Source organism: Lissotriton helveticus, chromosome 2_1 (assembly GCF_964261635.1).
Source record: "Lissotriton helveticus chromosome 2_1, aLisHel1.1, whole genome shotgun sequence".
Classification (NCBI taxonomy): Eukaryota; Metazoa; Chordata; class Amphibia; order Caudata; family Salamandridae; genus Lissotriton; species Lissotriton helveticus.
The window spans coordinates 128,516,228-128,588,316 of NC_136059.1; the positions used below are offsets into that span (position 1 = coordinate 128,516,228).

At 44.0% G+C, this 72,089-nt stretch overlaps 1 protein-coding gene across 2 annotated transcripts; it reads right to left on the bottom strand.

Moving 5' to 3' along the window:
• Positions 1-15,683: 15,683 nt before the first annotated feature.
• Positions 15,684-45,804, bottom strand: LOC144817791 (uncharacterized). Of its 2 annotated transcripts, none has more exons than XM_078674608.1 (3): positions 45,684-45,804; positions 41,361-41,484; positions 15,684-18,575 (listed from the first exon to the last, which is right to left on the bottom strand). In XM_078674608.1, the coding sequence occupies exons 2-3, from the start codon at positions 41,443-41,445 to the stop codon at positions 16,513-16,515; spliced, it is 2,148 nt and encodes a 715-aa protein (XP_078530734.1). In that variant the 5' UTR covers positions 41,446-41,484; positions 45,684-45,804; the 3' UTR covers positions 15,684-16,512. The 2 variants fall into 2 exon arrangements, with proteins under 2 accessions (XP_078530734.1, XP_078530735.1); XM_078674609.1 differs by having other exon boundaries at positions 45,758-45,801.
• Positions 45,805-72,089: the final 26,285 nt, after the last annotated feature.

Here is a 72,089-nt window from a genome sequence, read left to right on the forward strand (position 1 = left end):
CTGAACCCATGTTGGGCCGGGTCTAGGCCCTTCGAGTTACACAGAAATGAGCAGAGCTGGGAATTCATGATTTTTTCTATAAGTTTTGCCGGCAATGGTAGTCTGGCAATTGGCCTATAACTATTAGGGTCCGTGATGTCCAGCAAGGGTTTTTTAAGTAGTGGGCGGATGGATGCCCGCTTCCACACTGTGGGAAAGTCGCCCTTCTCGAACATCAAGTTGAAAATACGGGCTAGGTGGTTGGCTATGGGGACAGCTGCCAGTTTTAAAATTGACGTAGGACAGGGGTCTTGAGGTGAGCCAGATTTAATTGCTGTCAGTAGTTTTAGAACCTCACTCGAACTTACTAGCTTAAAGGCCAACAATTTTCCCTCAGAAGACCCGGCAGTAGGCGCCCTATGGGAACCCTCCACAAGACTGAGGGCCACCTGTTGTTCCAACGTGGTAAAAATTGCTTGGACTTTATTCAAGAAAAAGTCGGCCAGTGATTCGCAAAGTTCGATGTTGGGAGGGACCGTCACCATGTCTTTCCTGGACCGAAATCAAGCATCCTAGGACCGGTTTCTGGCTATCCACACCACTGGAGTCAAGCTATCCTGGCTGAAGACGGCTGATAGCCAGAAACCGGTCCTAGGATGCTTGATTCCGATCCAGTAAAGACATGGCTTTGGCAGTTCGGGCTGGACTGTTCCCATGAGGCATAGGGTCAAGGCTGATTTGCATATGTGCATGTCTGAACTGGGGTGGTGTGTTGTACAAAAAAACAATGGATTTAGGCCCCGATCTCTGTACTGGGGTGAATGTATGACATTGTTCCGCATTCTGTTCATCAACTGTTGTTTTGCATTTGTCACCCCGAGTGGGATGGGTATGCTCAGATGTGAGTGCCATGCTCTCCATACCACTGGATTCAAGCTATCCTGGCTGAAGACGGCTGATAAAAGTGTGAATAACAAGGACCCCCTGGGTAATGCTATAATAGACTCCTAGGGCAGGGTAAACAACTGTGTGCAAAAATTCCTAGGCAGTCAAGGGCTAAGAGTTAAAATAAACAAGTGAGGGACCCAAAAACAAGGACACTAGAGTAGCTGAATACGTTGATCTAAAATCATAAAGTTTTAATAAACGTAAACATAAAATTAATAAAAACCAAGACACCTACGGTGAATCAAAAATAATTCAACCTAGATGACACAATGATAAAAATTACAAAAAGTAATACATTACAAGACAAAATACAGTATAAAATTACGACAGGAACACCAGTTATGGGGGTGTCCGACAGGGTTAACAATGCAATAATCGACGCGCGTTTCGGCGAATAAACGCCTTCTTCAGGAGCCACAAAACAATTTCGTATGAACCAGGGATTGACTCGGATAATGCTCTTAAGTGAATGATGTACCAAATTAGATCTGTTAAAACTACGCAGACTGCAATCCTAGATAGGGTATGTTGTCTGTTGGAGGTTCATAATATGAACACAAAAAGGGATGAGTCTACAGAACGATATTCCTAAAGACTGGACATTTCATCTATGGTGCTGCCGGAAACGATAATCACGACGTGTAGACCAAAAAGATATAGGAAACCTCTCAATGGGGTAGTGATGTACGTGTTGAGTTTGAACGAGTTAAAAAATGATCGTTACCCGACACCCGTCACACTACATCACTCTCGCCACGGAGGACGCATCCACTCTGTGTACCTTGTATCAGCCCGGTCCTAATCTCCGGTACGGATCATGATAAGCTATCTCCCACTTTGAATAGACCATTTTTTAACTCGTTCAAACTCAACACGTACATCACTACCCCATTGAGAGGTTTCCTATATCTTTTTGGTCTACACGTCGTGATTATCGTTTCCGGCAGCATATTATGAACCTCCAACAGACAAAATACCCTATCTAGGATTGCAGTCTGCGTAGTTTTAACAGATCTAATTTGGTACATCATTCACTTAAGAGCATTATCCGAGTCAATCCCTGGTTCATACGAAATTGTTTTGTGGCTCCTGAAGAAGGCGTTTATTCGCCGAAACGCGCGTCGAGTATTGCATTGTTAACCCTGTCGGACACCCCCATAACTGGTGTTCCTGTCGTAATTTTATACTGTATTTTGTCTTGTAATGTATTACTTTTTGTAATTTTTATCATTGTGTCATCTAGGTTGAATTATTTTGGATTCACCGTAGGTGTCTTGGTTTTTATTAATTTTATGTTTACGTTTATTAAAACTTTATGATTTTAGATCAAGGTATTCAGCTACTCTAGTGTCCTTGTTTTTGGGTCCCTCACTTGTTTATTTTAACTGTTAGCCCTTGACTGCCTAGGAATTTTTGCACACAACTGAAGACGGCTGATAGCCAGAAACCGGTCCTAGGATACTTGATTCCGGTACAGTAAAGACATGGCTTGACAGTTCGGGCTGGACTGTTCCCATGAGGCACAGGGTCAAGGCTGATTTGCAAAAGGCCATGTCTGAACTGGGGTGGTGTGGAGTGCAAAAAAACGATGGATTTAGGCCCAGATCTCTGTACTGGGGTGAATGTATGACATTGTTCTGCATTCTGTCCATCAACTGTTGTTTTGCAACTGGATTCAAGCTAGCCTGGCTGAAGAAGTGTGATATACCCTGAAATCGGTCCCTGGATGCTTGTTTCCGGTTCAGGGAGGACCTGGCTTGTCAGTTTGGCTTGGACTGTTCCCATGGGGCACAGGGTAAAGACTGATTTGTATATGGCTGGCTCCAAACTGAGGTGGTCTAGTGGGCAAAAGAACAATGGATTTGACCCAGATCTTTTGACTGGGGGAGAATGTTTGCATTGTCAGCATTCCCTCCATCATTTGTTTGCTGTAACACTTTTCACCCTAAGTGGGATGGGTATGCCAAGACGTGGGTCCCTTGCTCACTGTGTCACTGGATTCAAGCTAACCTGGCTGAAGAAGGGTGACATACAATGAACCTTGTCCCTGGATGCTTGTTTCCGGTCCAGGGAGGACCTGGCCTGGCAGTTCGGTCCGGACTGTTCCCATGGGGAACAGAGTCAAGACTGATTTGCAAATGGCTGGCTCCAAACTGGGGTGGTGTAGTGGGCAAAAGAACAATGGATTTAACCCGGATCTTATGACTGGGGGAGAATGTTTGCATTGTCAGCATTCCGTCGATCATTTGTTTGCTTTAACACTTTTTGCCCTAAGTGGGATGGGCATGCCGATATGTGGGTCACTTGCTTACTGTACCACTGAATTAAATTTAGCCTGGCTGAAGAAGGGTGACATACCCTGAGACCAGTCCCAGGATGCTTGTTTCTGTTACTGGGAGTACCTGGCCTCGTAATTCGGTCTCGACTCTTCCCATGGGGCACAGGGTCAAGATTGAGTTGCATATGGCTGGGTCCAAACTGGGGTGGTGTAGTGGGCAAAAGAACAATGGATTTAACCCAGATCTTTTAACTAGGGGAGAATGTTTGCATTGTCAGTATTCTGTCATCATTTGTTGGCTGTAACCCTCTATCTCATTGGCACACAATCCCATGCTGCCTTGCATTTAGGAAGGAATTCATAAGACAACGAGGCAGAAGATGAAACTTCACATTTTTGCAGACCTATACCCTGAGAACACATTCAGATCCCCTCCAGTCGCAGCCGCGATATGACTATCGTATGGGGAGTGACCTCAAGCAAATCTAGGTAGAGCTGCTCCGACTGGTATCTAGATTGTAATTGGGTCATTGTAGAGTGATCGTGGTCAGGTTGGCTCAATGGAGGAATCTGAGCATTTGAACCCCACTCCAGAATTATGTTATCTGTGTCTCTCAAGCCATGATTGAGAGGGAGCCTTACTGGGCCTGGGAGGATTTACAGCCTGAGTGTTTCTGCATGATTCTCAGGGTTTGTCGCCGCTTGATTCCCTTCTTTTCCAATATTGGTAGTGGTTCTGGAACTGACATATATTGTGCCCTCTTATCCTTGTTTCTCTGTAAGTCAGCATACTCTTTTGTGTTATTATCACTCCAACAAAAAGTATTTCCTAGATGTCTATTTAGGGACACTTCAATTGATGTCAATCTCTCTGTCGGTTTAGCTAAAGCTTCTTCTCTAACCCATCTAACTTTGTGGATAGTTTTCTCATGTCATCCTTTGTGTTGTAAGACTGAGTATGTGCTGGTAGTTTCCCACCAGAACCTGTGTCAGATGGCACTGATATTTTTCCCCACGTAGTTGGATTTGTATACTCTTCTTTGCCTAAAATGTTTGATCCTATATGACAGTCATCCACAGCCTTTATATCTTCCCCTGGATTTCTAGGGCACTTTGACAGGGGTTGGATATCACAGGTATCATGGTCACTAACCAATACGTGATCTGAAACATTGTGAACACAGCTGTTAGTGAACTGTTTGCGTTCAATAGCTACAGATGTTAGGACCCATTACTTGGAATTATCTCTGCCCCCGACTTTCTGCATTTGAAACCACCTTCACGGATGTTATCTGTTTTTCTATTGCCCCCATCACCGCTGTCAAATAATTCATCATTATTAAGCGCAAACCCACAGTAGGTTTGGGTGTGGTCAATGTGGTTGCCTTCTTCTTACTTTCTACCTTTATTTCCCCAATTTTTCATACTAGGTAGAGTATCCGATGCAAACGTTTTTAATTGTTTTTTCCTTTATACAGCTAAATGTCTTGAGGTGATGCTGCGGCTTGTAATCAAATAAAGAGCAGGCCCGGCAGGCACATAAGTGGTTAATAATAGCCAAGTAGTCAGATTTACAACACTGTCCTCTTTTATGTACTCACTGCCAACGATGGACGAAATACCAACAGTACTCCCAGAGAACCAAGGAAGGGGGCCCAGCCCGGCCTCTGTTGGGCTATGACAGGCAAGACGGACTAGTATTAGTCCAGGTCGAACACAGGCATGCCCGCACGTGTCCCACTCTGCAGGACACTTCTGGTGTTTTTGTTGCACTCCTGCAGTTGTTGTCTGGCGTAGCCCCGCCTCTCTCCACCAGGGTCAGGGATTGGGGAAAATGTGCAAGTGCAGCAAACCAGGCTCTGAGGCTTCCACACTGCGGGATGCCTCTGGTGTTTTTGTAGCTATCCTGCGCTCGTGGTCTGGCGTAGCCCCGCCTATCTCCACGGGGTCAGGGATCAGAGAGTAAGTGCAAGTGAGGCACACCAGGCTCTGAGGGTCCCATGCTGCGGGACGCCTCTGGTGTTTTTGTAGCACTGCTGTGCTCATAGTTCAGTGCAGCCCCCCCCTCTCTCAACCAGGTTCAGGGATCAGAATGAATGTGCAAGTACAGCAAACCAGGCTCTGAGGGTCTCGCACTGCAGGATGCCTCTCGGGTGTTTGTAGCTATCCTGCGCTCGTGGTCCAGGGTAGCCCCGCCTCTCTACTTCAGCATCAGGGATCAGCAAGAAAGTGCAAGTGCAGCAAACCAGGCTCTGAGGGTGACTTTAGTCTATCCCCTGCATAATCGTGGGCAAACTTTGATTCAAATCCCTACCCTTGCAGTCCTGTGAGTCTGCGCAACAGTGGATGGCTTCTTGGAACCAATAGAATGACCATTGTTTTGTCCCAGTTTATGACAGTCTAGGTCCATTTTCTTCCCTCAGAGGAATATACCTGCTTTCTTGGGATCAACCCCTGGCACTTGTTAAGCACCCCAGTAGGCACCCACATGTCAGCTTCCTTCTGAAGCTGTCTCTGGTCAGACAGCTTTGAATCCATTGAATTCTAGTGTTACTTTGACTGATCATGTGTGTTGACTGACTTTCTCCCAGCCCTCCAGTGCTGGTCACTGAGACATCTAAAAATTATCCTTGGATTCTTTTTAATCATTGTGTCCAAAAACATCTACCAATACGAATCAGGTATAATCTCAAACTGCTGCAATAGATCATCCTTCATATGAGTGTAAGAGTCATCTACTCCTCCTCTAGAATCAGGCGTGTAAACCCCACTGGTATATGTATTACTGTCCACAATAGGACACCCTGGTGATGTTGGCCTACCCTGCCCATTCTTTATGCCCTTTCATTGGGTTAAAACCACTTGTAAATGGTGTCTGCCACCACAAAGCTATACATGATACTATTGGCAAAGAAAGGGGTGTTTAATCCCATTGAAGATACCTCACCATTACTACCAACCATCTTTCTTGGACCTCTGGACTCCTCGGTTGACATTCTTCTCCTCCAAAGCCAATTTATGTTCTTCAAGTGCAAGTTTATTTTCCTCTGGTGCTATGGGTGCCAGTTTGCCCTGTACATTCTTGCTGATTGCTTTTCACTGATATCCATCTGGCAGATTAACAGCTCTGAATGATTTATGCTGGAGAAGCCTGCATCACTTCCATCTCCAGGGAGGGCACCAGAAAATACATTATGGAACAGGCTTTCTCCTGCCACTTCTTCTTCTGGTGGTTCATCACTCTCTTTAGCCTAGGAGGAGATTTGAGGTTCTAAAATGTTTACCTATTCCCTAAGGGCCTTTTCGTACTCTGCCTTCCTGTCATTCAGGCCCATCTGCAGTGCCCTTTTCTTGCATAGGGCCTTCATCTCCACAATGATGATAGCAGCCAGATCCAACTCCATGTTCCCTGAGACTTGAGGTGCACAACTTGAAACAAACAACTATTTTGAAAAACAAAATCAAAAAGTACCAAAGGCTTAATGCCAATAAGGTAACGGTTGCCACTGCTAGCCCTACCAACTCTTACAGAATTTCCTGTGTGCCCGTGTCCAAATAATCCTAAACTGCCCCTCACTTACTAAACACAAGATGAAGAACCCCATTTCCCTTTACAAAGAGACTGTGTGCATACTTCGAGGTGTTGCCAGAGCAATACACAGTCTCTCCTCTGTGGTCACTCTAAACCAGTTCGGGCCGTAGCTTTTTCCCCAGTGGGAAAAGTGACAGGAATTTTGGTTACTGCCTGACATGGAGCAGAAAGCAAAGAGCCAATTTAGGTGCTATGTTATATGATATAACTTATATCTGCTTATAACATGGGAGGGTGCCTTGAAGTAAATTAAGTTCTTGGGTATACTCCAACTGATCCTCCTGTCAGAAAAACAAAAAAACACCTCTGCACACCAACACCATTGTCCCGGCTCAGAGAGCACTTTTCATAACTTAATAGTACTAATGATCAGCTGGGAGATATGCAAATTATCCTCAAAGAGCTTCAGGAAGCAAAAGGGAAACGTTTAGTATGTCTGTTTTCCTTATAATGCAATACATTATAGTTGCGATTTAAATAAGTATTAAAAATATTCTTATAATAACTTTTCTAGATGGTTCCTGGCCTGACACAATAGAATATTCCTTCCCATGGCTTCTCTCCACCCCAGTAGCTCTGCTGGGCTTTCGCCTGCCACTGCTCCCAACACCTCCTCCTGTTAGGTGTTAAAGGCCATACTGCTCTCTGCCTGACTTTCTCTCCCTGCTTGCCTACTGAGTTATTGTACTCATTAAGCCTTATTGTACGTGCTGCTCTATTCTAATTTGCCTTATTTTTCCCAGTTGCCTTATTTGTCTCCAGATGTGCTCATTGTGCCTTAGTGTAACACCTCCTTGTATTTTTATTTTCGCCACGCTTTCTTGCCGCAGACCTCCCATGGCCCCTCCCTACTACAAATGCCTGCTCCCTCTCCATCCCAATTTACTGGCAGCCGCTGCGCACACATCGAGCATGCCACTGGCAGGCTGAAGGCATGCCATAGGCAAGCCTGTCTGCACCTGTCCGTGACCCGACGATGACCAGCAGTCGACATTGAACACCACCCATGGGCAGTTCTCCTGCCGACACTGCAGACGATCTTTCACCATCCACAGCAGGAGGCCCGCACCACCAAAACCTTCAAGTGCATCCTCCTCAACATGTGCTCCCTACACAGGCACACAGTAGAGATCTGGGACCTCCTTGACACACTTTGGCCAGACGTCGCCTTCTTCACGGAAACTTGGAGAAACGCTGCCTCGAACCCCAACATTGCCACCGCCATTCCAGACGGATACAAGATACAGAGGAGGACTTGCCATCGCACTCAAGAGCTGCCTCTGACTCTCCAGCTGCACCTCGAGCGACTCCATCTCCAACACCGAACACCTCCACTTCCAGATCCAGACCAGCTCCAGAACCGCACTTCATAGCACCCTCACTTACAGACACCCTGGGCCTGGTGCCACTTTCGCTATCACCATTGCTGAACTCATCGCAACTCCACGCCATTGCTTCCACTGATTACATACTCATCATAGACCTGAACTTTCACCTCAACTACAGCAGCGACCCCTCCTGGACAACCTTGTCAATCTCAGATTGAAGCAGCTCATCACCACCCCCACCTACAAAGCCAGACACATCCTTGACCTCATCTTCACAGCCACACCTTGCAGCCCCTCCAGACAGACCACCATTGAGTACGTTTCTCATTCAACACCACCCCCAAACACAATCCTGCCCGTGCCCACAATGAAGGAACTGGATCAAGGTCAAAGAGAAGTACCTCTACTCCACCCTCATTTATGACCCCCCCCCTCCGCCACAACACATCCCAACTCCACAGCCAAGGAACTAAATTGCTGGATCTTTAGCTGCGCAGACAAGCTCACACCCCTCTGCCACAGTGACTGACAACACATACTGAAGGCCAAGTTGTTCACCACCAAACTCCAAGAAACCAGCCACTCCTGCAGACGTCTTGAAAAATGCTGTAGAAACAGCAAAATCACTGTTGACCAGAACACCTACAAGAATGCCAAAATAGAATACCATCAGAGCCACCAAGAGAACCTTTGTCCAAAACAGAATCCTCACCAATGCCATCAACTCAAAAGAACTCATCAACATCATCCAGCAGCTAACCAAACCCCCCAGTGAAGCCACAGACTTCATTCTCTCCCAGGATCTCTGCAACAAGCTTGGCTCCTACTCCCACCTGAAACTCAGGGCCCACTACGACAACTTCATTACAGTCAGCCCACCATCTCCACTTAGACACTGGTCACCAACAAATATCCCACCACTACCAGAAAGAGTACACACGCAGGAGTCTCCATGGACTCCTGCCTGCAACACATTTTCCAAAAGAGCCGCCACCACCATAGCACCTGAATTACGCCACACCGTCAAAACCTCCTTTGAAACCGGCACCTTCCCCGATGATTGGAAGCAAGCAGAGTTAAAGCGCCTCCTCAAGAAACCCTTGGCTGACCAGACTGACCTGAAAAACTACCAACCCATCTCTCTCCTTCCCTTTGCAGCCAAAGTCACTAAAAAATGTGTCAATATCCAGCTGACTACCTTCATCGAATAGAACATCATTCTCGACTTCTCCCAGTCCAGGTTCCGCTGTAACTGCAGCACCGAAACCACCATCCTCACCGCCACAGACAACATCTGCCTGCTACTCGACCAGGGCCACCCCATGGCCCTCTTCCTGCTGGACCTCCCCGCAGCCTTTGAAACCTTCTCCTATTGTACTCTTGCAGCAAGACTACACAACGCCAGCATACAGGGAACCACCCTCGATTTTCTTTGCTCCTTCCTCACCGGTAGAACCCAAAGGATCAGGCTCCCACCCTTCCTCTCTGATCCCACAGAGATCAACTGCTGAGTACCGCAAGGATCTTCACTCAGCCTCACGCTCTCGAACATCTATGAGGCACCCCTCACCGCCATTGTCAGACAGCATGGGATCAGTATAGTGTCCTATGCCAACGACACCTAGTTCATCCTCTCCCTCACGATGAACTCGGAGAAGACAGAGGTCTTTGTCCTCAGATCCTCCCCCTCTGACTGAGACACCTGGTGGCCCTCGGAAACCCACCCACCCTACAGACCACGCCAGGAACCTCAGCATCATTCTACACTCTTCCCTCACCATGACACGCCATATCAACGCTGTTGCCTCCACCTGCTTCAACTCCCTCTGCATCCTCCACAAGACCTTCAGGAGGACCCCCAAAGTCAGAATTACGATCACCAATGCACTCATTACCAGCTGATTAGACTATGGAAACACCCTCCACGCCTGTATCAACAAATCTCTGCTACAAAAACTCCAGATCATCCAGAATACCACAGCCAGCCATGTCCTTGGAACCCCACAACATGAGCACATGACCCTGCACCTGCGAGACCTCCACTGGCTCCCCGTCCAGAAGATAGTGACTATCAAGCTACTCACTCATGCATACAAATCCCTCCACAACATCGGACCTAAATACCTTAACAAAAGAGTCTCATTCAACGTACCCAAAAGAAACCTTAGCTCCGCCGACCTCACCCCACAAGAGACCCCGCACATCCACAACCAGAGCAGGCAGAAGAGCCTTCTCCTACATCATGGGAAAGGCCTGTAAGGAGCTTTCCTACCTTGTACACCTTCAGGAAGAGCTCCAAGACCTAGCTTTTTGGGTGAGCCAGAGCTGCACCTGCCCGTCCCCTCCTAACCTTGAGGCCCTAACGGCTGAGTAGTGTGCTTTAGAAACCCCTGATTGATTGATTGATTGATTGATTGATTGAAAATAGCTTTTGGATGCCAGTCACTTTAAATTTAAATGCTCCATTTTATACATCAAGTTACCTGATTTGTGGGCTAGAAATTGTCATTTTTATTTGTAAATGGGAGGCCTTGCAAAAAGGTCATTTTGCAAGGCCAGACTCAGTTTCAAAACTGCAGCAGCTGGGCGACATTGGTAGGCCTGGGGTCATGTTTGTCTTGTCACACTAGTAGATGGCACAGTAGAGCTATACTAAATAGGTGACTTTTAACCTGCCATGCCATGGTTGTATTTTGGTACACCATATTCTATTTACTTATAGGAAAGTTGAATATTCCAATTCGGAGTAAGCCAAATTTGACATGTTTTAGGAGTAAGAGCAAATGCACTGGGCCTGGTTAGCAGTTCCCCAGCTCAAAATGCCATCAGCATCAGTCCACAAAAATTGGGTGTTCACACTAAAAAAAGCATTTTCCGACATGCATCACATGGAATTCATAAGTATTGGACACAAATGCCATAGTTTGGAATGCCAAAGGGTTTGATACTGCATTTCTATTTAATTGCATTTTTAATGCTCCTGAAAGTACCTTCCATTGTGTGCATTCAGCTGACTTCACTCTGTGTGTTCCACATATATCCGTTGTTCATATCTTATTTAGAATAACCCTACATACCACCCATCTCTGGATGTGGCATTTTGTCTCACTAGTGCACATTAACCAGCGCAGTTGTTGTGGCAACGTAATCTCTCTTAAAACTGACTAGATAAAGAATGTGTAGAAGGAGGAAATAAGGATGAGCGTACCTCCCACAATAGTAGGGATGGAGTAGAAAGCCAGATAATGCAGAATACCTCCTACCCATTATCTTACATATCAAGAGCTGAACCCATGGAGATAGGGTTCCAAGGAAGATATTTAATTGCAAGGGGCTAATTTACAAATGTCACACTACAAAGAACAGCATCCAGTTTTGCTGTGCTGCATTGTCTGTGAGGGAGAGAGCAGGATAGTGCCATATCTCCTAATATATGGCTCTGGCCAGCTCTCTCTCTAGTGCTGGCACAAGGTCAGACAGCCCTACACCACTGATACACTTCAGCATCATTGTGCAAAGGTGTCAGCATCATTTCTAGGATAGCTTTTGAACTAAAGTAGTGCTCTTCTAGTAGAAACCACTATGCTTAGTCTAACTTTAAAATGTTTCCTACTTTGGAAGTGTGCTCTATATTAATGCACACATGACAAGTTAGAAACATTAGGTGAAATAAAAGCATTGCTCTTTTTTAACACTAGCAGCAAAAGATGCGTTATTGTTTTAGCCCAAAGCCTTGCATGCTATTTTTAGTAGATAGACATCAAAAACCATAGGTGGTTGACTGGGAACATCCACTTTTGGAATGCCCCTTGATGCAGAATAAAATATGTGTTCCTTCGTCCTGTTCCAGGTTCGTGGTAACTGGATGAGTGGAAACTTTAGGACGATGGCTTACAGAGAGCTGGTGTTCCATAGGTACAATGATCCATAGATAATAATAAAGACATTTATAAAGCGCATGGTTACGCCATCTCGGCGTGTCCCCGTGCTCAGTGAGAGGGAGGAGACAGTTGACCGCATCTGAGGTCCACTTAGTGCTAACCGGAGAATAGATACGTTATTAGCGCCCTTCTAAACTTAGCTTCAGAGCTCTCCATCCTGAGTTTTAGAGGGAGCTTGTTCCAGTTCTGAGCTGCCAGGAACCTGAAGGATCAGCCTACCATTGTGGCCTTCTTTACCTTCGGAATTTCCAGCATCCCGGTCCCACTGGATCTAAGAGACCTCCCTGGCACATACCTGGTGACCAAGTCACTCAGATACGAAGAGCCAAGGTTCTGGGAAATACGGTGACAGGTGCATAACGTCTTAAACATAACTCTTTTCTTAACTGGGAGCCAGTGCAGTGAGTCAAGGGCTTTTTTTGAAGCCGCCCTCCTAGGCTGTGTGAGTACCAGCCGCCCGGCAGCATTCTGCAAGACCTGTAGTCTCACCAGACCTTTAGCCATAGTCTAGGCGAGATGTGATGAGAGCATGCACCATTGTCTTCCTAGCCCCTATCGGGAGGAGATCCAACGTTTTACGTAGATTTTTTAGGACTCCAAAACATTTCCCGACTACCTGTCTAATATGTCCCTCATAGGAAAGAGTGGAGTCCCCCCTGATCCCCAGATTTTTCTCCTCGGTGCAAGGTATGAGGGTAGGGCCCAAACTCGGAGGCCACCAAGCCGACGTTCAGCTCGATGTAATACCTCCCACCACAAGCCCCTCTGTCTTACTGCCATTCAATTTCAGGCAGTTCTTATCCATCCAGGAGGCAAGCTCCGGCATGCAAGCCCTGAAATTAGAGGCCGACCCCTCCAGTGCCTGGGATAGGGAGAACAACAGCTGGGTGTCGACAGCATAAGAGACAACCCCAACTCCAAATCCCTGTACTATCTCAGCCAAAGGAGTCATGTACAGGTTGAACAGGGTAGGACTAAGGGCAGAGCCCTGAGGTACCTGCTCTAATTTAATGTCATTGGAGTAGTGTACACCCTGTCTGATCTGAAAACTGCGATCTACTAGGAAGGATTTCAGCCACTTCAGGGCCAGACCCGAGACACCACCCTTATTCAGTCACTGCAGCAAGGTGTAGTGTGCTACAGTGTCGAAGGCGGCACTGAGGTCTAACATGATCAGAGCCATGGTTTACCCAGCATCAGCCCCCTGTCTAATAGTTTCTGTGGCACGTAGTGGAGCAGTTTCCGTAGAATACCCTGCCCGAAATCCAGATTGCGACGGAGGTAGGAGACTCGCGGCTTCCAGATGTGTCATGAGTTGAAGATTAGCCACCTTCTCTGCTACCTTTGCCAAGAATGGCAGAAGGGAGATGGGTCGCAGATTTTCTAGTTTGTCTTGACTGATGTTCGGCTTCTTCTTGACTGGGAGAACAATGGCTCGTTTCCAGTTCGCTGGCAGTGTGTGTAGACTGAACGAGATGTCTAACACATGCCTAATGAACGGCTCAAGAGTATCTAAACTCTCGCCCATCACCTTAGGTGGGGCAGGATCTCTGGGAGAGCCAGATTTAACACTGAGGCAGATACTCCTAAGAGTCTCAGGAGAGGGAAAAGTTGTTCAGTCTCAGCCCTGTCTTAGTTCCTCCCATCTGTTCTTCAAATTCAGCGCCCCTCATTACAGTCCCTGAGAACGATGAGTAAATTTCCTTCACCTTCTCTGAGAAGTAATTCGCAACCCGATTGCAGTCCTTAGCTGAGCCCCTGCTTGGCACAGCCGTACCAGCCAGGGAGGAGATCTCCTTATATATTTTAAAGAGTTTGTTAGTAGAATTCTCCGCGTTCCAATTCTGGCCTTGTAATGGGTGGCTTTAGCCCGCCTTAACCGACCTTGATATTTCCTCTATTCCTCCCTGTATTTCATTCTATCCTGGTTCCAAAATCCCTTTCTCCACTGCCTCTCCAGACGTTTACATTCCGCTTTTACGAGATGTAGATTTGGGGTAAACCAGGTTGCAGATTTATGTACCCTGCCCCAAACTTTGATCGAGAGCAGCGGGGCCACCTTATTAAGAGCGTCAATTATGCACCTCTCCAGATTCATACAGGCGGTTTTACTGTCTGAACCACCCGGGGGTCCGCCCACTGTCAACTCTCTATTAAAATCACCCTGTACAAAGTTTTTCCACTTCCTACACGGGTGGTTGCCCATTGCTACCTCCTGGCTTTCGATCTCTGGCACCCTGATCACAAAAGGCACCAAAAAGTGGTCCGAACAGGGAGGGGGGTAAAAACTTCTACATTCTCCCAGCTAGCGAACACTGGATCAAGTAGGTGTCCGTGCTGATGAGTAGGAGAGCATGATTTCAAGCCTAGGTGAAGTGACTAAAGATCCTGGCATACTTTGAATGCCTCCTTATTCAGAGGGTCCTCCAAATGGAGATTCAGATCACCCAGAACCAGGAACTTAACATGTCTTAAGGCTAAATGAGCTATACCCTCCAGCAGACTGGGCAGAAAGTGTGTAGGAGAGCCCGGGGGGTTTATCAACCAAAAGCCCTTTCACCGTAAAGTTAGGGCTGATATTCAATTTAAAGGAGCCGGCCTCACTATCACATAGCATGGCCGGTTCAAAGCAGCATTCAAGGGGAGATCTAAAAATTACCGATATCCCCTCTCCTCTGTATACCGCTCTATCAATTCTAGTTGTAGTATAACCGGAGGGGAGTGCCTCAATAATATATGGCGCAGAATTGGCATCCAGCCAGGTCTCAGTAAGAAACGGGAGATCAAGCTTAGTGTCAGAGAGCAAGTCAGAGATTCCGATTTTGTGTTTACTGAGAGATCTGCAATTCTGTAACCCACAACAGAGAACCCCTCTCTCTACCTGCCTTATGTGGCCCAAGCACCAGCTAAGTGGACAGTGATTACATGCCCTAACTTGATTAGCCGACATACTGTGTCTGCAAGCACTGTCCATAAGGGGACATAAAGCCAGCAATTCCGCCCTGCCATATTGCCTTCTAACCGCAAATCGGCCAGGGGTTCTGGCCCCGGTCCCCGTACGGCCGCGGACGGGCGCAGATGGGCTTGCTTTTGGCGAGCCTTTGGCGCGTCGGCAGCTCGCCCGCTGTGTGCGTCCGCTGCACTGTCGTTTAAGCATTAGCCTTACATCCCTAAGGACTGATCATGGGATTTCGAATAGAGCGCTAACAGTCACCCCAGCCAAAGGATGAGATGAGACACTGAGAGCTATACTGTGAGGTACCTATTAGCGAGGAGGCATTTGTGGCATTATTCCACATATTCTTGCTGAATATTTGGGTAATGAAGCATGATTACACTACATGGAATTATGTGAGTTATGTCAACCCCTAATTTTGAGTTTCACTATAACTAGCAGTTTGACTTATTGTTACTGATGACTGATACTTAAGTGTAGATGGAGATATTGTAGCCTTGTTTTGCTTTTTTAGTGTGAGTTTGGCTCTCTTGGAATTTGTTTATCATCCAGTCCTTGGTGCCTCAAAATATACAAGTGCTAAATGTTTAGTCTGAATAATTATGTGGCTACACATGTGCAAATAAGAAAACGTACCGACAAAATAAATGGAACTGTAAACTTTATATATATCTTAAGCAGTAAACTTTATTGTGTTACAGATTACAATCTCGAGAAACAAAGCCAATGCATGATTTAGGATACAAAGCAAAGAAATTGGTGTGCATGTGTTGGCTAATTTCTGAACAATATTAACATTCTTGTCCGTGGACAGCCTATGGGAAGTCTATGTCATGTTTAGCTGATACCCAAAGTACAATGGGTAACTCCTCACTAACACATTAGATCTGCAGAGGTCTTGATCTGGGACCCATCTACTATGCAGGGACCTGTTCTCAAGCAGGGGTGTTTTAAATCATGAATTATTGGAGAAAGCAAGGCATGGAATTCAGAGGTACTTTGAGTTCAAAGGTCAGAATATGGGAGTCTCCAATGAGTCCAAGAAAAACAGCAAACGATGCGCATGCATAAAATGTAAAGCACAGGTGGATCTAGCAGCAGTTTAATTCTCGAGTAGTGTATTTTCCACACCCTATGGTTCATGGAACGAGATATTGAACAGTGCTTTGATTTCAAGGCAGAGGAATTTGTCATGACCTTGAGTTCACACACAATTTTATCTCATATAGCAGTGCACATACGTGAGCTAGCATTGCCTGATATCTCATGGTTGATACATTTCTAAAGAATGGCATATGAGGCAACATTTCAAATCAATGGGCAGCTTGTATCTAGAGCAAAACACATGAAATATCAAATGTAAGGTGCCCATTGGAATGGAAACATCTTCCACCCACTGACTGCAATTGATTATTGTCTAAGCAAAGCTTTAGGAGGTAAACTTGAGATAAACAGAATAGTCTGGCCCTCTCAGGCGAAGAAAGATATTCCTAGAAATCAATTGCGTTTGCGCCTGCATTTACATCCTCACTGATGCGTTTCTTTTCGGCTTCAGTGAGGGATGGGATGGCTGCTCCCAGCTGGCAATTGATTTCCTTAACTCTTGCCTCAATACTCATGTCAAACTCTTCTTTTTTGGTAATCACCAAGTCTTGGATTGACTTTTGAGCCTCTTCACAACCACTTTGTAGCTTCTCACGCTCAATCTTGAACTGTGGGTTTGTGGGAGACATGGTGATCAGTCTTCCTAAAGAGCTCACGCGGTCCATCAGGTAGCGTTGGGAAACCTCGCAGTAGGTAGAGGAGATCATGTTGACTAACTGGGAAACACTGCTGCATGCAAATGCTCGGTTGTACATCAGGTCCTTCACAAAGGCATCAGTGGAATAGTTGGGAATGCTCTGCACTGATCTGGCAGACTGCACTAACTCATTGACATTTTTATCTAGGCAGGATTGGATTAGGTTGGATATCATCTGGAAGAAGAGGATCATTTTCTCCCACTGCTTTTTCACTCTCCCTAGGCAATCTAGGCCTTTAATGAGCATCTTTTTGGCTGTCTCAAAATCAATCTCCTTCAGTGAATAGCTTTTCATTTCAACCAGGATCGTTGTAAGTTCCTTATTTTCTTTTTGAACCTTCTCGAAGGATTCCTTGTACATTTCCTGAGTATTTTTTAACTGAATTGTAGCTTGTTCTACTCGTGTCTGTGCCATTTGTGCAGAGTGAGTGCCTATGCTGACAGGGCCTTTAGTTTGGTCTGCATTCGGTGGATTTGGCTTCAAGGGTTGAGCATTAGTCTCTATTTTACAATATGAATCAACTTTTATTGCCCTGCTACTTAATGAGTTTATCCTTTGAACAATTGCTTGCTGGAAACTCTCATCTGGTGTCTTAGCCAATGCAACTCTTCCCAAGTCTTCACATATGTCAATAACAGATTGTAGAACATTATCCATTTGTGTTTGTGCTTTACACTCAGCTTGTTCCGCTATCTCCTTTTTCAATCTCATTGCCAGATCTTTTGGATAGTTTGTTGTCACTGTATTATCTTTCTCACTATAAACCATCTTCATGTTAATAGTTTTCCCATTACTGTCTATGACTTTCTGAAGGCCGTCGGTGATAGCTGTCATCTGATTGGACTTGGTACAGATTGTCTTAGTCGCCTGATTGGATTTGACATCACTACTGTAAACAGTACCCACCTTCCCACCAGCAGGAATATTTGTGCCAAGCTCCCTGCTTATCATTGTGTTTGCAGAGGAAGTCAGTGTGTCAAGAATGCCACCAACAAAATTAGCAGCCATAGTTTCCCACACAGAGGGCACCTTCTTCAGAGCATCCTTGTAGGCATCTGCAGCATCCTTAAGTTGTGTCTCAGTCATCTTCCTGTACTCTTCTGCCATTTTTACAGCATCCTTTGCAGATGCTTCTCTAATGGTGAGCTGTTCCAGGGCGACCTTCACATCCTCCAAGTTCTTCTCGTAGCCCCTCTTGGAGTTCACACAAGCTTCAAGCACCTCGTGGATTAAGAGAATGGTGTTACTAAAACTTGTCTCTACAGCCTGAGCCAAGGATGTGCAATCCCTGGAAGTCCCGAGAATAGAGCTTAGGCGCCGTGGGAGCATGGCATTAACAGTGGCAGTGGGCTGGAACAGAATTGTGACTAATTCTTTAATGTCACGTGGCAAGCCACCTGTGAGGAGCCTTATCCTATCCATGTTTCTGTTTGCTGTGTTGAAGGAATTCCAGGCTTTGTTGGAAATCTGCATTAGGGAGGCTGAAAAGGACTCTGGGTATTGCATGTACTTGTAACCACTTGGTGGTGGATTCAGGTTGATAGAGAAGTCCCCACTGGCTGATGAAATGCATGCCAGCTCTCCTAGGATTGCAATGGAGATGGGGCCGGGCATTAGGAACTCTTCCCAGTTAGCGTACGGTTTCATCATCAGCTCAGCTTCTGCCCTCACGTCCTGGGCGTTGCTGACACTCTTCACTGCTTCTTTGAGATTAGCAGCTGATGATTTACAGTCAGCCTCCCTCTTACGCCCTGGAGAGAACAGTTACAGAATAAAGTGATATGAATAAAGTTATGGGAATGAGAGATTTTAAGAGCTAACAATAACAATCTGGAGGGATATATGCTCAGTTGGAGGGGTGAACACCTTAATTCTGACATGTAACCCCAATATATGCAACATTTATTTCCTGCTGCTCAGGTAATCTCTCTCACAAAGCCAGACTTGACATTAGGGCAGCAAGAGCAATGCCCAGCTTTTGATTTCAAAAGATCCTCATTTGGGATAAATCTAACCATTTCTGTCAATTCTGTGGTAGCAAGAAACCACGGGCGTTTAAGAGATACACATATGTCTTTAATATAACATAACTATCTAGAGTGATCCATTAGTCTTACATGTAATAATGGAGACGACAGAGTGTGCAATCTTTTCCGGGTGACTCAAGGGCCGATCCTGTCCAGTGGCTGCTCTCTCTTTGATGCCTTATTACATGATTGTGCATGACATGACTAAAACACAGGACTACTGGAAAAAGTAAGAGTAAACCAGTCACACCTTATTTTAGCAGCGAAGGTGAGATGCTGCTTCTAGGAAATTGTAAACTATGAAGTCATTATAGAGTCAAAGAGAGTAAAATGTACGTTTAGACATGGCCATACTAAGAGTAAACAGATACAAAGTAGACTAGGTAAAACTACCAGTCTATTCAGGCATATTAGATAAAGGAATACCACATATAATGAACATGAATAGAAAGCGTAGACATACTGATCCCAATTTCCAAATCCATTTACAACTCGTAAAAAAGATATAGGAGCATAGTGTTATGATTTGCAGGTCACTGAATTCACACAATTTGATGTTGCATAAATCTTGTCAATATCTTGTGATATTTCCCCATGATGGTGCAATGTTTTGCAGGATTGGGGAGTGAGAGGTTCAAGGCTTGGTCAATATTGAAAGTTTATTAATGTCCATATATATCTAAGATTGTGACCAATGCCAGCTCTCCTCTGACCCTTTTCAATCCCAACATTGTTTGGAGATTTTCTCTTTTCAGAGCCGCGAATAAATGTCCTTCCAGGATGAGAAGGATATAGAAACACCCCAATAATTTGCGGGGTGTCAGGTAAGTGATTTCCTAAGGCAAAAATATAAAGAAAACTACACCATTGCATAAAGGAGTTGTCTTTTGTCCTGGGCTAGTTGTACACTGTTTACAAATACTCCATTGAAAATGACAACTTACAGGAGCAAATAGAAATGCAAACATGTTCACCTCAATCATACCTGGAACCTGCAAAGGGGGCCCAGGTCATCTAGTTAAAAGAATTGTGAGCTTAAGAAGGAAGAAATTATGTCCATGTGCCATGGTGTAATTCCCTGAGTGTAGATTTACAAGTCTTTTCATGAAGCAAATCGGCTATATATTCGGATTATACCAAAATATATGTTAACACAGCACTTAGTGACATCAGACATGGACATAGTACATATGTACCTAGTGATACTAGAAATAGACATGCTACATATGTACCAAGTGACACTACACATGGACATGCTACTCACTTACCTGGTTATATCAGCCATGGACAGACTACACATGTACCTGGTGAAATCATACATGGACATACTACACATGTACCTAGTGATACCAGACATGGATATACTTCACATGTACCTGGTGGTACAAGACATGGCCATAGTACACATGCAACTGTTGGTATCAGACATGGGCATACTACAGATTAACATGATAATACCAGACCTGGGCATAATACACATGTACCTGGTGATACCAGACATGGCAATACTACATATGTACCTAGTGATACCAGAAATAGGCATGCTACATATGTACCTATTGAAACCAGACATGGACTACTGCACATGTACCTGGTGATACCAGACATGGACATAAAACACATGCACCTGCTGGTATCATACATGGAAATACTACATATGTACCTAGTGATGCAAGACATGGACATACTACACATTTACCCAGTGATACCAGACATAGATATACTAGACATAGTGCAGGATACTCCTCACACAATATATTCCAGAGCATTAGAGGATAACACTAGATCTGACACACATTAATAAGGATTGTCTGAAATACATCAGCTTCAGCAGCACCCAAAATGCAAGGATTGAAACTTCCATCCCAAACAATGCATTATAGGCTCCCATAATGAAATGTCCAGAAAACGGGCTGATATTTCCTCACACCCAAAGTAACTGATAAATGTGTGACAGTAAGTCAGATGGTGATAAATATACAGTCCGTAATTGTGAGAAATCATGAACTGTTTACAGTGTGCCCCCACTTTTTGCCCTCATTTTGACTACTAGTTGCTGTTTTTCAGACTCTGATTGAGCCCTGGGCTCCACCAAGCCGACCCAGGGCATGTACTCTGTAAATAAAGTACATGGTAATTTGATATAATTACAGTTGCCAATTACAGACCCCTGTAAGGGTCTAGTATATAATAAGACAAGGAGGATTTAATCTATCAATAAGTCCCTAGTAAATAATAGGGCATGGAGGTTTAGAAGCCCAGTAGAATTCCTGAACTGGAGTGTGCACTACTGTGGCGCCAGCTGGCATTTTAAAAGCCAGCCCTGCCTTGCAGGCTGCTTTTAAGTTGAAGTTATATGCAAATGTGGCTTTGGATTTCAAGGTACTTCCAAAGTATTAATCTACCTTACTGTTACATATGTGTCACCCCTAAGGTCTCTCCTAGGTGCCCCAGGGATAGGGTGCCTTATAACTTTACAGGGACATTATAAAATATGTTTTATATGCCCTGATGACAGAAAACAACTGCCAATTTTGCTTTTCCTCATTGTAGTGAATGGTTCCATAGGCTAACATTGTAATATTTTACCTAAGTACAAATATTGAAATATTTTAGTTCAAGGTATCACATGAATAGTTAAGATATATCCAGCAATTTGTCATTATTAGACTTCTAATAGCTGTGACAGAAATGTTATTAAACTTTCTTTTCTGTGTGCCAAAATCCAGATTTTCATCTACTCTCTCCTGGTTGGCCAGCCTCTGCCCAGGCTAACCAGGCTGCTCTAATGAGATGTGAAAAGCCCTGCTTCCTGTGGGCAAAGAAGTACAAACTACAGAGCAGATGGCAGGCAGCGTGTGGTAAATAAATAATTAATTACCGGTACTATTTTTCTATGCATTAACTGAAAAGGATAGCTCAATAAATAAGAGGCAGAATCCGTGGTATCTGAGTCATACGGGCTTTAATCAGATGGCTCGAGCCAATGGACCATCGGGTTCCATCACCTGCAAAGGTTCAGGAAGGGACAGACACAGGACAAAGGGACAAAGGACAAAGGGAAAAAAGCCTAATGTCATATTAACATCATACAGTATATATAGTAAAACAGTACAATTGCATTGCATACAGTAGGCGTAATAAGTGACAAATGAAAGATAAGAACATATGGGCGTGAAAAGAAGGCGTGCACAGGGCGTGCACGGAGACACGTCATACCGTATCCACCTAGGTGAACACGTCGGACCGGATCTGTGTACCCAAACCCGTCGGACCGGGCACAAATTAATGAACCCGTCTAGATACGTCCCAGCAACGGTACTCACCGGGAAGCAAAAACTGAAAGCCTCGGACTGGACTGGACTGCTACGACGTCTGGTTACTGCTACGCACTACGCATGCGCCTCGGGCTTCGGGCTTTGGAAACAGGTGGGCCTCCGGATACCTCGGACCTTGCTCTCTCGGCTTGGGCTCTGGTCGGGACGATCCGCCTTCCTCACCGCCTCGTCTGGATGCCGGACCGCAGTCTCCGTCTCCTCCGTGGGCCTGAGGGAGACTTGAAGCAGAAATATCTGCACGTGCACAGTAGGGTTCCGTCACGGCTGTAGAAGGGTCAGGGGGCCTGCGTTACATCGCCGGCGCGTGGGGAAGGGGCTCGTCCCTATTCGGGCGCCATTTATGTGGTAAATAAATAATTAATTACCGGTACTATTTTTCTATGCATTAACTGAAAAGGATAGCTCAATAAATAAGAGGCAGAATCCGTGGTATCTGAGTCATACGGGCTTTAATCAGATGGCTCGAGCCAATGGACCATCGGGTTCCATCACCTGCAAAGGTTCAGGAAGGGACAGACACAGGACAAAGGGAAAAAAGCCTAATGTCATATTAACATCATACAGTATATATAGTAAAACAGTACAAATGCATTGCATACAGTAGGCGTAATAAGCGACAAATGAAAGATAAGAACATATGGGCGTGAAAAGAAGGCGTGCACAGGGCGTGCACGGAGACATGTGATGTAAACGTCACAGAAGTGTCATAAATGGGCGGATACATGGAGGGGGCTACCTGGGCAGCTGGAACCTTTAACCTACTGGTGCGCGCAAACGGGCCATGACGTGTAACTGGGGAGAGCTAGGGGCTCTGACTTCTAGCACTAGAAGAGGAGACTAAAGTCTGGGATGTCAGGACGACATGTACCTATAGCATATCTGATATCTCGTGTTTGGAGTACATGTTGCTTGAATCTAAAAGTCATCAGGGCAAAGGCTACTTGTCACTGAGGCTGGTGCATGCATATATTTCTTCATGTATTGCGTGTGCTATGAATCCTCTATGGATACTAATTCAGTAATTCTCTTGCAAGGAAACAGAAAGACTAGACTATAGATGAAGATGTTTATGCGGTTCGTTAGCTAGGAATGTGAAGCCGGGGAGCTGAACTGATAACTGTATGCATAACATATTCTTGGCAGACAGGCAGGCAGGCCAGGCCGGGCACCGCGCTGCTTGGCAGGAAGTAAGTGAAGGGTCAGGGAATGCGGGAGGGGCTGCATCGCTCCTCGGAGTGATTCGGGAGACTTGAGGCTTGAATCTGGTGTCCGGGCCCTGTGAGGCCTAGAAACGGGGACAACTCGATGATTTAACGTGCATAATGCAAAAACGTTGGCAACATAGGCCTAGAAGCCTAATTCACGTTGCTTTCACGAGGAACTGGATAACTGACATATTAACGTTGGACACAACTATAATTGCGTCTTTATTCGGGCAAGGGGTAAATATGCATATCGATCATGCACACATAACATATAATGGGGAACACGTAGGGACACATGACAGGGCAAAATTCAATTTTCCTCATTCCCTCCTTGTTCCCTACGTTTCCTTCAGGAAACATCAATATTCATGATACCATCTATCTGTTCATACAGCATCATTTGCTCGTCTTTAATCTTCTTGGAATGGGACTTTGGACTTGGAATACAAGAGGTAGCACACAAGCCACAAATCGCAGGGCCACATTGTAAACAGAGACAACAACTGAATATGATCATTACTACTATTCCCAGGAATGACAGTACTTTCCATCCCCAGGCAGATATTATACTCCAGAGCCAACCGGACCATGTCCAGGTGCCTGGATTCTGGTGTAACTGATGGGCTATTTTATGGAGTCTTGTTATCGCTGAATATACAGACGATGCGTTATTAGGAATGAAAATGCAACAACTAGATCCGATGACTCTACAAGCTCCGCCCCTATTGGCCAGTATGACGTCAAGAACAAGGCGGTTCTGGAGAACGACAAATCTCATAGCAGATTGCTCTTCTGTTAAGTTACCTAGAGCGGAAGTAGTCTCATTCACTACTGCTTCAAGGGTTCTCGTTAACCTACGTATTAGCTTACTATTCTGGATAGGTCCTATGAAGAAAAAGAAACCTTTATTGAAATCTGTATACTGTTCTAAGGCAGTTTCAGTGTGATCGACAATTGGGGACTCGATCTCCCTTCTATGTCTAACGTGTACTAGATGTGTATTTCTGTGATAATCGGATGGGGCTAGGAAAACTGGTGGCAGTAGGAAGGCAATGTAACATGTTCCATCCCAATCTAGGGGCAGACGTACATATGCGGTCTGACCACATACAAAATATGAATGACGTGAGGCTTGGAAAGTAGATTTCCCACTGTCACTATACTCGACCACAGTAGTACAATCACTGTGTCCTAGATGTACTGAACCATTCTTTCTAACACATAATTCGCCTTTTACTGGTAGGACTGTAATAGCAGGCAAGTCTGGAGTAGTCTCGGACTGAACATTCAAAATCATGAAATTCGAGGACTAATTACCTAGATCATATACTTCATTTTCTAGATCCAACCCTGTCCTATGGGAAAGACCTTCCTTGTCTGGGAAACATGTTCTATTTAAAAGGGACTTATCGTCTAAAGATGACGTTATCGTAAACCATGCTCCACACGAACCATTGTGTGAAAACGGATAGGGAAAGAGTGGCAGAACTCCCTTCGGTGTCTGGAAAGGGGGGAGTCGACCACACACCCAACAATTAGTGGCATTGCTAGTCTGGTGTGAATAGTGTAACATACGTATAAAAGTATTGTTGCGCATTGCAAGTCGATAGGATAACTCGTGAGGGGGTAGTTCACTAAAAGTGTGCTCTACTGTATCATTGGAGGAAAGATGTACATGTGAATCAAGAGGAGGAAAAAATACATGTAAAACATAACTTATGCATGTAATCGTAAGACTCAGAAATAACATAAACAATAAAGTAACAATACATCTGCTGCGCAGATTCTTACAGTAACGTATTTTCTTGGAGTTTCGTCTAACTCTCTCACTATGTGGGTCTATCTCATACATGTCAGGAACCTGTCTAACCGCTTCACCCAAGAGGGACTTAAACAATTAAACTGTCTGACTTGCTAGACCTTAATTTGAGTTTATACTCCTGCTGCGGAGTTTTCTCTAACAGGGGAAGTTTAGAGTCAGTATCGGGGCAGTCCTTGAGAAAAGTCTTTGGACGCAGTCCATGAAAACGCTTGATGTGGCTGGAGTGTAGCCAGCCCTTCCGGCCTTCCAGTTTCACAGCGGTCCTTGTGGTCATCAGAACAAGTTTCGGCTCTTTCCAGCGGGGCTCCAGCGGGCTTGAACGATCAAAGTTCCTAACAAGGACGAGGTCACCTGGAATGACCTCGTGCGGTTTCACTTGGGTGTTGTCTGGAAAGGCAGCCGCGACCTGTGAACGACAAGAGAGTAGTGCAGACATCAAGGAAGCTAGGTAATCTGTCAGCATATTACTGTCAACATCGGTGATTTTACGTGGCATAGGTGTACCGCACATGTTCGGGGGACGACCAAATACAACTTCAAAAGGTGACAGACCTGATCGGGAGTGGGCGACCATTCTCATGTAAAAAAGGGCGACTGGCAGGGCTACCATCCAATCTACACCTTTCTCGGCACAGACCTTTGCAATACGTATTTTCAGAGTCTGATTGTGTCTCTCGACGAGGCCAGCTGCCTCGGGATGTCGCACGCAGTGGAACTTCCACTGGTACCGTAACAGAAGTGATACTTGTTTCATGAGTTCGGATGAGAATGGCTGTCCGTTGTCTGAATGCACGACCCTGGGCAAACCATAGCGTGGGAAATACTCACGAACCAACTGCCTGGCAGTGGTCGCGGCAGTGTAATCTGGGACTGGATAGGCTTCTGTCCATCTGGACAAAGCGCATACAACTACAAGGACATACTTGAAACCTCGACATCGATCCATCTGAATATAATCCATCTGGAGGACTTCAAAAGGGTGGTCAGGAGGATGGAATCCACCTTGTTCCACCGGAACACCTTTACCTGGATTGAACTGACAACAGATCATGCAGGTACGCACTTTCTGCTTGGCTGCTGCTCGTAAATGCTTGTTAAACCAAATGTTCTGGATACTGTCTAACATGGCTTTTTCTCCTAAATGTGCTGGACTATGTGCTGTATTAATAATGACTTGAACCATAGAGTCGGGGAGAAACCATGTGGCTTTTCCCTTCGTCAACCATCCCTGATCTGTCTGGACCCCTCCTTGTTCAGACCATTTCTTGATTTCGTCTGGGGTAGCATGTGTCTGTATGTCTAGTACATCTTGTGTAGGGTCCTTAACTGTCATACAAGTCGTCTGATCTGGAACATCTATCTTTGTCATGTTAACTGGAATGTCTGGAGTCTGAGCTGTAAGCTTGGCTGTTCGATCTGCTAGATCGTTACCTTGGGAAATGGTGTCAGTGGCTTTCGTATGTGCTTTGCACTTCATAATGGCAATAGCTGTCGGCAAATGTATTGCTTCTAACAGAGCTTGAATGAGGGGGCCATGCTGTATCTTGGCTCCATGAGAGGTCATGAAACCTCTTTCTTGCCAGAGGACTCCAAAGTCGTGAACGACTCCGAATGCATAACGTGAATCTGTATATATGTTTACTTTCAGGTTCTTAGCTCGTATGCAGGCTTGGGTCAGAGCAATGAGCTCTGCTGCTTGAGCAGACAAGGTGTCAATACGATGTGTTTCTATAATTTCAGTTTCAGTAGTCACTGCATACGCGGCTACTAACTCTCCTGTACTTGTTCTCATACATGAACCATCCACGTAAAGTGTCAGGTCTGGATCAGGTAATGCAATGTCTGTCAAGTCTTGTCTTGGCTTTGTCATGGTGTTAATAACTTCCACACAGTCATGTGTGGCAGGGTTTGATGTAATCGAAGGTAACAGTGTAGCAGGATTTAAAATGTTGCAGCGTCTGATTTCTATGTGTGGCTGAAACAGTGTCAGTTCATATCCTGTTAAACGTGCAATTGTCAAGTGCTGAGTCTGTGTTCGGTTTAAAAGAACTTCCACGGAATGTGGAACTTGTACTGTCAGGGAGTGTCCTAACACTATGGAATCACTTTGTCTGATAGCTAGAGCTGTGGCGGCAACTGACTTGAGGCACGCAGGCAATGCCTGGGCTACTGGATCTAATGTGCTAGAAAAGTTAGCACAAGGCTTCTGTTGTCCTGCTTGATCTTGCGTGAGAACAGATAATGCTGTACCATCACGTTCAGTGACAAAAAGTGTAAAAGACTTACTGTAGTTTGGTGTCGCTAACACAGGTGCGTTACATAAAGCTTTCTTTAACTCATTGAAAACAAGTGTATGTTCCTGGGTCCAAGGGAGGACAGTCGATGTGGCTGCCTCCTGTGTTGTCAACTGTATCAGAGGTTTGGCTAGATATGCGTACTGAGGGATCCATTGTCTGCAGTAAGAAGTGAGGCCGATAAAAGCTCGTACCTCCTTCTGTGTCTTGGGCTGTGGAAGATGTGCTATTAACTGGATACGGTCAGGTGTCAACTGTCTACCCCTCTTGGACAGTAAGTGTCCTAGGTATACCACTTGCTGGACACAGAATTGCAGTTTCGAAGGGGACACCTTGTGCCCCATTTCTGCCAGAAAATACAAGACTGTCAGTGACGCACGTTCGCAGTCACGTTCTGTACGGGCTGTGATCAATAGATCATCGACATACTGGAGCAGGGTAGTGTCAGGTGGCATGTGAATACTGTCTAGTTGTCTTTTAAGTGCTTGACTGTAAATACTAGGACTTTCTGTGAAACCTTGAGGAGCACGTGTGAATTTATAGCTTCTTCCATTTAAACAGAATCCGAAAAGAAACTGGCTGTCTGGATGAATGGGGACACTAAAGAATGCGTTCTTGAGATCAATAACAGTAAAGAACGTAGCTTCAGAATCAATGGCAGTCAATAGGGAAGAGATATCTGGAACCACTGGGTACTGAGGTATGATACATTTATTAAGTTCTCGAAGGTCAATCACTAATCGATAAACTGGAGGTGCATTTGGGTCAGTACGTTTAAGAATCGGAATGATAGGAGAATTACATACATTGGAGTCAGTTTCTACAACTACTCCTTGAGCAATGAGCTCGTCAATGATTTTCGATAAGGCTGCTACAGCCTCAGGTGGCAATTTGTACTGTCGGATTCGTGGTAATACAACACCTTGTTTCAGAGTGACACGATATGGTGTAATGTGCATACAACCTACATCAGTTGGACCTTGCGCCCATAAATGCTGTGGTACATTCAGTAATCTTGAATCAAAATCACGCAACACATAATGACCTTTAAAATCACGTAAAAACAATCTCACTCCTTCCGGAGAACAGCATATAACAGCTCCTAATTCTTTCAATGTTTTAATACCAAGTAAATTTTCAGGACATGATTTCGTAAGTAACAAGTCTGTAGTTCGAGACAATGGACCAACTTCTAGGGAAACTGGTTTCGATATTTCATTAACAATCGGCTTTCCTGAAAATCCCAGGGAAACATTTCTTGAGCCTGAGAGTGGAGCCCCTGGAACCTCGTCATGACTGATGGTAGTCCTACTTGCCCCTGTATCAATCAGAAACTTTCTATCTTTCCCTAATACTTGACTGTGTACATAGGGACCCTCTTGATCTACAGGAATCTCGATGAGAGGCAAGCCAACCTCCCTCTCTAGGCTGTTTCATGAATACTGCTGATATTCTGGATAATCTGACTGTGCGTACTGGTACATCTGTTGTGTAACGTGTTGTGTGGCAGCTATAGGCTGCGGTACTGTAACTGACTGTTGTGCATTCTGCGGTGGTTGCGAATTCTGCGGAACATGTTCCTGTCTAGGAGGTCGCGGTCTCTCTTTCGTCTTACCTGTAGCTATGTTGTGTTTCAGAACTGCACATCCGTTTATATAATGACCTGGCTGTTTACAGTAATTGCATGTCCCTTTAACAGGAGCTGCAGAATGACTAGTCTGATTCGGACCCCTCTTCTGACTATCTGCTGGAACAGACTGTGCAACTAGAACTTTCATTTTCGTATCTTTCATACGTCTCCTTTCGTGTTCTTGCTCTTCCCTAATTCGGTTCTGGTGATACTGTAACATCTGGAGCATTTGTGACGGGGTATTAGCTTGCCATGTACTCTCGACTTTTAATACTCGATTTTTAACTTGTGGTAAAGAATTCTCAACTAGTTTGGTAACAAAGAGATGTGGATACGATTCACTACTTGTTTTCAGACCGCTATTAATAATGAAACATTTCTCAAATCTGGAATAGAAATCACTAGTGTCTTCTTCTTGTTTCTGTTTACAGGCTGAGATGGCATCCCAGTCTTCCTTTTTCGTGGCTAGTAATCTTGGCAAGACTTGTATTAACAGTTCGGGCAATTCTTTGGCTTTATCCCCAAGACCAGTACCTGGGACTCGTGTATTATCTTCGTTCTCTAACGCGGTCCAGTCAATCTTTTTCTCTCCCACCTCCCATTCTTTTTCTTTGAGTTTTTCATATATGCCCGCGGGTAACAGGACCTTTAACATTTTGATGATATCAGGATACGTGTATTCTCCCATGCGGAGCATGTCTTTTAATTCACGGTGGAACCCTGCTGGATCTTTATCGCGACAGGGCACTAACTTCTTCATTTCCAGTAGTTCTATTTTCGTTATAGGGGTGTACACAAATACTCGTTCGAGCGCACCCCCCGTTCCCTTAACAGGATGCACTTCTCGCAACGGATTCTGTCTGTCTATATAAAATGGGGGTGAAACAGGAACAAAATGTGGAGTCAGGAACGTTCTGTATTTGTGGCGCTGTTCTAAAATGACACTAATTAAATCGATACCTAGACCTTTCCATCTGTTTAAGAGTAACTCGTTCAATACATTATATAAAGGACCTGGATCAGAATGCTGATCCTCGTACAGTGTAATGAGGTGCTGGATCATGTACATACCCACCAGTCGCTGTTCGTCTGGGGGCAGTTTCAGAAACATTTGAGCCACTATTTTATCTGAAAACGTGGTAGAATCACTAATCCATCGGACTGCTGATCGGGCTAGTTCTTGTTCATGCATGGTACTAAGCTCACTGTAACCTATTCGTAGTTTCAGAACTTTATCGGTAGCCTGGAATAATTGTTCAAGAGAACACTGTTCTGGTACGGGAGGAGGAAAAGCTTTCTTGTAATCTCGGCGTGTGTGTCTATCGGAAGGTCTCGTCCTACCTACATACGCTATTCTGGTGGGATTCTCGTTATCTACCTCTTCGTCTGAAGAGTCATTCTCTTTCTCGGCTATCTTCCTTGCTTTCTCCTTTTCGTGTATGCCTATGATTTCTTTACGAATCTTTCTGTACATGGTTTCTATACAATTTTGTGTCCTGTGTTTTCCTTCTGCTATATTGTCACTCCATCTGGTCAGGGCTTTCATCTCTTCTTTGTCTTTATCAGGATGATCCTGTTCTCTTATTAAACAGTTTATTAAAAATTGCAAAATCATGCCTTGAGTCTCGACTTTCCTGTGTGCCATAGCTTCGTGAATACTTTCTGGTTTCTCCCCTGTACGAATGAAGTGATATATACTGTCTAAATGTTTTTCCATACCTGGTATGGTAACCAAAAAATTTGCAACTCGTTGTAAACGTACGGAATACAATATCATGTCATCTTCGCCTGGCACTGGGTCATATCTGCAATCAGTAAGATACTTTTTGAGGGCTTCGAACGTAGCCACTTTTGGCGTACGCTGTAACGCTGCATCTCTCAGCGTTAGTCGTTTTGTTTGAGGCGGGGTGATAGGAATACCTCCCCCTGCTCCTCCTGAACTAGAATCGCCAATTAATACTGAATGTGCGGCTGCTGGTAACGTGACTGGTAAAGCAGGAGTACGTAATGTGGGTTGGTCCTGGGGTACTGGCACATTAACGGAATTCCCGGGACCAACGACTGGAGGCACAGTAATTACATTATTAACAGGAGGTGGAAGTTGAACAGGCGTAGGATTCGTATTAGCATATTCTGGGACAGTGTCATCTAAATAGGAAGAAAGAAAGATTTCAGCTGCAGTCGGTTTATGACGTAGCTTAGTCGGGACTAATGGTGGCGGTAAATTACAGGATGTTTCCGGGGTCGCCTTAGGCAAACCCTCGGCGAGAAGAGGATACATACCTTTAATAAGGGCATTTCTCTGTCTGTCTGACTGTTCTGCTCTAACTCGTTCACCTTCTTCTAGTAATTCGCTTTCTTGGGCTTTTTCTGAGGATTCTCTACTTAGTTCTGCTTTTCTGAATTCCTTTTCTGTTCTTTTATGGGATTCTTTACGCCACAGTTCTATGGCGTCCTTCTGGGATTGTCTGGCTTTCTTTTTCCATAATGCCTCTTTACTCTCATGATGCACTCGGCATCCCATGTTCCTGAAACAGGCCATCTATATTTCTCTTCGAGATCTTTGGTGTAGTCCACCCATAAATCTAGATACAGTATGGCATCTAAGCCATGCTTATGATACATGAAATGTCCAGGACTGTCCCTGGGAGGGACAGGAACTGATTCTTCGAGTAACCCTTTTCTGGTTTTTATCTGACGTAACTTAGAAAACAGCGGCATATTTGAACCGTACTTGAACTTGAACACAATACACAATGAACACAGTAATGAATAGCAAAACAATCATTCATACCACGACATCAAAAACACATTAATAACAGTTCGAACAGATACTACCTAATACATTGAAAACACAATACTTGGATTTCTCGAGAACAGACTTACTAGAATTACTGGATGCACTGCTAAAACAGTACAGAACATACCGGTCTCCTAAAGAGACACGTCATACCGTATCCACCTAGGTGAACACGTCGGACCGGATCTGTGTACCCAAACCCGTCGGACCGGGCACAAATTAATGAACCCGTCTAGATACGTCCCAGCAACGGTACTCACCGGGAAGCAAAAACTGAAAGCCTCGGACTGGACTGGACTGCTACAACGTCTGGTTACTGCTACGCACTACGCATGCGCCTCGGGCTTCGGGCTTCGGAAACAGGTGGGCCTCTGGATACCTCGGACCTTGCTCTCTCGGCTTGGGCTCTGGTCGGGACGATCCGCCTTCCTCACCGCCTCGTCTGGATGCCGGACCGCAGTCTCCGTCTCCTCCGTGGGCCTGAGGGAGACTTGAAGCAGAAATATCTGCACGTGCACAGTAGGGTTCCGTCACGGCTGTAGAAGGGTCAGGGGGCCTGCGTTACATCGCCGGCGCGTGGGGAAGGGGCTCGTCCCTATTCGGGCGCCATTTATGTGGTAAATAAATAATTAATTACCGGTACTATTTTTCTATGCATTAACTGAAAAGGATAGCTCAATAAATAAGAGGCAGAATCCGTGGTATCTGAGTCATACGGGCTTTAATCAGATGGCTCGAGCCAATGGACCATCGGGTTCCATCACCTGCAAAGGTTCAGGAAGGGACAAACACAGGACAAAGGGAAAAAAGCCTAATGTCATATTAACATCATACAGTATATATAGTAAAACAGTACAATTGCATTGCATACAGTAGGCGTAATAAGTGACAAATGAAAGATAAGAACATATGGGCGTGAAAAGAAGGCGTGCACAGGGCGTGCACGTAGACATGTGATGTAAACGTCACAGAAGTGTCATAAATGGGCGGATACATGGAGGGGGCTACCTGGGCAGCTGGAACCTTTAACCTACTGGTGCGCGCAAACGGGCCATGACGTGTAACTGGGGAGAGCTGGGGGCTCTGACTTCTAGCACTAGAAGAGGAGACTAAAGTCTGGGATGTCAGGACGACATGTACCTATAGCATATCTGATATCTCGTGTTTGGAGTACATGTTGCTTGAATCTAAAAGTCATCAGGGCAAAGGCTACTTGTCACTGAGGCTGGTGCATGCATATATTTCTTCATGTATTGCGTGTGCTATGAATCTTCTATGGATACTAATTCAGTAATTCTCTTGCATGGAGACAGAAAGACTAGACTATAGATGAAGATGTTTATGCGGTTCGTTAGCTAGGAATGTGAAGCCGGGGAGCTGAACTGATAACTGTATGCATAACTTATTCTTGGCAGACAGGCAGGCAGGCCAGGCCGGGCACCGCGCTGCTTGGCAGGAAGTAAGTGAAGGGTCAGCGATGCGGGAGGGGCTGCATCGCTCCTCGGAGTGATTCAGGAGACTTGAGGCTTGAATCTGGTGTCCGGGCCCTGTGAGGCCTAGAAACGGGGACAACTCGATGATTTAACGTGCATAATGCAAAAACGTTGGCAACATAGGCCTAGAAGCCTAATTCACGTTGCTTTCACGAGGAACTGGATAACTGACATATTAACGTTGGACACAACTATAATTGCGTCTTTATTCGGGCAAGGGGTAAATATGCATATCGATCATGCACACATAACATATAATGGGGAACACGTAGGGACACATGACAGGGCAAAATTCAATTTTCCTCAAGCGGGTGAGGGCTAGCCAGACAGGCCTTCAAAGGAAGAATGACCCCCACATAATGCCAACCCACCCACACAGACACCCTGTAATTTGATTAGGGTGAGGTGTGGAAGTAGAGCGTTAAAAAATAACCACCCCAGTTTGTTGGGTAAGCCCCATCCAGATCCTCTGATGAGAGGCTTTCCCCATTTTGGATTTTGAGAGAATAGTGCTCTCTGGGATAAGAATATGCCACACTATGGAGGAAGTGGTCATATACCTGGGTGGTACCCTGTGACCCATTGGTCAGTCCCTCACAGCCTGATGCCCAGGAAAACTGGATAAATATAGAAGAGTTCCGCAGCACCTAAGATCAGCTGCTAGGAGAAGAAGGACTGCCCTTCTTGATTCTGTAACGGCACCACAAGTGTTTGAACTCTGAAGACCGCGCCTGCTGCACAATCTGGTACTCTAGCCTTTGCCCTGCTTCAAGAAGGATAAATCAGTGAACTCACTTGCAAGCAACAGGTTAACAGAGCCCACCTGCATCATCTCCACCAAGAGTTCTCATCCTGTAGTGTGACCAGTGGACTTTCACTGATTTGGCAAGGTGCATTGTGGGAATTGTAGTTCACACTTCCAAAGGACCACCTAGGAGATTCCAGATCCTTAGATTGGTATTTTGGATACTTTGAACCATCAAAGAGACCCTCTGGAAGAAGGTTAGGAAGTATGGAACAAACATGTGTAAAATGCTCAATAAGCCGAACAGGTGCATTGTGGTAGTTGCAGTCCCAGACCTCAAGAGGAAAACCAGAGCCTCTAAACCCTTGGCTGGTGCTGTGGACCAATTTACAGCATCAAGAAACATTTCTGGAAGTAAGTGTAAACTTTAGACTTTGTCCTTGCCCTGCTCCACCTTTTTTAACCCTTTGAGTGCTATTTGCTTCTAAGTTCTTGTTTTAATTTCAATCTTTTAAAACTCATATCTATGGGTCCCTACATTGGATTTTTGGTCATTTTGGTTTCTATTCATTGATATAAATATAACCTATTTTCATAAACTGGTGTTGTTTTTTTCATTGTGTCCTACCTTTTAAGTGCATTGGTTTTTCCAAATGTTTTACAAATCTGTCTCCTAAGTTTTGCCTTCCTGATCTTTCCATTTACCAAGGGTTTGAGCAAGGTAATCATATATTGAGACCTAGACTGACCCTCTTATTGTTTTTGTGGCCCTATTTCTAGTGGCAAGTCAGCACTTATTACCGCTAATAACCAACTTTCCAGCAATAATTAATAGGAAACTTAGAGTCCATTAAAAAATAAGGAATTACAATGAAAGTCAATAGTTCCGGGTTGGATTTTGCTGGTACTTCCTCATTTTTACTAGACTTTCAAATGGAGGTTTCAGCAGCCCAACTCACTGTGTAAAAGTGATGAGATAAGTGGAACTCCAGCGGATCTTATATTTCTATTGGTATCTGTTGTTTTCCACCCTAAAATTAAGGGGAACTTGTACCTCAGACGCCCTCCATGAAAAGGGAGGAAACATTTACTGTTATAAAATAATGAGTATACTTTGGAAGACATTTTATTCTCCACAATGGAAATAGTAAAGAATATTGAATGAAGTTGTGTTTGTGGCCCCTTTCTATGTATTGCGATCACTGAGACTGTTTGAGACTACAGGTCGAGCTTCATCACTGCTTGAATGCGTATGTTCCTTTGGAGATTATGAGTACCAGGGCTACTTTGTGTCTACAAAGTCTCTTAAGTCAAATGTTGCCTTCTTGTAAGTAAAGCAATTATATTGTATATTACAATTGGGGGTGGGGTCGCACACTACTCACACACCAGCGGTATCGCCCCTAAGGACTGTGGTCAATGTAGTTACGTGTTCCGCGATGCATCTTTTTCGATTATCTGCTATCTTCGCTATCTTCGCCATCCCTTATATTGTATATGTTGAAATGTTTTAGTGCTGAAATATGATAAACAATGGTTTTGTGCATTCCTCGATATTGATTATTTTCCCAAAGGGCAACACCCGGTTAATTATGTAAAGAAATGTTATAAAATGTTGAAGTGTTTTGTTATTGATGTGGTGTTATAGGGTAGGAAATAAATACATTTTTGTTTTAAGATGCGTCGCTTTGTAAATACGGCGCAACGTGGTTCAAAATTCTCATTACAATTACATCAAGAAATTGATGCACCAGTGGCATCAAACTGTCAGAAGGAGCTCAGAAATACACCATCTGTCTTTTCACCTATGATGGCGCACAATGGCTGCCATGGGTGAAAACAGAGGCACGCTTGCGCTATGATGCACAGAGGACTGTGTTGCGGAGATGGAGACCCTCGAACACCTGACCTTTGGGTCAGAGGAACCAGCAGCAGCAGATGAGGACAGCAGCAGCTACCAGATGGCACTGTGCTGTGGGTAAGGAGTAGTCCACTAAGGGATAGTCCCCTGTACAATCAAGAGCTCACTGCCAGGGAGTGTGGAAAGGCAGCACCTCCCGGTTTCCTCTTCTAATCAAAATGTGGCACAGTTCCCTAGTGAGTAACGGCAGATCAAGCGGTATACCAATGGACCTGAGCACAAACTGGCCCTCGTGCTCTTGGCATTCGCTGCCAGCAATTGCCGATCCCAGCAACTTGAGCCAGTTAGTGTAGTACCACACCAGTCTTGTGTGGTGTCCGAATATGTGATGAGATTCCGCAAAGCAACATCCCGCATACCATCACTCCACAATTTTTATAATGTGGTGTCCTGGAAAAGAGCATCCTCCGCAGCGCACGGATTGCTCAAGGTAGAGTGAGCACCACCCACCCGTGCTAGACCTGGGCCCGACATAACCCCCCCAGGTCTCCTTTGCTACCTGTACCACTTTCTCCTCACCTGGACATCGACACCGGTGCTCAATCCGTGTGCTCTCTCTGAATCTGTAATTCAGCCAGCAGGAGTTTCAGCCAGGTAGTATTTCACAAGCCTGGGTACAGTAGTCGCCACAAAGCACACTGGGGAACCTCTTGATGCAGGTGATGTAATAGGGCCCCCTTAGAAGTGAATTTGCAGTGCTCCTGCCTCACCCTCTACAACATCTGGGCAGCACCACATCCTCCGGTCTGTGGTGAAGAGAGGTGCGGCACACCATTGGCAATCTCCTTCGTGCATCCCAGTGTAGTGGTGGCAAGTGTTATGCGATGCAAACCTCCCTACGTTGGTGCGCAGGAGCACCTCTACCAATCACAGCTCCAAGGGGCACCAGGTGGTCTTCTCACACAGGTTAGAAACTTGTCTCCAAGCAACCTGCCAGATAAGCGCGATCGCCTTTGCCTCAATGTCTACCGCCAAGGCCGAAGGCTTGGTCCCGACATGGCCTGCTTCCACCCTCAGGCCGCAGTAACTACACAGCACTTCCACCTCCCACTCTGGTTCTCAGACGCAGGCCCACCGAGGCCTCTGGGTTTCCAGGCTTCGACTGCCTTGGTGTCACAAGAAAAGAACTATGTAAAGTGACGCATTATTGGCTTCCACCAGCGACATAAATGGAGCCCTGAATCTGCATTTTGTCTTCACCTGAGACTCTGGCTGGTATTCCTGGCTGTTGGGGGGTTGGGGGGGGGTTGTTTACCTGTAATGAAATTGGCCCTTGCTGCTACATTCTGCATTCAATTGTTTTTATTTTATTGTTATCATTGATGGTGGACTTATAGGCTATATTTGCCCCTAGAGGCAGAAAAGGGACGTTGGGCTGACTAACGTGATTTCGTTCGCCTCTAATTGGCCTTTCCTCACTTTTCTCTTGCTAGTGGCAAAAATGTTATTGCCTTGCTGCTAGTGTTAGTGCAGTTTTAGCTGTGGGTAGCTGATACTATCTCCCTCTAGCAACGTATTGTGCATACGTCGGTAACCGGGTAATAGTTTTCAGTGATATGCAGTGTTATAAAATGTGCCGCTAACTAACGCTAACGCTAGTTAGCGTCAATTCTTGTAAATATACCCCTTAGTGTGCACAAACCGCTCCTCGCCTGAGCCACCAGCCCCGCCGGCACTAACCCTGCCTTAATCCTGCGAAAAATAAAATGATAATAACTATTTATTACAATTTCCTTTTTCCTTTGTTCTCCACTGAGAGCAGTGGGCGATACTCGTCCACCTCAGCGGAGGAGCCACCTCTGAAAGTGAAAGAATCCCATATTTACAATCTGTACCACAGGCCAGTAACGCCGATATAATGTATATAATACATGCTACATGTTCTGTCATGAGTGTAATCATTCAAATTGCATTTTCAATGATCTAATTAATACATTATAATTAATACCCAAAAATGGAAGAACATGTTTCCTTATGTAGAAGATACAGGGCAGTAAGCAAAAATGGGCATCTCACAATGTTCCTCTAAAAGGTCAAAAGAACAGCCAGGGAATTCAAAGCAGTACTGCCTGATAACGTCACCACAATAAATTAGAAAAAAATGCTGCCCACCTTAATGGTCTGCTGCCCACCTTAATGGTCTGCTGCCCATCGACCATAAATTGCAATGCTTCATTCAACAAGTTTTTGGGAGACAACACTGATATTAGGTGGAACGCGTTGAAAAGTACAAACTAAAGCTCAAGATTAAATTGGACTAACAAAAAAGAATCGCAAGTATTAATTTTGTGTGACAAACTCATTGAATGTGTTGTATTAATAACATCTGTATTGCCTCCTTAAAAACTTGTTGAATGATTGTATCTCACAATGGTGTACACAAAAATATTATTTGAAACAAATGTTGTGCTCTAAATAGTGTCCCACTGAAAGGTAAATGTTATAATATTAAGTCCAATGGGGATATATGCCTGGAGAGAATATTTGGGACACACTATTTATGTCACTCAACATTCTGACAAGAATACTCTTTTCCCACGGCTCCAAGAAGACATCCCTGATAGTGAACAAGCCAGTAACAGAGCGTTTTGCATCACGGGAGGTAATCAGACGGAATATGATTGGCTCCTTAAATTAATATGATGGGATAAAACCCCAGAGGTCACATTCACAAAGTCTTGGTTTTGAAAGGGGTAGATTTTCTCTTCTGAGATGATTCCTATATTTTGAGTGAATATTCCACATTGCTGGGATTCTCAAAGGATTATAGGAGGGTCCATAAAAGTCTACACCTGGCCAGATGTCTGCAAACAAATTCCTTTGGTTCCACCTAGAGACATTTGAAGCAACTGGGTATTTTGCATATTTTATATTATGTTTTATATCATTACGTGAGGATTGTGTTTTGAATGATAAAGTTCTTCCTGTGAACTCCCATTAAAGGAGGGTATACTTCCTGCCTGCTCATGAGGTGGAAGCTTATCCTTGCCCATGAGAGGGGTCTATTAACGTGCATGAGAAACTACCCATGGGGGAGGGGTTAAATGCCTGTAATCACCTCAGGTTGTAGTTTGTAATTAGGCCTACAAAATATGGATTTTAACTTGTAAATAATTCTTAATTAGCTTTTGTGGAAGTTCCACTGATTGGAATTCTGTATTCGCAAATGATATTTGTAGGGATGAAAGCCATTCAATACAAAAAGATCCCTGTACCCTGGACATTGGTTAGCACACGTCTAGTAGACATGAGCACACGATTGTCTGGACAAAATATACTGTTAAGTTCCAGACACACCCCCTCTGTATTTATGGTAGAGTGTGTGTTCTCTAATGCCTTACTGTCCACAACAAACCAATGTTTGTCACTTAAAACAGGAGATTCCGGGCAAGGTTCAACTCAACATATCCAATGATGTCTGCCCCACTGAGACAGTCCATCCACCCACACTTAAAAAGTAAATGAATGAAAAAATGTGTGGCGGAGAAGAAGGCACCTCACGGGGGAACAACCCTCGGGGAACTTGGCAGATGTTACCAATTCTATGCCCCTTTCTCATCATCGGTTGCCATTCCTTTTCCAAGAAGACAGTGTCAAAAGTAAAAGGTGCGAACAGAGAAGTGCTTAACCAGAGACTAAAGAAATAGCTCCCTGGTGAGACAAATAACGAAGAGTGAGATAAAATCAACAGACACACCAATTATACAACTTTATTACTAACTCTGGTATGTACTGGTGAAATAAAAAGGCTGGTAGCTTACTGTCGCATACCACTACCTGTAACCGACATGTTTCACTGCCTGGTGAAATTTATGGCAGATTCATCAGGGTTCACCACTCGGTCACCGCACCAGTGTTGGACATCTGTATAGGAAACCTCAACCAGCCATGTCCTCTCATACCAGCTGATCAGGTAATTATCCGCCCTATTGTAGATTGTAGTATCAATCATACAGACATGGAACCAGGAACTTGTATCATCCCAGGTTCCTGGTTCCATGTCTGTATGATTGATACTAAAATCTACAATAGGACTGATAATAGAGATATGTGAGCCTGAATTACCAAACGCAAACTCTTCAGGGTTCACCCTGCTGGAACGTGAAGACGTGATTTGAGTGATTGGCCCCTGTCCATTAGCAGCAGTAGAATTATCATTTGACATAAAGTTTGTGCATTTATCCTTTGGGATGGTGACCAGACCCTCTTAACTATTCAAGAGGAATGGTAGAGCACACATAGCAGTATTACTGTTCATTGTTGGGAGCAAGCACGCCCAAATTGTATGAGTAAATCAGTATTACCATATTACCTGATAGTTAAGACAACACACCATTCCCAATTTAAGGAAGAATATATCTCTTACTAACTCAGGTAAAGGCCATGTTGCTCCGAATCAGGAAGAGGAAAAGGATGTGAACCAGTGCAAAGTGAGTACTGCACCCACACTCCCATGCAGACAGGGCCTCAGTCAGGGGTGGGTGGAGGTGGGAATGTTTTGAGCACCCTTCTAATTTTAGGTTACTCCAGCAGAAGAGGTGCCACATGGCATGTAAACCATCACACTGGCAGCTGGCACAGGGAGTCATCTTTGAGTTAGCGGTGGGACCAACCTGCTGGTGGTCCTGACCTTCTAGCCACACCTCTGATGCCCATGATGTTCACTTGGCTGTGACTAGATTGTGTCATTCCGCTGAACATTGAGATGATACTTAACAAGGTTTATCTTTGTTTGAAGTAATCCATGTTTCCCTGGTCCTTGTGCTCTGCCTGCCCCAAAGGGGATGTAAATAGAAAATGTATATACTTTCAAGTTTCAAGGCTGATGTCCATCTTAGGATGTGCACAGTGTGCAGACAGTAAAGCGATATGTTATTGTGTTAGCCTGCTCTGCAATATGTTCTCCTAAAATAAAACACCCTCCCTTGTCCAAAAGAAGTGTCAGTGACTGCTATTGCTGTGGGTGTTTGTGTTTAAGGAAACAAAGCCATTACACGATTGATTGCACTATAGTAAGGAGGCATCCTGAGAGCTGTAGCATATGCGGAGTGTCGCATTGATTTGACAAAATCTAGGATACTTCAAAAGAATTCCTCGACCACCCAGCCCATGATGCCTTGTTTATAGTCCGGTTTGAGGTGGCCACTGCCCTTTTAATGTGGGAAGAGAAGATGTCCAATAGAGTCATGATCATCATTGTCACTGCATGAAATCACAGAATATCATGAGGTAACGCCAGGCTCCCATGTCAGATAACTTACTGTAAATGGCAACTGGACCAGAAAGGGACATTTCCAGGATTGACAGTACGATGACCAGAGAGTAAATTAGTATTCTGGGTCCCATGGTGCCGGGTCTGACCAATCTGCTACCTAGGTTTTCTTCCTGCATAGGATGGCAGAGAAATATGTTTTATCATTTATGCAGTAAACAGAGACAACTTAAAACCCTGAATATCTGAAGCTACAACAATAAACAACAGCAGTATGTCCAAAGCAAGCTTGGTTAACAATAACCACTTACCTCCACTGCCAAGGTCTACACTGGACCTTATGTGAGTGTGAAGAGTTATAGAGATGCAGTGTGAACCTTTATAACAAGACAGGGTGTTCAATGCTGTCTACATTAGTTTGCATGTAGGCACTAGAGTTTTGATAAAATGCATAGCCAACATTGCAGTGCGAGCTGTAGCCATGTTTTGTGGTAGAGAAATTCACTATCACCATGTTCACAGACAAAAGGCACCTGTGAAAAACTGGCATGGGGTCCAGATCCTAAATAATGAATAGATGGCTCAAAGCAAATTACCCACTATTTTAACAAACAAAACCCACTTGAACCAGCTGGCTGTCTGATAAATAACTACAATAGTTTGAGTAGACCAGACAAGGCAATCTCTCTGGTTGTACAATGCCTCTTGTCAGCTTAGCAAGATATTGCAGTGGCTTCAACGCTAGTACCAAGACGCCCATAGGCATTTGAGCGCTCTACAAAAATTACATAACATAACATGATTGTAGGCGTCCCTTCCAAATACTGCCATGGCATCTTATGTATCCTTATTTTCCGAATACAAGCTGGTGGAAAAACATTGATATTTTACCAACACCTCAAAGGAGGTGTTAATGCAGCCACAGAGGGGGAAGGGCCCCCTGGCACCACTTGACATTGTGAATGTAAACATATGTTTTCTGAACATTGGTTGTGACCTCTTCCAACTCTTCAACAAAACAAAGTTCCATTTGGGTTGCTTTAAAAAATAACAGGTTGATTTTTTAAAATACAATGAAAGAAATCAAGGATATGGTGTTCCTCTGAACCCAACAGGCCACTATCTATGTGATGGTCTCCAATAATAGTGATTTGTAATTTGCAACCAACCTCAATCCAGTCTCATTCTGACTGACTACCATTCGGAATTTAAAGAACCATCCTTTCAGTTCATAGGTGTATTATTAAATTTCTTTAGTGGCCACAACATTACTGGTCGCAAATAAATAGTTTATTAGGACCAGTACATAGCACCATCAGGCCACCTCTTCATGAAGGAAAGTCAGATTTGGCTGACAATGCAAACAAGTGAACTGCAGATACCGTTACTAGAATTATTGTTAGTATTTGATATTGAACACATATTGTTTGCATTGTTAGTGAGTACTTCAGCTGTGACATTATTTCTATGGACAGATGAAGACAAGCATCACCCAAGAAAAGACTCCTTCTGCCCCATCACATTTCAACAATTTTGTCAGGACAGGTGTGTAATAACAGTGATACACTAGAATAAAAGGGTGTTTTATTGTATTAGAGCATGTATTATATTAAGTTTAAGGGGGAGCTTTGTTGCACTAATGCTATGAAGAACAGATTTGGTGCTCGCTGTTGATATCTGTGTATCACAAGATGTATTTTTGGCTAGACTAGCTCATCCTTTCAATATGCTAAGACTAATGAATTGAGTACCAAAAAAGTAGGTAATGGTAGTATTTATTCTTTATAATACTTAGAACTGCAAACATCTGCTATAAAAATAATTTTACAAAATAAGCTTATTACACATCTGGCTTGCCTGCAGTACACTCATTGCTATTGATCCTTGCTTTACAATTGTGAAGCAGAAAGTAACTGTGGCCACCTCATATGAGACGTGATAAAAACATGCGTGATATGTTGTTTCTCTGATAGTATAGAACTCACTAGTGCTGCCACCAGACATATACAGATGTGTGTAGCCAGATGCTCACAGTGCATTTGTATTAAAACGGTAATGCCAGCAGTTTTCACACCACCTGTTCTTAGGCTTAGTTTCCCAGGATTGAGTTATGTAAAATATGTTGCAGCGTAGGTCTAAAATGGCACTTTGTGATAGGGCGGTGCCAGCTTTCACCAGAATGATATCATATGCTGTAGGTCACTATAGGCTGATCTCATTAGCATTGCAAGACCCACAAGAGACCCATCCCAGAATGTATTTCTCAACAGATCAGACATGCAATTGAGGAGTGCACTGACATGTTAGAAGTGGGCAGTACTAATGCACCTTAGTGGAACCACAGTGAAATTGAGGAGTGCACTGACATGTTAGAAGTGGGCAGTACGAATGCACCTTAGTGGAACCACAGTGCAATGCAGGACTACATTGACATGTTAGAAGAGGGCAGTACTAATGCACCTTAGTGGAACTACAGTGAAATTGAGGAATGTGCTGACATGTCAGAATAGGGCAGTACTAATGCACCTTACTGGAACAGCAGTGCACTGCAGGAGTGTACTGGCATATTAGAACAGGGTAGTACTAATGTGCCTTAGTGGAACCGCGGTGCAATGCAGGAATGCACTGACATGTTGGAAGAGGGCGGTACTAATGTGCCTTAGTGAAACCGCAGTGCAATGGAGCAATGCACTGACATGTCAGCAGAGTGCAGTACTAATGTACCTTAGTGGAACCGCAGTGCATTGCAGGAGTGCACTGACATATTAGAACAGGGTCGTACTAATACACCTTAGTGGAACCTCATTACAATGGAGGCGTGCACTGATATATAGAACAGGGTAGTACTAATGTGCCTTAGTAGAACCGCAGTGCAATACAGGAGTGCACTGACATGTTAGAAGAGGGCAGTGCTAATGTGCCTTAGTGAAACCGCAGTGCAATGGAGGAGTGCACTAACATGTCAGCAGAAGGCTGTACTAATGCGCCTTAGTGGAACTGTATTGCATTGCAGGAGTGCACTGACATGTTAGAAGAGGGCAGTACTAATGTGCCTCAGTGGAATCTCGTTGCAACGGAGGAGTGCACGGATATGTTAGAAGTGGGCAGTATTACTGTGCCTTAGTGGAACCGCAATGCAATTGAAGAGTGCATTGACATGTCAGATGAGGGCAGTACTAAGGCACCTTAGTGGAACTGTCGTGCATTGCAGGAGTGCACTGACATGTTAGAAGAAGGCAGTACTAATGTGCCTCAAGGGAACCGCAGTGCATTGCAGGAGTGCACTGACATATTAGAACAAGGTATTACTAATGCACCTCAGTAGAACTGCAGTGCATTGCAGGAGTGCACTGACATGTTAGAAGAGGGCAGCACTAATGCTCCTTAGTGGAACCGCAGTGCAACGGAGGGGTGCACTGACATGTTAGAAGAGGGCAATGCTAATGCGCCTTAGTGGAACCACAGTGCAAAGGAATAGTGCAGTGACATGTTAGAAGAGGGCAGTACTAATGTTCCTTACTGGAACCACAGTGCAATGGAGGAGTGCGGTGACATGTTAGAAGAGGTCAATGCTAATGCGCCTTAGTGGAACCACTGAGGATTGGAGGAGCACACTGACATATCAGAAGAGGGCAGCACTAATGAGCCATAGTGAAACTGCAGTGCAATGGACCGCTGACCCTTACCATTCAGACTCTAACATGTGAACGACATTTAGACAATAACATTTGAATACCATGTAGACACCGGTACAGTGCAAGGCCTTTCTCAGAAGAGTGGTACTCAAGATATGGGCAGAGTGTCTCCGTTCAGAGTGGCAGGGTGCCTAGAAGACAATAGTGTGCAGTCACCACAGTACCAATCATCTAATATTGACAATCATGGAGGGAAGGATCCTGTAGCCCTTTGTGGGGCTGTGGGACGATGAAGTTGGAGGCGTTTCCATGGTCCATGTAGATATGTGTGTTGGAGGCCAGAATCTGAGCAGCTCACTAAGAGGTGAATGGGCTGAAGGTGGAAACCCTCCTGAGGAAGACCAGTCAGATCTCCTAGTGGCCCATGATGGAAATATCAGGGGAGGTTATGATGGTGAGCTAATGGGACCACTAATGATGGAGGAATTCCTCCTGTAGGCGTATATGTCTACAAGTTCATTAAACAGTTCTTGCGGGGGTGGTTTTCTACATAAAAGAAGTTTTTGCAATGTACTTTTCTTTCAGAACATGTGTTGCAAAAATATTTCTCCTGTTGATGTAGATTTCTAATACAAACAAACATTTAGCAGAGATTTACTGCTGAGAAACCTCACAAAGTTGCAAAGGGAATAAACCATTTTACATCCTTTCTGCTCACCTTCTATTGGATTACTCACCTCTGCCTGCTACTCTCTTCTGTGAGCTGAAGAGGGATTTCACACACTCAGTGAGTGATGGTGTCAGGTCTCACCTCTTGCTACTGCTATCTTCTGTCAGCTCAGGAGTGATCTCTCAAACTCAGTGAGTGATGCCGGAGCACTAGAGATCTCTGTAGATATAGAACCTGCAATGCAGATTAGGGGGAAGGTCTGGCAGGGAAAACTGTTCCCACAGAACCAAAGCCATCGATCACCTGCAACGCACCAGCAGACAGTGAGGTATCTTGGCAAATAATTGTGAGTAGAATTGTTGGTTTTAATAAGTGTAGGCCTGTCATGTGCAACTCAGACCTAACTGTGGGAGTAAGAGGCGATTCAAATATGAACAAATGCAAAATGGGTCTCACACATTGAATTAAGCATAGCAGAGCCCTGTCTGTGATTAAATCCTATTTGACCACCACCATAAAATTGCACTCTCTAAACGAAGCACTCAATGCTGCCGGTGCAAGTACCCAGGATCATTCAGTAAAGATGTTACTGAAGGTTCAGGTGCCCAGGACAAGCAGAAACATCTGGAAGACTGGAAGTGACATTGAAAGTTACAATATGTTTAAGCATGATTATGAATTGTGACATTACAGCTCTAAAACATACTCTGATTTGTCTAACACCATTAACCACTTGGATGCTAAGGCCCTTGCAAATTCCTCATGTATTTTCCATTGAAATCAATGGAAACTCCATGACGAGCTGAGCTCGCCATGAGCGTCGAAGGGGTTAATATGTATTGCATGTCGTACAAGGAACAAACATTTTATTATTATGAGGAACTCCAGCGGAGGTTCACATAACAAATAACAAGATTCTTAACAAAAGACAAAATAGCAACAAATTTACCTTATAAATAGGTATTATAAAATAAAGTCCTCTCAACATTTATATTAATTGCCAAAAAAGCAAGAGATTAGGAAGTAATTAGAGAGTTGACAGCTCCTACTACAGAACACCTAAAAAAAGAGCATAATAATGTATTTCTATATTTCTTTAGCGCAGGTGACGCCCGGTGGGACCATGGTTTTTGGTGCCCACAATGACCACCTTTGCCACGGATTCCCTCACTACCATCCTTTAACAGTGTCCCTTGAGTCTCCATGACCACTATCTCTCGAATGCGTTTCATTTGTTTTATTGCCCCACTCATACGGTGTAGGGTGACAGAGGAAATGTTGCTTAAGACAGAGGACTACAAGGTTTAGGAGTCACATGCCACCCATACTGGAAGGAAGTATAGTTTAATGGTGCTTGGACTGGAGAAGCACAAACTAAGCTTTTGAAACTTATCTTGATGGTTGGCCGTTCTCTTTACTAATAAGAATGTATTTCTACCAAAAATAACCCTTTTTTATAGCATTTGAATAATGAAAGGCTGGAGAAAGAAATCATAACTCTCTCACCTATTCCATGCAGTACTTTGACGACAATGAATAGCTCACTGTTCAATATTAGGACTTTAATCTATAAACTGCAAGGATTAAAAGGATTTCTCTGACAAAAGCAGTTACCCACTTTGGGACATGCATGGTACACATGTTTTTTCAGCAGGCAATATTAATCCTCTGTGCTACCTGAGGACGAGACAAAGTTGCCACCAGCGGCGGTACGGCCATTAGGGCGCTTGGGTGTTGCCCTAATAATTAGTTTTAGGCATGAGTCGAGTTTCAAGCATGCGTGCCGTTGCTGCCATCACTCTCTCAGTCTCAATCACTCACTGGAGGCAGTCGGCTCAGAAGGGTGCGGGGTAGCCGCAGCAATACAGAGATCAGTGCAAGTGCAGAATGTATCAGGTGGCCGGTGGAGCACACAGCAAGAGTGTGCATGTTATATTTAGGGCTTAAAATGTTGCGATCAACCCGAACATGCGCACCAGGCTGCTCATTAGAAGAGCGAGGGTTGTTCCATGCCGCTCTTCTAATGAGCAGCCTAGTGCGCATGTTCGCGCTGGTCGCAAAAATCTTCAAGCCCTAAACAGAACATGCGCACTACAGCTCAAGCCAATCCTGGCGCTGCTGCTGGAGCAGTGTCTGGATTGGCTAAAACGCAGGCAGTACGCCAGCCAGCCATGATCAATCGTGAGGTGCTATCTGAGACGTGAGACTATACAGCAGATTGCTGGATGTTTGAGGAAACGCAGTGTTGTACGAGTCCGGACTCCAGGATAAAGTGGGGGGGTTTATAATGTGGGTTTTGGATAGGGGAAACCTGACAACTAGGTTTGAGTGTTACCACATGCGAGCCGCCTCGAGCACACAACTGTAGTGTGTGCGTCACTACTTCTTTATTGGCAGCCTGCAATGTGAATGTCGGATGAATGTCTGACCTGCCCACTTACTCTGAGTGAGTATGTATTATTTTGTTTGTGTGTGTGTATCATGGCATGGTGCTTCCAAAGTCGTCAGGTCTGCTCTGTACCTATCGACACCATTACTACAGTGCACACGTCGGACTCTTACACACGTCACCCCCTCCAAAGTCGGTACAAAAGGGGGTGGTGATGGACGGAGCATCTGAATCAATCAAACACTCACACCCAGTCAAAAGATCTGGGATTAATCCATCACCGTTCTTTAGCCCACTCCGCCACCCCAGTTCAGACATGGCTATATGCAAATCAGTCTGACCCTGTGCCTCAAGGGAACAGTCCAGCCCGAACTGCCAAGCCATGCCTTCCCTGGACCGGAAAAACGCTTCCGATGACCGGTTTCTGGTATTCCAGCCGTCTTCAGCCCGGCTTGCTTGAATCCAGTGGCAAAGTGAGCAAGGGACTCACGTCTGAGCATACCCCGCCACACTTATGGTGGCCAAAAGCAGTACAAAAGGGGGTGGTGATGGACGGAGCATCTGAACCAATCAAACAACGGTGATGGATCAAACCCAGATCTTTTGACTGGGTGTGAGTGTTTGATTGGTTCAGATGCTCCGTCCATCACCACCCTCTTTTGCACCCCCTCCAAAGTCAGCAGCTCAGCTGTTCTTGCTCTGGCCAGCAAGACAGCCATGATCCCAGGATCAGATGGCTCAACACATATTTTATCGTGCAGCAGAGTTCATGGGCCATGAACCCTGCTGCAGAATACATCACACAATAAAATGTTGAGCGATCAATGCCTAGACTCGAACAACCTAAACCAGCCAGGTTTGAGTTAGTATCAAGCCCTACCGGTGTCATTGCCTCAAAATCCTGTGATCTGGCTGTTAGGCACGGAGATTAAGATTTTAATTATATTAAGTGATTAAAAAGTATTTTCGTACATCAATGTTTGATCATGGACTTTGCGAAATCCACACGCCAGGATGTAAAGCCGCCAGCTGCTGCAGCTCTTAATATGTTTGGTTCGGTTCACGTTTCCGCTATATAAACGTTAACAGTCTTTGAAGTGCAGAGTGACTCTGCACTTCCAAGAGTGTCAATGTTTATATAGCGGAAACTCAGACTAGCGCAGAATTTCAGACATTCGTAAATGTTTCTGATGCTAGGCCCTGCCATCTCGAGTGCTAAATAACTTACCTTTCCCTCAGTAATACAAGTGCAGATGTGCAGCATTGACAAGCACTTCACTATTGTAGTGAGCCTTCTTGCTTTGTGGCTGCATTTTTGGACGATCACAGAAAGGGGGACTTAATTGATCTCATGCAAATGCTGTCACTCAGCCCCCAAGCCCTTCGTCCCATTTGAGACCCATCTTGGGCAACACGACTGTTATGCAGTGCTGCAAGCTCATACCTGCCCACCTCTGTGAGTATGGACTGTGTTTATTAGAAGACAGAACATAAGACTTGCAATGAGAACCCATGTGTCTGCTATAGTGCTAAAGATTACCAACTGCACTTGCAACTTCTAAAACAGCTTGTATATAGACATTCCTCATCAAACCTCAGCTCCCCAAAATCCAAAAACCCACTAACATTTCGATTGTGATTTATGTCTTATGTACTAATACATCAGGGCCCATTTACAGAGGATTTGTTTTTATTTTATTTTTTATTTTAAAGTTATAATATACTGCTGCTAGACATGAAGATGGAGGATTTTTTCACAATAAGGATCATAGAATGAGAAGTTGCACAACATCTGCACGTGGAAGAGAAATGCTGTATTAAATACATTAGTAAAGCAAGTGAGAGCTTAGACATTTGTGGTTTGGCATCAGTTTAACTATGGGATATGTAGGGGTATATACATTTGCATTTGGATGTGAACAACTAACTTTGAAGAACAACAGTACAATACCGCAGTACATGAGATGTACAGATTTGAATAAGAAGCAGTTGGGAAAAAGCGGATGGGGTGAGGTGTGGTTAGTACATGGATGAGACATGCACATCATCTCAACCTCTGTGTGGTGATAAAACAAATTGGCAATGTGTCTCGTACTGGTAAAACTGGCAGGGTTTATTATACAGTACATTGCTTTCTCAAATTTGCTTGAAAACGCACCATTTGCCCTCTATTTTTAAAAAAAGTTTCTGGAGGGGAAACCTCCGGAGCCTCTTCAGGTCGTTCTGGCTTGTTCGCTGCAATTCGCTCCACCGCATATTTTGCGCCCTACCACCTTCAAAAGTCACCAGCCGCCACTGGTTGCCATTAGAGAAAACTCCGATCTCTCTGCAGAAAAAAAAAACATTAATCACGTTGTTATTTAGACACTTTCATTGCTGCCTGAAAATTGCTGGAGGCAAGGAACGCAGCAGCACACGTTTTCAAAATGAAAATATATTTGAAAACACAGCGCCTCCCCGAAGACAGCGCCAGATACAGTGGCACAGGTTGCACCGCCCTGGAGCAGGCCCTGCTTAGTGTAATAAAAAACTAAAAATCTATGACCATTTAACACCACTGGGTTACAGGTTTATCTTGTATTAGTGCTGCACCACACCAAGATGCAAGTGTGCGCATCATTCTGCGCACATCTTTATGCAACTGTGCAAAATATATTAGTCTGTCAGTAAAGTCGACTTGTTGAAATAATGGCTGGACATTAGAAGTAGATGCCAGCTGATTCAAATCATCACTGGGAACTTTTTACAGAGGTAAAACATGTTATGGTGTTTCAAATTAAACAAGGGCAAATATGTGTTTGACCCTCAAGTTTTCCCAAATAAACTAACTATTTATATAAATAAATATTGAAAAGGAGTAATATACCATTACATCCGCTAGCGGGTACACATAGTACCATATGATTTAGAGGGTATTTTTCAAAATGTCTTCTTTCTTATATACTTACAACTGCTAGAAACAAATGCCATGAAATCCAACTGGTAATGACAAATGTTCTACTATTCTATGCTTCAAATAAAAATGCTACCTTACATGTGTGGGTAAGCCTAGAGCTCCCGACAGGAAACAGGGCAAATCACAATGTGGATGCCTAATGATTCCACTAAATAGGAACCCTTTTTTGCAATATGTGTAGCTGTGGATTTTGGCCTCTTACGTCAGCTGGCATCTACGTAAACACTGCACATTCTTTACATCTAAACACCTTCAGGAATTCAAAGCTGGGGGACTTGCATGGCTCTTACTGTGTTGTTTAACCCAGAATCCATTACAAACCTCAAACTTTGACTAATAAAAATCAGTTTCCTCTATCATGGAAAGTTCTGGATTCTGAGTAGAGTCACACGCCTCCTGCCACCAATATTACCCCAAGTATCTATATCAAAATGGCACCTCACTTGTGGGGGTGGACTTTAGGAAATGGCCCATAATGCAGAATGCATACATCATATTTTTCAAGTCAAAACTGACCCTTTCTCTGCAAAGTGGATAGCTGTGGATTTTGGGGCCTAGCTCAGCTGAGCATAACCCCTAATATCAAAGCTTTCCCTATTGCGGATCACTTCACATAGCATGTTAGAGACTTTTGTGTCATTTTTGGGTAGCAGTGGATTTTTGGCCCTAATTCAGCCCGTGCCCAGGGAAACCTAACAAGTTTGAACATTTTGTAAAACAAGACAACTCAAGTCTTCCAGGGTCGGGTGACTTGTGAAGCTCTCAATAGTTTTTTTTTACCTAGAATCGTTTGCAAACATAAAACTTTGACTGGAGAGCAGATGGCAAAGAAGACCCATTTGGAAGAGTCACAACTATGGACTGGTAGGTGCTCTTAGCTGGGTGAACCCCCACCCCAGACTACACAGAGCGTTCTGGTGGCACCAGTGATAAGCTGGAGCCCTAAATGAATATCATTGAGTTGAGTTATAATTCCAGCACTTCGCTCTCACAGCTCTTATATTAAATTAAAAAGTAGTTTGTTTTTTTGCAGGTAAAATATCAAACAAATAAAGTGCAGTGTAACTGGTGCTCATGTAAAGGTCTCCATTACCATAATTGTGAGTTTGAACTATTTAAAACTGAAAAAAAATATTTAAAATATTGCGTTGATTCCCCTATCTGGTCAGGAGCACTGACTCTGTGACAGTCCATGGTATCTTGAGTTGTCACTAAAGAGATGATTTTGAACCCAGTCTCTTCACACTAGCAGGTGCTATACTGCTTCACAGAGAAGCTTAGGGTTTGTAGAGGTCCTTGGCACATGCTGCACCTCTTTTAGGCAGGATGCATCACACTCAAAGTGGTGTTGCAAGCACGCTTCCTAAGGAATCTGGACTAAATATTGGGTTAATAATACTGAGCTACATAAATATTGAGTTATTATTATCGTGACACATTACCTTTATGATGCAGAAGAAATATTGTGTGGATAAATATTGAGTTTTAGGTAATATCGTTTGCAAGAATCTGTTTTTTTGTTCTAAAAATATTGGTTGTAAATTATTAGTATGTGTTTGGGTTCATATTTAAATTGTATATGCTATATATTGTTTGTATGATTGTTGTTACTATTTATAATATAGGTATTACATTTAAGTTTTTCACAATTTAGCATTTAACTGTTAATAATAATTTGTAGTGTGTTAGCAAGTTGTGAGCAAGTTGTGAGCTTTTCTGGGTACAGTGTGGGAAGGTAATTAAGTATAATTAAATGAACAATTATTTTTTCATTTATATGAATTCTTAAATGTATCATTATAAAATACTTAAACTGTGTAAATATTATATTGACCATATTTACCATTTACCATAATTATGTTGAGGGGTTAATTAAGTAGTTATTAATTTAATATTATCATTTTAATGTAATATTAATTATAGTAATTATTTTATTGATAATTAATTTGGTAATTTCCCATGCAAGGAACTACTTGTTACATCATTTTCTGTCCTCTCTCATTCTTCTTTTCTATGGTGATCTAACTGGGTTCGAGTCCAATGTAGGCATCTTTTCTGGGCAATATCCCAGTGTCTTTTATTCACACATGTGCGCAATAGTACTTATCAGAGAATGTTGTCTACATGAGCCTAGGTTAAAGTACTTAGTCTTAACATTAGAGGTCTGAAAACCCCTGTGAAACAACTTGCACTACTCTCCCTATTCAAAGAGGTCAAATGTGATGTTTGTCTTCTGCAAGAAACTTTCTTAAGGTCAACTGGAGGTGACTACGGTCTTGATGCTTTGACTGCCATCTCTTCGGGACCTGGTAAAAAGGCTGTATTTGCGATCCTCTTGGGGACACATTTCCCTGGAAGGGGAAACACACACTAATATCCTTTGCAGACTTTTGTAGCAGCATATTGACATGGAAGGATGCAGGATTACGATAGCTTATGTCTGTAGTCTCAGCGATCTTGAAGAGCTATTAGTTAGAGAGGGTCCTCAACACTCCACATATGGACGTGATAGTGGGTGGTGACGTTATCATAGTGATGGATGGATGCACAGTTACACAGGTCCACTTTGAACAGGGGCAGAATGGGGCTTTATCTGCAGGGTTTAAACAATGGTTGATTGAAGTTGGGCTCAATGATATGCATCTGCAGCTGCACTCATATATACAAGATTACACCTTCTTCTCTGTAGCACATCAATGTTACACTTGCCTTGATTATTTCCTTGCCTCACAACGTATCAAAAAGACCATATCCACTGTGGACATAAGGTTAGCTGCCTTGTCCAATCATTCACCCTTTACTTTATAGTTCATCATGACTAGCCTCCCTCCATCCCCTCGCAATGGCGTCTTAATGCCCATTTCTCACCTACAGCAATACACTAGTGGACATTCAAGACACACTAAATACCTTTCTGGTATTGAAAGACACATCAGGCACTCCTATTACAGTACTATAGGGCATGTTAAAAGCTGTAGTGACAGGTCACTTTATTGCCATAGCAGCAAGATATAACACTGATAGACTTAACAAATGGCTGCAGCTGGAGGTAATGCTCAGGGAGCTGGAAGCCATTCAGAAGTGTACAGGCTCACTGGCATCCCACTGGTAACTTACAACAGACCATAAACAGGCAGAATATGCCCTGCTACATGTCAAGCAAAAGTATTACGCAGGAGAGAACAAAGCAGAATGTCTTTAAGCCACCCGCCTTCGTTCTTAGGCTATCCACCAGAGAGTAAATGAATGGCTGAGGTCCAATGGCACCCTGACCCATCAGGAACAGCTGCTTGCTTAAGAGTTTGAGTCGTTCTATATTGACTTGTACTTCATGGAGCATCTTGATACCGACATAGCTGGAGTAGATCACTCTAGCTCGAATTTCCCCCATGGAAGTCAATAGCCTGGTCAGAAACAAAACCCCCAACTAATTTCTTATGGCAATACAGCAATTGCAGATATGTAAAGCGACTGATAATGAGGGGTTCAGTGAGGATTTTTTATAAAACTTTTGGGACTCACTGAGTCCACATCCTAATACGGCTCTATAATGCTTTTAGTTCCACAGGCTCCCTGACACCTACCATGCAACTGGCCATGTTTTCTGTTATCCCTAACCCAAAGCACTGTTCCTTGTACCGCCCTATATTCTTGCTGAATACAGACAGCAATCTCTACATGGGCATCCTGGAGAATCAACTAGTTTCCTATATGCAAGGTGTGGTGGACCAGTACCAGATGGGATAAAACTAAGTGACTCTGTTAGTAAGTGACTCTGTCAATTTTGTGTAAGATGCAACACTCCTGCAACCTGGTCCTTCTCCTTACCATAGATGCAGAGAAGATGTTTTACCTAGTCCATTAGTCTTATGTCCAAGTGGTACTGGTGCCCATTCATTCACGGTTTTGCAGTTGGATTCAGAGTAGCTAAGCCTCCCATGGGGCAATGGTGAGGGTTAACAAACCCTATACCAGCCCTTTATTATCATTAGAGGTACTCGTTAGGGCAGCACCTGTCACCGCTATTGTTTGCCCTGTATATGGAGCCTTTCACTGCACAGACCTTTGGTAACCTGAGGATTTCTGATGTTAGTATGAGGGACAGGTCCCAGAAAATAGTGCTTTGCAGAGATAGCATCCTGGTCACCATGACAAATCCATAGACATCTCTGACTGCAGTCATGAAATAAATTAAGACCTTTGGAGGAGTCTTTGGCTTTAAAACTAACTTAAAAAAAACATTGGTACTTAATCTTAATATCCCATAGGCAGACAGGACCGCTATGGAGTCAGGCTTTCCATTCACTTGGACCACATACGGGTGGAATACTTAGGCCTGCAGATACACCCCACTCCCAATGCAACTGTGGAATGTAACTATGCCACTTTGGTGAGAAAGGCCCAAGCTGATTTGATTGAATAGAAGAGTTTTGGGATCCTGTGGTTGGGTCTCTTGTCAGCTAAAAAGATGACCCTTTTGCTGAGAGCCGTGTATGTCAATTCCTACTCCAGAATCCACCGTAGACACTGGATACATTGCAGAATCTTATCTGGGAGTTCCTTTGGGATGGGAGAAAGGCAAGGATGGCAAACACAAAGGCATATTTGCCCCAAGCAATGAGAGCGGTCTACAAGCGCCCTACTATGTGAGATATTACCAAGTGGCACAACTGAATCCTTCGTGGAATGGTCCCCCCATGAACTGCAACACATTGGTCCAAGACCTGGAACTCACTTCCCACCAATCTGCGCCTGACCAAAGACCACCTCTCCTTCAGGAAGAAGCTCAAGACCTGGCTGTTCGAGCAGTAGCGGCACCCCCCCCCCTCCCAGCGCCTTGAGACCCTACGGGTGAGTAGTGCGCTCTACAAATGACCTGATTGATTGATTGATTAGTGATCATGCGGTGGTGGGTGTGGTTGCCCAAGGCACATCAACAGCCTGTTACATATTTCTTCCAATACTCTTGGCCACTATAGGGGTATGGGACAAAATACTAATACAGTAGAAACTGTCTACTCCCATTTTTCCCCAGACTCCATTGTTTGGAAATCTGGATTCCCCCTGTGATGCAGGGCTCCTCCTCCAAAGAATGACTAGAAGCCAAGTGCAAAAGAATAAGTGACCTTTTTGATGCTCAGGTTCTTATAGACTTTCTCAGTTATAGGTGGTTTATGGGCTCTCATCCAAGGCTCTGTGGTAATATGTAACATTGTGTCACTGGGTGCCACAGCCCTTAATCAGCCAAACACCAGAAAACCCCTCAATTCATTTGCGAAATGGCTCCTTAAACAATACTCTGAAAAAACGCTTGCTGTCTGAAATTTATTTTTCCTTGTCACTCCAAAGATGTCCCCAAAATCATCAGCACAACACAGGTGGGAGAAGGAATGCAAATTACTGATGGTGGGACATTCTTCTCCAATTTCGTGCCTCTGTACATAACACATGTAATTATGCTAGGTTGGGGTTCTGCAAGTGAGTTTGGTCTTGCAATTCATGCTTACTGTAGCGCTGGGTGTTGCCTCACACTGGAAAATGTGTGTGAATGGCTACATGCGCAGAACATGAGGGCGCTGCTTCTTTCTGCCGCTCCAGTAAACCCAAGCATCATCTTCCTCAAAGCGCACCAAAGGTTTCTCAATGTGAGTCGTTGTGGCTATCGGCATCTGCCTGTTTTGAGAAATCTGGCCGGGAGATGGCCAGAGTAAGATTTTCCTCGCTAAGCAGTTGCCAACTTAATAATCGGGGAGGATACGACACACCTGACCCCCCAGAACTGGAAAATATCACAAACCCTGGCTGTATTTTGTGAAGCTGAGTCAGAGGACGCAGACGGCACCTACTACGAGACCAGGTAGGAACAGTTGGTAAATCCTAGGAGGAGAATAGCCGTATTGATTGGATGTATTACCGTTCGGTGATTTAAACTCACTGCGATGTCGGCTGCCATTGGGATGTTCAATGACATCCGTCCGTGACCCCGAGTGCGAGAACAGTAATATTTCACCAATTAACAAATCTAGGGGCATATTATCAAGGGGGTTTATCTCCGCTTTTTTGGCTTTAAAAGCCAAGAAAGCGGAGATAAAATTATCTCCCTATTACCAAGCTGTCGCTAACACCAGTTAGTGACAGCTAATAGGAGATAGCGACCATCTTGGGCCCCGCTTTGCATGTCAGTGATATTTATCACTAATGACATGCAAAGTGGGCGTGCCAAGATGTTAGCGACTGGAAACAGTCGCTAACATCGCTATCTCCTATTACCAACTTTTGGAGATATTCGCGCTAAGCGCGAATATCTCCAAAAGCTAACACCTGCCCTGAGCAGTTCTTCACCATGTTATCCAATGGGAGGTGGATAACATGGCTAAGAGCATTGCTCGATAATGCATGAATATCGCGGACTTTTCAGCGATATTCATGCATTGCGGCCGTTTTTTATCGCATTTGCGATAAACCTTGCTAATAGCAAGGTTTATCTGCGATAAAAATCGCCGATGTGCGGCGATAATTTTTGTCTCTAAACAAGTTAGAGACAAAAATTATCGCTAGTTGTTGGTAATATGCCCCCTAGTTCTGTAAAAGAGAAAATTAAACAAATTAGAATAAATGATGAAACAGGAACCAAGTAAATGGTGGGAGTCACGATCCCTACAGCTCTATATGAATGTTGGTAGAATACCTAGAGGCCTCAGGAGGCTCATTGCACTGAGTTACGAGAACCCCAACCTAAATATGATGCATGAGTGGGCCCAGTGTAATTTGGACTCTTTTAAACGATTGGTGCAAATTCTAATAAAATATGCTGATATAGATCGAGCAGAATTGTTGGACCAAATAGATCAAATCCATGATGGATTCAAAAGCATGAGCTAACCAGAGGAGTCGGGCAAATTGCACAGTGAGAGGTTAACAAGACTAAAAAAAGTAGAAGATAAAATAAAAGAGAGAAAAAATTACAAATTTCAAAGAGACAAGATGGACTATGAGCTTTGACAAATATTTACATTTGCTAGAAATTACGACTCACTGAGTGTATCCAAGCTCAAAATAAGTGATGGTCCAACAGCAACTACATCAAGGAGTAGGGAACAATTTTCTAATACATCTAACCCAGATCTAAGCTCAGAGATGGACAGCGAGTCAGAATCTGACTTAGGAAATCCTAACAAAGGGCAACAACCTCAGACACCCTCGCTAGCAGAATAACTCAATTTTGTATGTCTAGATCGGAGGCAAACCCTTAATCCAAGAATTCAAAGAAGCAACACAGAACCAACAAAAACAGTGGGGCAATGGAAAAGGAAGTGAATACTACCATCATGGCAAACAAAACCATCATAAAGTTAGCCAATATCAACCCGTCCTAAGCAGAGGAACAACTCCTGAGTCTTGGTTTATCATTTTGCCCGGTAAGCAATTTTGATTATGCGACAACTAGGATGCATATATATTACCTACTGGCGGTCGCCAGTAGGTATATATAGTTAGGATTTTTTCTCTATGGGTTTTTTGAAAATTCTATGTCTAATAACTTTGGCGTTTGTGGACGGAATTGGCTGAAATTTTCAGGAAAATGGCACATTTTGTTTCTGAGCAGCCCCTGAAAATTGGGGGGGGGGTTCGTCCAGGGGGGGTCGAGAAAAAAGGGGGGTCCCAAAACGTGTTTTTAACATTGAGTTTTCCATAGGGCGGTTGGCCTCACTTTTAGCCCGAACGGCTGAATGGATTTGCACGAAACTTGGCAAAATTGTAGGGACTGGTAGCCCGATGTGCCTTTTGTAGGTCTCAATATATGTGCTACAGTGGATTTTGAGAAATTAACGTTTAAAAAAAGATATATATCTGTAACAGCGGACCGGGCAGCGCTCCAGGACGCGTACTTTTCGCGCAACGGAGCTTTGTGAAGCGAAGCTGATTGGTTCTCCGGCGTCTGTCAACATTCCAAACAGTCCGTAGCGGCCGCCATCTTGTCTCTCGGTAGGATCGAGAGACAAGAGGAGGCCAAAGCGAAGGGGCAAATGACCATAAGGGGGAATAGTAGATCCTCGCTGACCCCCTAGGTTTGATGTGGAGGTTTTAAAAGGGCCCCGCGGGGCAAAAAAAAAAAATAATAATAATAATCGAACGGCTGAATGGATTTGCACGAAACTTGGCAAAATTGTAGGGACTGGTAGCCCGATGTGCCTTTGCTAGGTCTCAATATATGTGCTTCAGTGGATTTTGAGAAATTAACGTTCAAAAAAAGATATATATCTGTAACAGCGCACCGCTTCGCGTACTTTTCGCGTTACGGAGCTTTGCGAAGCGAAGCTGATTGGCTCTCCGGTGTCTGTAAACATTCCAAACAGTACGTAGCGGCCGCCATCTTGTCTCTCGGTAGGATCGAGAGACAAGAGGAGGCCAAAGCGAAGGGGCAAATGACCATAAGGGGGCATAGTAGATCCTCGCTGACCCCCTAGGTTTGATGTGGAGGTTTTAAAAGGGCCCGCGGGGCAAAAAAAATAAATAATAATAATAATCGAACGGCTGAATGGATTTGCACGAAACTTGGTAAAATATTAGGGACTGGTAGCCCGATGTGCCTTTGCTAGGTCTCAATATATGTGCTTCAGTGCATTTTGAGAAATTAACGTTCAAAAACAAGATATATATCTGTAACAGCGCTCCGCTTCGCGGAGATAAAATTATATCTGTATTACCTAGCTGTTGCTAACACCAGTTAGCGACGGCTAGTAGGAGATAGTGACCATCTTGGGCCCCACTTTGCATGTGAGTGATATTTATCACTAATGACATGCAAAGTGGGCATGCCAAGATGTTAGCGACTGGAAACAGTCGCTAACATCGCTATCTCCTATTATCAACTTTTGGAAATATTCGAGATAAGCGCGAATATCTCCAAAAAGTAACAGCTGCCCTGAGCAGTTCTTAGCCATGTTATCCAATGGGAGGTGGATAACATGGCTAAGAGCATTAGCTCGGTAATGCATGAATATCGCTGAGTTTTCAGCGATATTAATGCATTGCGGTCGTTTTTTATCGTATTTGCGATAAACCTTGATAATAGCAAGGTTTATCTGCGATAATTTCTGACGGTAAAAAAATCTTTGCAATGCATCGTTAGGGATAAATATCGCTTAACTTTGGTAATATGCCCCAACGTCTGTTAACGTTCGATTCGAAGGAAATCAGGAAGTGTTGAAAAACATTGTCTGCGCCATCTTGTCTTTTTTCAAATGCCACACTTTTGTCGTGTGAACTGCAGCCATTTTAGATGCCTTGACCAGACCCACTCTGTGCACGCTGTCGATCCTTAGCATGGCTCCCCACCCTCGCAAGCATCTCACCCAGGCAGTGGTCACCCCCGCTCTCTGTCTTATGCATGGGTAATAAACCTCCCCCCATCTGCGCTGCTCTTCCCTGAGAATCACACCCTGTGCCCGCCCGACACCTCCCTTTCACCCTATTCACTACCGCACCCTCTGACACTCCTTTTCCTCTGTGTCCGATTGTCCAGGCCGGTCCTAGGCTATCAGCTAGCCCTGCAGATGTAGTTTATGGCCACAGCTGTAAAGAATCACCCCTCTTCAAAGGAGTTATAGTAGATCAAGGCCCACACTCGATGAGATCCGTCACAGCAGAAGCGTTGCTATTATCTGAAAACCATCCTGTATTGTGATTGGGGAGGGGACCGAGCGTGAAGCGGAAGATTCCAGGGATGACTCTTTGTACATCAAAGTTTTTACAATTATGTGTCACATTAAAAATATATAGCACTCCGACAAAGTAGTAAGATTATAAAACTTTAATAATTTATAAATATATACAAGAAAACAAAAATAGTAATAACATATAAACATTTTTAGGGAAAAACAACGAAGTAGCGGTCGGCTGTGCGAATAGTCCCAACGCAGCACAACGTCCAGATTTCCGGCGTGGGGCGTCGCGGGGGGTGGGTCATCAGTAGCAAACTGTTGTGCGAATAGTTTCAAGGCAGCAGAACGCGCCGAAATCTAAATGACACGAAAGTGATGTCTAGTAAGTTGCCACCCAGCAAATAACGGCGTGGGGCGTCGCGGGGGGTGGGTCATCAGTAGCAAACTGTTGTGCGAATAGTTCCAAGGCAGCAGAACGATGGCACCAAGGTGATGTCCAGTAAGTTGCCGCACTGGTTTTGGTATCCTACAATGCTGCTCCGAATAACGGCGTGGGGCGCCCCGGGGGAGGCGGCGTGAACGGGCCTCTCCAGGTGGAGTGTCATCTGTTGTAGTGGGGCGCCCCTTTACCGTTTCAGTTGCCATTCCGTCCGTTTTTGGTCCACTGTGTCAAAAGCCGCAATTCAGCTGAGTTGCGCCCACTCTTGCGGTGCAGCGATAGGCGGCTGTCACAGGACTCTCAAAATGGCGGCAGGCTCTTTCCTTTTTGGGCCTGGTCCACTGAAATGGCCCTGGGACACCTTGGAAATCGGACGCTTGTCTGCTAGGTCTTGGACCCCATTCTCGAAAGCGTCCCCTCCGCCTTGAGAATTCATCAAAAGTTTTGGGGGCCCCGACTCCTGCAGGCTTCTGGTGGGGAGCGGCTGCCATGATTGCTCGCGGAATGACCACGACGGAGCTACGAGATGGTGGTGCTCTCATGCTGACGCCAGTTAAGTCTGAAACATCCAGAAACAAGGTGGGGCTTTCATCGTTTGGGAAAAAAAAAAAGTTTTCATCCAATGAAAAGTGTTGTTTTTAGGTCATATGATCAAGCCTTCCATCATTAGGAAACCAAAAGTAAAATGAACCAATGAAAAGTTTTATAAACAAGTCACATGACCTGTTATGCGGCATAGGGTATAAAATGCGGAGAAAATACGTTGGTACGTGAGGCGGCGTCAGTAGCGGACCGATGTGCGAATAGGCCGAAGGCAATACAACGCGCCAAGATCCGGATGGCACCGAGGTGGTGTCCAGCAAGTTGCAGCACTGGTGTGGCCATCCTACAATGCTGAAAGTCGGCGTGGGGCGCCCCGTTGGCCTGTGAGTTTGCGTCAGTAGCGGACCGATGTGCGAATAGGCCGAAGGCAGCACAACGCGCCAAGATCCGGATGGCACCGAGGTGGTGTCTAGTAAGTTGTCGCACTTCTGTGGCCATCCTACAATGTTGAAAGTCGGCGTGGGGCGCCCCGTTGGCCTGTGAAATGGCGTCAGTAGCGAACCGATGTGCAAATGGGGCCAAAGGCAGCGCAACAATATTTTCTGACTGACACCACAAGGCGCTGAGATGCCAAGATCCGGATGGCACCGAGGTGATGTCTAAGTTGCGGACTGATGTGCGAATGGGGCCAAAGGCAGCGTAACAATATTTTTTGTATGGAAGATACCACTAGGCGTTGAGATGCCAAGATTCGGATGGCACCGAGGTGATGTCTAGCAAGTTGCTGTACTGGTGTGGTCATCCTACAATGCTGAAACTCGGCGTGGGTCGCCCCATTAGCCTGTGAGATGGTGTCAGTAGCGGACCGATGTGCGAATAGGCCGAAGGCAGCACAACGCGCCAAGATCCGGATGTCACCGTGGTGGTTTCATAGTTGAGAGGCACTTCATCTGCAGTGGGGCGCCGAGATCCGGATGGCACCGAGGTGATGTCTAGCAAGTTGCTGTACTGGTGTGGTCATTCTACAATGCTGAAAGTCGGCGTGGGGCGCCCCATTAGCCTGTGAGATGGCGTCAGTAGCGGACTGATGTGCGAATGGGGCCAAAGGCAGCGCAACAATATTTTCTGAAGAGACGACACCAAAAGGTGCTGACATTCCAAGATCCGGATGGCACCGAGGTGGTGTCTAGCAAGCTATGCAGTTGAGTTGTGTGCGCACTTGCGGCGAATAGGTCGAAGGCAGCATAACAATGTTTTTTGAATAGAAGACACCACAAGGCGTTGAGATTCGGTTACCACCGAGGTGATGTCTAGCAAGTTGCCGCACTGGTGTGGCCATCCTACAATACTGCTCCGAATAACGGCGTGGGGTGCCCGAAGGGGGGGGGAGCCGGCGTGAATGGGCCTTCCTAGGTGGAGGCTCGTCTGCTGTAGTGGGGCGCCCCTTTACCGTTTCAGTTGCCATTCAGCTGAGTTTCGGCTGCTCTTGATGCTACAGCGACAGGCGGCTGCAAGAGGACTCTCAAAATGGCGGCCTGTTCTTTGGATTTGGGCCTGGTCCACTAAAATGGCCCTGGGACACCTTAGAACTCGGACGCTCGATTTTTTTTTCCTTTCCTGTACATGCAAAAAAAGGTAAATGCCCGGTACGTTACACGCTTCATCTGCCACGATGAACTCTCCAGAGGAACCGAAAAAATATATAGTTGTGGTAACTATACCATGCATCGTCATATGGAGAGGTGGCACCAATTAATTATAGTGCTGCATAAAAGAGAGATTTGGAGGAGAACCCCTGACCTGCTAGTACATTCATCAAAGAAGTGGCACTGAGAGCTTCAGAGGCAAGGGAAACGGTCCCAAATATTTAGAAGAACTTTGGAAAGATTAAAATGACATGTTTAGATTGTGGCAAATTAATTTCATGTGGACAGATGAGTGTTACTCTAATAAATACAGCATATGAACATCATCATAGTCGATGGTTGGTAGAGACATTTTGACTATATCCTGGACCTGCCCGTCCTCGCCCAAAATGGCGCCGGAATAAATGGGACTCATAATTCCTTGTTGTGTACTGGTTGCAGAACCTTGAAATCACGAGATACGTATGCAGTTTTGAAGCACATGGCGGGCGGGGACGAGAATTGATTGACTATTTCGACATCCCTATTGATATTAAGTTCTGATGTGTTATTGATTACTGTACTGTTGAAAGTTCGAATTAACGTCACCCATGGTACTTGCCCGCAAATGTATATCTAGATAATTTTATTGTAACTGGCCCTGTCGTATTTTAATTATAAAATGTACGTCCACCGATTCCGTAACTGTTAGACACCTTAGTTCTTGCAACCTAATGGCCCGCCCGTTACGTTACTCTACAGTGTAAATGTCTATTCATCATATACGATTACAGTTTGCTCTGTGGCAGGCCCACGTGGTTATAGGCTCGTATTTGTATAATGAAATTTTCACAATAAAGGTTTTTAAAAGAAAACATGGTAGTAGTATATACATTGGTAAAGTTTTTAATAATAGTGACTGTTTTAGAATCATTAAAAGGCAAGTGAAATAAAGCAGACCAATTACATGAAGGGTAAAAGGTATAATACGAAGGAACGCAGTAAAGATAAATGGTCAAGGGCTGTTGTGTTTTCTATTCCTGCAACATAAAGTGATCGATAAGAATCTCATATTCAGGCGTATCGGCGACTAAGACAGCAGGTCGACCCTCTTTTGCTCAACGGCTCCGTCATGGGACGAAGAAACGCTCTTTTTCTCGAAAAAAGAATATATTTTACTTGCAGGACAGTTGTAAAATTTCCGGGAAAGTACATTAGCCTGGAACATTATAACATATATTTAAGAAAAAATAATGTTCGGAAGTAATGAAAAGCGTAATTTTTAGGTCATATGACCAAGCCTTTCATCATTACAATAAGAAAAGTAAAATGAACCAATGAAAAGTTTTATTAACAAGTCACATGACTTGTTATGCTTACGTTACGCGCTGCGCGCCCCGGATGACTTCCGGATGCGCTAACGCGGCGCGTCATATGACGCATTACGCGACAACGCAGGTACAGAATATAGTCAAAATGTCTCCACCAACCAGCGGTCGGAACACAACCCCTTTCAGCAGGCTAAATAGTTCTGTTAAATGACAACAGAAGGGACAGGCAACAAGAACCATCAGTCAAAGAGGGGAGGGCTAGTTCTTCTCTACCGGGTTACATTGGGGCGCTACCGGAACTGATCGAATTGGTAGTCTACAGTGTTTCTGGATGTTTCAGACTGAAGCTGGGGTTAGCATGAGAGCAGCACCATTTCGTAGCTCCGTCGTGGTCATTCCGCAACCAATCATGGCAGCCGTTCTTTATTGTTATTTTGGGCGGGGTGGGTGGCGGAGCCGAGCTGTTTTGCAGCCATCATTGTGTGGAGTTCAGTTCATCTCACTAGTTTTGTATTTGTCATGAGGGGTTGTTCCTAATGTTTCTATTTTAGCGAGGTCAAAAAGAGATCCCATTAGTGGCCTACTGATTTTGCTCGATTCCTTTTCTTTTTTTTTACACGATTTTTCGTTATCTGCAAAGACTAAACAGAGTATTGCGACTCTGTGTTTGTTTGTACATAGAGAATGAACCAAAGAGAACTAATTCTAAAACAGTAAATACTTGGATAACAATCAATCAAATGGAGAGAGAAGCAGGCACGACGGATTACAACGGGGGCAAAGGCCTGCGTTAACTACCTTTCACTATCTGCAAAGAGAGAGTACTCCTAATAGAAATGAGGGGGGGGGCACCATTCAAAGCAGATCAGTGTGCATAAACACGAAAATGTTTTCACTTACCACGTACTTGACATTCGACAGCTTATGATATTTGCTATTAAAAAACCATTGAAATTCACTGAAAAAACCATAGGTTATAGACCATATATAGTTAGGAATTAGCATTTACAAAACCTTGAAAATTCACTGAAAAAACCATAGGTTATAGACCATATATAGTTAGGAATTAGCATTTAAAAAAACTTATTTTACTCACACAAAACCATTGAAATTCCATATATAGTTAGTTGCACTAACTATATATCGCGCACCCGCAATCCACTGCTGATCATGTCACATATTACATCATTCATGACATGGTCAGTGACATCACTGATGACATCACTGATGACATCTCAAATGACATCACTGATGACATCACTGATGACATCTCATTTGACATCATTCTTGTGCTAATACGATAAACCTCTTCAGACTCTAATATAACCTTAGATACACTCAGTGTATACAGACACTCACACACTGCCACTCATCCATGGAGTTACTCACACACCCAGTCAGTCATGCAAAGAAACAATCTCACCTCCATTTCTTCAACTATACAGTTAAACACACCTTACTTATTGAAACATATACTAACACATATTTACTCTCTTATACAATCCCTGATACAAGTTCACAATGATCGATACAACCACTCACTCATTCAGTGGCTCTCATGCACAGTTATTTATATATGCCAACTCTCACATGTACTGTGTTTTACATATGTACTTACTATGACATGTAGCATTGAGATATCCATTCACTCATCAATACACTCATGCACACAGTCAACTGCCCATGTAGCTGTTTCCACATGCACTCTTGAACTCATACACCTAGTGAATAAACTGCTCACACATCTATGCATAGAGTCACACACCTTCCAGCCACCCCCACACAAACTTAATCTCCCATAGAAATACTTGGGCAACCAATTAATAACACATATAGCCTCTCGTATAGCTAATGATCAACACATGCAGCAGTTTACAGAACAACAGACATAATGATGCACAAATTAAGACAGTTTAGTCACTAACCCATGCATTCAGTGAGACACATTTAATCACTCACTCATACAGTCAGTCACGCACCTACTAAATCCTTCATCCAGACACTTATACATCCACTCATTCTTCAATATGTAAGACATATTTTAACTTTACAGAAACATACAGTCACTGGATGTTGTCATCAGTGATGTCATCAGTGATGTCATTTGAGATGTCATCAGTGATGTCATCAGTGATGTCACTGACCATGTCATGAATGATGTAATATGTGACATGATCAGCAGTGGATTGCGGGTGCGCGATATATAGTTAGTGCAACTAACTATATATGGAATTTCAATGGTTTTGTGTGAGTAAAATAAGGTTTTTTAAATGCTAATTCCTAACTATATATGGTCTATAACCTATGGTTTTTTCAGTGAATATATATATATATATATAGATGTTTTGGGAAACTCAAATTAAAAAAGTATCATACACTACAATTCAGCCCACAACTTTCTAATTAAAGTCTACATTCAATCTCATCACCCCAAGAGATTCCATAGATATCTTCCATGAACAGGTCACATTTGAAATCAAACCATTGAAATGAATAGTCCAAAATACCAAATTAAAATACAACAAGCTCAATCAGCAATACCATGAACTTATGAAAAGACTGCACAATGACAATCAAATAATAATTCAGGACTCCGACAAAGGATAGTATATTGTTATTTGGACGAAAGAAGAGTATACCAAGAAAACAATGTCCCAAATCAATCACAGGACTTGCTATATCAGGAGCAGCATTTCTAATTTAAATATGATATACAATGAATTCTATTCTAAACTACTGACATGGAAAACAAAAGGATTAATCAATATGCAAGAATTCAAATTCCTGAAAAAAGAGAACCCCACAATAAACACCATCTATTTCATTCTGAAGGAGCACAACGACCCAATAAAACCAATGGGGTCACTGAATATTTTGGCCAGTGACAGTTTGCTTGAACATAAATCTCAGTATGTGAATTATTTTTGGGAGGAACATGTGAAATAATTGCCATCGTATATAAGAGAGACCAGTGACTTTCTAAATAAATTACACAATTTTTAGTGGATTATTGACTACCCCCTCATGGCGATCAAAGTCACAAGGTCTTTTTAACTAGAATCTTTTGCTAACATCAAACTTTGACTAAAAACACATTTTACTCACATTTTTGTGATGGAAAGTCCTGGAATCTGTGGTGAGCAATAAAACTCTTTCCGTCCAACATTTCCCCGAGTATCCCAATAAAAGTGGTATCTCACTCGTGTGGGTTGGTAGCTGTGGTATGGGCCCTAGCTCAGCTGAGCACACCCCCAAAACCTGATTTTGCCCCTATTGCTGATCTCTCCATGTAGCACTCTAGGGTCTTTTGCGACATGGTCTTTTGGCCCACTCATAATTGTGAGGTATCATTTTTATCAAATGCTGGACAGAAATTATGTCACTTATGTTAAGTTTTTCTTTCCTTTGTTAAACTTTTAAAATGTAATTAAAAATCTAGGTGGATGAGTTCAAAATGTTTTTTACTGGTGTCTCCCTACCACAAGATAAGCAACAGGTGGCTAGGCAACTGGCATTTCTCTTTTTCATCAAAATGCCTCTGTGTTTGCATAGTGTCACTGTGAGGTGAAGTGTGTTTCCCAGGAATATAGGAATTTCACATCAAATATTGTTAAACAACCCTTGCTTCATAGGGCTTGTTCACCAGTCCAAAATAGGAGATGGGTAATTGGGCAGGCCTGAATATAGTGGAAGTCAATTTAATGCATGGTTCACAGGATGTGTCATTGTAATTTCAGCCTTAAACAGACCATGCTTATGCTGCCAAGCCACACTCACAACTGCGTGAATGTGAGCAGGGTGAGTGCATAGGCCTTGAGCATGTGAACTATAAAGACAGCATATAAGCATCTCCTACCTTATTACTAGAACCAACAGAGCAAGGGTAGTCAGTGTGTGCCACACTGGATCGCATGGCTTTGCAACCCCATCTGTGTTGCATCTTGTCTGAAAAAGGTGTAGTTGAGCAGCTCCTGGCTCAGGTTGGCTTCCACTCTTCTTCAAATGTCAGAGACTGCCATGCTATTTGTAACTGAGTTATTAACATTTACATAAAGTAGTGTACATTGAATTGTTTCACTTTAGCACCTCAGATCATGTCACTAGTCTAAGGAGTCTTCATTAAAATGAGCAAACCACACCCTTCTGATGTGACATTTTCGTAGTAAGTAGGAGTATTATGTGATGATGTTGGTTAAGCTTGACCATGAAATACACTCACATATCCCAAAGATGAATTTTGGATTCACACTAATTAATCCTTAGCTCAGTCATGGTAGTGTAGCAAAGAACAGTAAGGCTTTACTAGAGGAACATTATGTTAAGCATTTCAGAGTACCAACATGGACGATAAGTAATTGACATGACTCAGAAGAAACCTGACACCCATTTATAAAAAATAAAGCAGATTTTTATACAAATTTAGACACCAAATGAACATCTTCAGTTACATGTAAGTGGAGGAATGGATTTTAGAAGAAAACATGAATCACAGCAATACAAAACAACAGAACCTTTACACTGCGGTCAATGGGAAAAAGTGGTAGTGACAATCAGTCACTTGCAGGTCAATTTGCATGGAACCCAAGGAGGGTATAGGTGATTAACGTCCCACACCACTGAAGTCAGTTAAATTGTACCTGGTCTGTAGAGCCTGGGTGCAAAGGTGACCTGGCTGTCCCTGGTGCTGAGTGAGAGGCTTGTTTTTAATATGGAAAAACTTGATTTTGATGTGAAAAACTATGCAACAAAACGGCATCTGTATTAACTAGTTTGCTCGTTGTGAACTCCACATCAACCCAAACTTGCACATACATAGTCAGGACAGCACTTTAATCCAGACCCAAGGTTATTGTTTGTCTCAACAGATGTGGGGTGGCACATACCTGGCAGACAAATGCATAGACAGGAAACCTTAAATTGATCCCATAGACTGACGCAGCAACAATACAATGGTCAATGGTGAATGGCCAGAATACAGCACACATGTGCTCTTCTAAAACACCATTAAGTCAGATGCCACTTAAGTTAGGAACAAATAGCCAATCAGAACACAGCACACACAGTGATCACACGCCCCCCATGCTGGATGTCTGGACATTTTACCCAATGCCAGCATTGTGTCCAAGCAAGGTCCAGGCTCACCTGTCTTATCAATTAGACAACTATTTCTGACTACGGAAGTGGCAACTTACGTTCCTCTACAAACAAGGACAAACAGATGCATTATATTGCTTATAATAAACAGTATTTAGGAGAGCCATGGATTGATTGCAAATTGAGACAATCCTCAGACCCTATGCAATCAACTGATCTCGCAGCCAAAATGTTTAATTAAAAAAATTGTTCCTGTTTAGCCAAATGGCTCGTGTCTCTTGTTTTTTCAAGACATCTTGAGTTCAAGCAGCAGTCGGAAAATTGCGTATAGCACTTACACGGTGCTAAGGGATCAAGATGCAGAATACAACAATTGGGTCACTGCTGATGTCAGATGAACATTTGGTGGAGTTCCCTCTAGGTGCAGTGTTGAGCATAGGGGCTGGTTGCTGGACTGGCAGAGAGCATGCGTCGGCAGTGGTAAGCAGAGAATATGGATGCTTTGATGTTCAGTGGTCCAGAGGAGTACAGGCTCTACCTGTGACTTAGTGGAAGGCAGGATTACAGTGCCCAAAATGTGCTAGACCATCTGGCTTTTGGGTGATCCCTCAGAAGGCCAGACGGCAAGCAGTTGTTCAGATCCAGAGCATTAGTTTACCTGTAGCCTGCTGATGACTAACAACAGTAGTAAAGGGGAGTTTGAGGGTTCATCTGGGTCTCACATGTGTCTGTATGTCTTGAGCAACCAAACTTTTCCCTAGGACAAGCCTTGATTGAGAAGTGTTGCCACACTCTTTATATTTGTGCAAAATCCTGATTTTGTCATCTCTGGTATCTTCTTTGTGTTCTTTGATGTAGGTCAGATCATAAAGGAGGTTCTTGTGTCAGGGTTGACCCTTAAATCCTAGCTTTAGGAGTATTAGTGGTGTAGATGCAAATCACAAATGGGCCAATAGCCTAGGCTGCTAATGCGCACCAAGAAGTGACCACATTCGGGGGTGTAGATCACTTTTTGTACCCAGAAACCTCTATTCTACCACGTGTAAAAACGGCAGCAGTCTGCCTCAGCTCTACCAGCAGGTAGCCCACCCTGGAGGTGTGACTAACCCTTTAGGGATATATGTCTTCTAAATCCCTAATGTTCTTCCCTGCCTGGATACATATCAGCAGTGGTGTTGCCTTTTAACTGACCGCCTTGTGGTGCTACTTCATTAGTCATCCTGGGAGGTCAAAGGTGTGACCTCCTTTCTGCCCAAGCGTTTGTTTCAGACTTATGGGAGTGTTCACACTGATTGGCAGGAGGTCTGTATGATGTCTTGGGGCCATGAAGCATGGACTATCAACAGGAGCACAGGAAAAGCTGGGGCAACTTCTAAGGTAGTATCTGGGTGAAAGCCAGATGACTCCTGACACATGATTCATGTTAGGGGTGAGAAGGCATATTATTTGATACCAAACACTACATATTCAGGTGGTACTATGATGGAGCTGGCTACCTTGGGTTGTCCCGGGTGACAGCCTATGTTAATCTATACACCGTCTAACACTTGTCCTTTAATGGTAAAGTCAACTGTAGTGCCTTATAAGCTTGCATGTTTGTGTTCTCAACCTGATATAATCCAATCTGCCTCCTGGGCTGAGGAGGCCTTCCTTAGGGCTGACTGGCATATATTATATATTAAAGATAATGCTTTGACTTTGCAACACATGTTGAGGGAAACGTTGATTTCAAGAAGTTTACAAAGGTGTTGCAGTCTGCAATAACAGGCCTGCTGTCAGTAGTTTACCTGGGTCACTCAGAGTGGCACAAACTGTGCTGTAAGCCGTGGGCCCTTTACCATCTATTTCCTGGGTAAAAACTGGTACCATACACTAAGGACTTATGAGGGGGTTAAAGTCCTTGCAAATTGGAATACCAATTTGCATTTAACAGTTTTAGGGAGAGAGTACTTGTACTGGGATCTGGATCATTGTACCTACTTGTTTTATTAAACAATTGGGACCTTTTTAAAACTTTGAAGACATGTTTATATCCTTTTTCTAACTATTAAGACATCTTAAGATATGTGAGAAGGTGGTTCTGCTCATTCACTTCACCCAGATGTTTTGCTTTTGATCACTTGGTTTTTGAACTTTTTCTTCAAGGAAGCCTCATAACCTGTGACTAACCCACAATATACTCATTGTAAAATGGGCTGTGCATGTTTACCATCAGTGTTCGGCTATTAAGATAAGGCTGCTGCGATGTACCAAGGGTAAGATGCACTTGGCTGGTTACACATGAACATGTGTACACACACATGTGCACACATGTAAGTTCTGTGCATAGGAGACTCCTGTTGGGCTCAGCACAGGAACTGTGCACAAATAACCTGACACGGAAGGGACTCTACAGGATGGGGTATTTACCAGGGATAGGCCTTATAATGTT

What these genes read in the sequence shown, in the direction of transcription:
- LOC144817791 (XM_078674608.1), bottom strand. Translation starts at nt 41,445, where the DNA reads ATGGGACCCAGAATACTAATTTACTCTCTGGTCATCGTACTGTCAATC. An exon ending in TGGTCCAGTTGCCATTTACA is followed by an intron (nt 18,576 to 41,360) that starts GTAAGTTATCTG and finishes TGTTCTCTCCAG; the next exon opens with GGCGTAAGAGGGAGGCTGAC.